The following is a 72,089-nucleotide window of genomic DNA, read 5'->3' on the forward strand; positions in this document are numbered from 1 at the left end:
GCGAAAGATGTAGCGCTAGCACATTTACGAATATACCATAGATCACCAAATATCAGGTCAAAATCATTAGGTGGATTATAGGCGAATAACTCGCTTGTATTTGCAAATAAAAATAAAGATGATGGAACTCCCGATTCGAAGGTTATTGAAATCCCTACAGGCTGTTATAAAATCGAACAAGTATTGAATTCCAGCGCAGAATAAAATCAATAATTGGCAGAGAATCCAAAATAGCTATAAAAGTTCAGGAACCATCCTTATCAGGGCAATTGAAATATATTCTCCAGATTTCGTTGTAGATATTTATTAATCATCAATTAGATCTGTTTTAGGTTGGTACCAGAGTATAAAGGACCGCCATAACCTCAACGAGATGATTTTTGCACTAACGAACATTTTTGTATAACATCTCCAGAATATCGAAATACGTGGCAATAGCGTCATTAAACCGATAATCGTATTCAATTTTGTCATGGTAGAATATTTCCTGAAACACCGTTTTCATTAACTGATCATGATAGAAAAACTTCCACTGAAATTGTTTATCAAAAAATTTCTGATCACTGGCTAACAGAATTAAAACCGAACATATAAATATGTCCAAGACATTAGTGCTATTACTTAAAATTTGTGCAATTATTTAAAAATTTTATTCTGAAGTATCCTAATAACGATGTAAACAAGAAAATCATTGAAACAATACAATATTTAAATCAAATTGTGTCAGGCTTTAAATATGCTAATCAAGCTATTATCGAAAAAATAAAAGCTAGTACTTATGAGATTGAAATGGGAAAAGAAATAACAAAGATCAGGCAACTATATATTGACTATATATTAATCATTATAAAATAGCTGAATCAGATTTAATTTTTTATATTAGCAGGATTTAGCGCCGACGAACTAATAATATTACCCTATAATATTATCAACGAACATATCGTTGAGTCATGGAGAAAATTAACACCAGGCATATTAAACCAGAAATTGTAAATATAACTTCAAAGATTGCAGTCAATCTTGTATGTGATGCAACTGATGGCAGTTATCAAATAGATCTTGAAAAATAGATTTCAAACTCAACAAGAATATATTTTATATACTTTTACACCGCAAGTACCTCCTGGATATTTGATAGTACAAGAACTAATCAAACCGGTTTATCTACGATGTCATAATCCATTATTATCAAGAATACATTTCAAACTTACTGACGAAACCGGGCACTTAATTGATTTAAGAAATAAAAATCTGAATATATATTTATATGAAAGATCTTTACAATTTTTCATCATGCAGACAGTTTTACAATTAATTATTTAATCAAGAGGTATTATGTAATGTACCAACATGTGAGAGGTTTTATACACGAAAAAGACGTGCGTGAAAACGCCAACAGAACAATAATGACAAAGCCCCCAGTCAATATAAAACAATTTAGTGTTAATATAATTATTGATGAATACAGCAATAAACATTTTTTGTTGATGCAGGAACAATTAATTAAACTGCAGTTAGAACATATTATTATGATTACTTGCGATAGAGATCAGATTATGAATTATACACTTTCTTGTACGGAATTGGATAAGCTTAAAAAATATTGTCTAATTCTGAATAAAAAATAGGATTTCATTAGATCGATGGGTATATTACACATAATTTTTCAGATTATCAAACAATTTCATTAAATTGATGGGTAAAGTACCCATAATGTTTCAGTTTAGCAAATAATTTCATCAAATTCATGGGTATATTACCAATATTAAATCAGATTATCAAACAATTTCATTAAATTGATGGGTATATGTCCCATATTTTAGCAGATTATCAAACAATTTCATCAAATTGATGGAGTAAGTAGTACTAAAATAGTAAAAATCTCATGAAATACAGAACAAAAAAATTACATAATAATCCTTGACAAAGTCAAAGCAAATATCAAATAAATATATTATAACAAAATTTACTTTTCAATATGTACATGTTGTCCAAAATGTACTCGGGTTTCGTTGCCGCGTACAGCGTCACCCGAGGGTGGTATATTTCTTCGGCTCTAGTTATTTGGAAATACTGAGCGAAACTCAGACCATGCTGCACGTGCAAATTGCTTGCAGCGAAAAACCTAAGTACCTAGCTGCGCATATCTGTCACAGCTAGTATACATATAGAGCAAATTCTCTATAACCAAATTACACTACGACGAGTCTTGTCAGGAAGCTTACCCCTTTACGGAAGCATATCTCCAGCTGCAGGGGTAATGACATTTATGTATTCTTTATTACTATTCGTTTTATATGACAGAATTGTTTCATACTTTAGATGTTTTAGAATGTATTCTAAATTCTACAGAGTCAATACATAGGTTATATACGTCATATTTGAAATACTATAGTTTGGTTCGAGTTAGATATGTGTTGTAACTGAACAGACAAATTGAATTTAATTATACGCTGCATGCATTAAACGATTAATGTAATGGGTAAAGAATTCATGTGCGCGCATGCGCAACATATATCAATGCAGAAGTACTTAACTGTGTCATATGTACTACACGGTTTAGTTATGATTGTAGCTGCCTTATACATAGTTAGATGTGGAGTCACAGAACTCTGTGTGGTTTCTTGTGACGTATACGCTGTGTCTGGTGACGTTGGTTCGGAAGGATGTACTGGTTTTCCGGATGAGAGGGACTAGGGCTTCGCGACCATCGGGTCTGTGCTAAATGTGAGGGCTGTCGAGTTATCCTTCAACAGACAGAGGGGCGGACCGTGCGTGGGCACTTCTCTGGCCATTGACTAGAGCGAGTGGAACGGGAGTTACATCTTGGACGTCAAATGGGCGCCACGATAGTTATATATATTGTGTTCCATGTTGTTATTTTCACTATTGTTATCTGAGCAAATTTATATGCATTTCAATATCGTTATATGAACGATACATTCAAATTTACATGCCTTTCAATATTGTTTTATAAGCGATACTTTCAAATTTATATGCATTTCAATATCGTTATATGAACTATACATTCAAGACTTTGTTTATATTGATAGTGATAGGACTTGTTTGAAAATTCATTTGCTAAATTCATGTTTGAGTTTTTTCTCGTTGAGTTAATTGTTGTTGATAGTTCCATGTTAGGAACTTTATAATTTTCCTTATCTTTTTGCTTATAATGGTGTCAGATTTGTTAATATTTATTTTGCATTTATAAAAACAAAATCTTATAAACGCAGTTGCTTTTGGTGTCTTCCTTAATCCAGTCCCAGCCCGGCTTCATCTTGTGACAATTAGTTAGATTTTATAATTTGATGATATATATTACCCATATTTTTCCGATTATGACATAATTTCATTAAATTGATGGGCATATTACCTATATTAAATCAGATTATCAAACAATTCATTAAAGTGATGGGTTATATTACCCATATTAAATCAGATTATCAAACAAATTCAATAAATGGATGGATATAATACCATACAAAAATCAGATTATCAAACAATTTTATTAAATTGTTGGGGGAAATAGTATTAAGATAGTGAAAATCTCATCAAAAACAGAAGAAAAAATAAAAAATTACCTAATAATCCTTGACAAAGTCAAAGCAAATAATAAAAAAAAGAAGATTTTTTATATGCTGATTTTTTGATAATTTTGACGGGTTAAATGTATTAAAATAATGAAAATTAGTTAGATCTTATAATTTTGATTGGGTAAATAGTACTAAAAGAATGAAAATCAGTTAGATTTATTACTTGATTTGGGGTAAATAGTACTAAAATAATGGAAATCTCATCAAAAACAGAAAGAATTAAAAAAATTACATAATAATCCTTGACAAAGTCAAAGTAAATAACAAACAAATATATTATAACAGAATTTATATTTTTATTTCTTTGGTTGAATAAAAGTTAGAGGATAATCAACCAAGACATTGCCATAACTTTCATTTTCATCAGTGACGTTGTCAATACTTTCAAATTCATCCTTACTATTTTCACTTTCGTCACTATTTGTCTTTGTTTTCATTTTGACTATCTGACATAAACTGTTTAAATGACTCACGCGCGTGTTAATAATTTTCTTCGTTTCGTATTCTTTAGCTAATTCTGACCTAATTTTTTTGATCACGCTTGAGACTGATACGAATTTTTTAACTTCCGTATCTTTTACAGTAGCCAAAGATTGGAACATAGCTTGTTGTATAATCTTTATGAATCTATATTCCGCTGGTAGTGTATATCTCTCTTCAAATTTACGTGCTTGCAGTGGTTCAAGATCACTAATCGTTGCTTCTGGATCAAGTTGAAGTTTTATGCAGTCTTTTTTTTAATTATTGTATTGCAGAAATAATATCATTGATATTTTCGTAATTCATTATATATATATATATATATATATATATATATATATATATATATATATATATATATATATATATATATATATATATATATATATATATATATATATATATATATATATATAAACCGTAGCATTATGAGCGGTTATCATTGATGGGGTCCCTTTATTGTCCTTTGTGCCTTCCGTATGGTCCTTTTGTGAGGTCTTTCTTATGATGTTCTTGGCACCGCACGATACTTTTCTTTTAGGCCGACATTCATGCATGTTTGTCTGCAGGACATTTTTGTGTTATGGCTTGTAAGGACCAGGGCCAGCCACCGCCTACAACTGGTAAATCCATCTGTGGTTGGCTAAATGAAACACCGATTACTAACAAGACGGTCACAGATTATTACAGGGCCAAAAATGACCAACTGAAACAGCTAAAAGTTCGAATACGTTTCCACCCTAAATTAGTACAGTGTGAGGAAATGTGCAAGGCAATCAAGGAAACGTCTAAGCGGGAACCCGTTGAACCTCATTGTGGTTTCACGAAAAAAAGGTTTGCCAACATTTTCAGCGGGAGTTATTTAAAATTTACGCAGTGAAATGTCTAAGCGAATATGTCCTCTGCTGTACCGGCCATTGGATAACGTGTACGTGGCGAAACAAGGCAGTATCAGCACAACTGTCCCCGACAAAAACAAAATGGTTCTCAACGATGGGATCACTATTCCGCTAGACGCCATTGATAAGGTACTCAACGTAGATAGGTCTCTTTGGGTTCCTGGATAGGCAATGGCCGTTCGTTCCTCACAAGTACTAACTGTACCAAATCCACAGAGAGCATGAATTATTGTTGATCGTATCTTATGGTCAAATATGGCGCATACATCAGTGTTGACAGTCGAATATCTGTCACAATTGTCCAGGTTAGTCATTGACGACCAAAATGTGCAAGTTTAGATTGTCCCCCGGGAACCATATGTTGCCACAAAAAATATGTTTAAGGTGCCTCACCGATTCACACCGAGATAGCAAAAGTATAGTATCTGCTCCTCGTTATGACCGAAAGAGTTTCCCTGACCTTGGCGAGCAAAGCTCGCTCACCGTGGATTACATTATCAAGCTGGCTAAGCAGAAAATTAATTATTGCATACGACGCAACGTATAAATGTTATGGTGCTACCTGGCGTGCGATTCAAGGCAATTTACAGTGGATCTATACGATAGTCAACGTGTTCGTATACGCGGTAATGTCATCCTGCAGTGTCATGAGCGAAATCGACGTCGTGGGGCAGCCCTACTAGCGACCGCGCCAAATGATTCGCGCTGTGTATTTGCTGATATCACCTGTAACTACTTGCGAACAAAACCGCCTGTGAGTGCATTCTCTTCAAGGTAATTGCTGAAACGGGTCACATGTGAAATTTTATGCGTGGCCAAACTTCAGCAGAAATAAGTAGCCCTCGCCGACTTACCTTCTAGTCTTGCAGCAGATTGCAAATGGTCCAGTACTACCTAACCTCGTTATAAGAATGTTCAAGTGTGACAAATTCTATCTAGTGCGCCACCCGCAGATGACTATGCGTGTTATAAAGAGTTGCATGATTCTAAAGGAGTAACTGACACCGAGTTTATCGCTGACATCGATGATTCACCTTTCATAGAAGACTTCGATGGCAGTATACAAAATTTAGTTGTAGTCGAATATGTAATGCTTGAGAAGCGAGGAACTGCAGCTCGTCCATGGAATCCTTAGTAGTCAACGGGGGGGGGGGGGGCATGTAGCTTCTGTTGCCAAGCGTGGCAACAGTGCCCCGATATGATGCTCGCTGACGTACATCGACTTGAAAACCTTGCTGGGAGGTTACGTGAGGGTAACAATTTCCACGATGTCATCAACCAAGCCGCATAAATCTGCCACAGGCGAGATCATGGATCCACATGTGTACCAGTCGTTTAATCAATGAGATAATTGATGATACGTACAGCGTTTAATTCAACGGTTGACAATGGATAACACCGCAACCGTATGGCCGCTCAATAAAATCATCCAAAACACCAGTCCCAGTACCACTACGACGGTATCTGCGTCGACAATACGACCGAAGTTTGAAGTATTCTTATACAATTATGGTGCGACCCGGTCAAGCACTAGAAATTGCGTTAGCATACATTCGAGTGTATTACATTTGGCCGAGTCCGCTTTGAAGGCAACCAGTGAGCGACACACTTGTTTTTAATGAAAGACTCAGCTGGATTCAACGAATCCAGAATAGAAAGATGTGGCTATCCACAACGGAGCCTACGAGATCGAGGCTATCAATTCTGAAGTTCACAAGCGAATATATATATCACCAGGCGTGCTTCTAAAATCGCAATTACCATTTACGAGCCATTCCCGAGCCCATGATAGGGTCTGCCATTGAAATATCCACTGCGGGGTAGCGTGTCAACGTAGAAGCGTTTTCGATCAATGTCAGGAGATGCGACTGGGATAATTCTCGCGATCGAGATAGATATTTTGTAGTACCTGGCATTATTAAAATTACATCGACGATAGCGGTAAATGTAACCGTCGATGGAAGTTACTCGGAGCATGGTAAACAGTTGCCAGTGCTATTAAACCTCGAATTGGTTATGTCCTGTATAGGTTTCCCCGAATGTGTCTCCAAGAAACCTAGTCACCGTCGTTCCAAAGCAGCCCGTGTTCCTTCTATGCCATAAAAATATTATTTCCCGGTCAAAATATGCACTACCGATCAAGCTAGACTTGTGTTTGATCTGCGTAGAGCGACATTTACGTTGAACTTGCACATAAGGTAGTGGCCCCAAAAAGAGTTCGCATAGCAACTAGATTCCGATAGCAATGACAATAACAAATCGATACGCAGGTCGCCTGGTCCGGGTCCTAAATTGCTGATGCTGCCAGACATACGGTCAGCACGTTGAAACTCAGCTTCCCTCGAAAAAATGATCTTTAATCTTGTTTTCAGCGAAACACAACGAACGTCGCACTAGTGGCCATGGGGTTGGCATTATCTACCCAGATGATCTTGTTTTGACTTGACACAGTGATGACGACGATGCAATCTTGCACGCCACTGGAGGGCATGACGCCTAATCTAGAGCGTTAGACGGAAAAGGTACATTGATAATATTGTCTCTCTTGATTCCCAAACTAAAACCGTTGCTTGGTAAGGAATAGCGTATGCTTCATTGTATGCAGGGTGGTGGTCGACAGTGACGACAAATGCAGTTGAAGTGCAGTGCCTGGACAATTTTTGCGGCAGTCGCATAACAATAGGGCATTTGTCACCTCGATATCTATCCGTAACATTTCAGGATATTGGGTTACTTAACGCACATGAAAGAAACTCCATGGTGAATGAACGACTGGTTTTCATGTGATTAAATGGTCGCCAAGATCGGTCCGAAGAAATACGGCTGGAGTTTGATCAGAATTATGTCGCACGGGCTTATCATCGCCTGATGTCCAATATGGGTCGCGACGAGAACCTTGACACGGGACTCCAATTATTTCAGAAGGATTTCATATCGCTGTACCCATTTTAGTACCTTCGCTGAAACATCTGGATTTATTCAGACAAAGCGTCCTCGCTAGGCATTTCCGAGCCCGTGAGGAAAATACAGGAACTGGTATTGATGACTACAGACTATCGCCTTGATATTGTTGGACAAAACACTGATACTGGATAGGGCTGGCGGATGAATGAGATTAGTTGACGTCCCTATTTGCCCGTTGCTCAACAATTATTCTTGAACAACTGATATATCATGTCGTACAACCATAGGTCCGTGTTACTGACGGAGGGTCAGATTGAAAAACAACAATTAGTCGCAAACACTATTTTGGAGTAACACTGCGATTAACAAACAAGTAGATGGGCGGAGAGCAGACTAGCGTTGACCAGGCGACAACTCGACTTCGTTAAATTATGCGATAGCGAGAGCCGGTGACACATTGATATGACTGTTTGCGGCTAAGGTCGTCGACATGGCCAAAAGAGGTAGGATATTGTCGCTTCTCGCAGAGTTACCAGCACTGTTTGCCGATGTAAAGGCGATTGGTGTCGTACCATTCCTTGCAAAAAGTGCAGAGCTTCGTGCCACCTGATATGCCCGACATGAAATAGCACAAAAAGTAATAGATGATGAACTGCCGTCTCGCATTAATAAAGGATCTGGGATGCCACAAACACCAAGAACGGTTCAGTGTGCCGGTTTAAGACTGTCCCGGTGAGCAAACGCAGTTTGCAACGGTCGAGCAATGAGCAGCCACCGTCGCCAAGGTCAACAGTGTTGTCAATATGAAATCTTGATGCGAATTAAAAAAAATGCTGGAATGGGTTTTCAGATACCAGCTTCCAGATACAGCGCGTGGAAAAGAAACCGCAATAATCAACTTCAATTCTGCAGACGGTCCCGGAACTCAATGTGTCTCGTAGTATATTAGTCCACGCGCAATCATATATTTTGATTCACACGGGATGATGATGTAACAAGGATATATCAGGTATGTGCCGTGATTAAAAGCTTCATCAACGTTAACAACACAATCAATGATTCAGTATGCAGGAACGAATCATTGGAGGCGCTCGTTGTTATGACTAAGGGTCCAGTTCATGTATCGGCTTTGTTAGAATATACAGCGCCCAGACCGAAGGTCTGACAGGGCATAACAACATATTTAAGCTGCTTGACATTTTGTAATGGCGGATATTTATGGACGATCAAGGGATATAAGAGACGGTGGAAAAGAAACTATATTCGTGGGGCGGTCACTGGTAATTTTGTTGAGTTAACCGGGGCAGGTAACATTAGATAATTTAGGCCATCCCCAGCGCTTATCTCACATGAAATACTAAGACACAATGCGGGGAGAACACAACATGAACAATAATAAGATGAGACCTTGATGAGTTTCTGGATCTCCAAATGTTTCGATAAAACTCGACTATATTAAGACGAAATTAACCGAGTCGGAGAAAAAACCGCCAACGAACGAAAACTTATGTTGAGATCTTGATTCGGCAATATACGAAATGGTATAGCACCTACCGTGGAGACGATTAATAAACTGCCGACTGAATTTAGCACCCTATTACCACACATGATTGTTGCTGAAAATGTTGTGTGGAGTAGGCCGCCGGGGGATAATGATAGTTTTCTCCTGCTAGTAGGTTTAAAGCCTGTATGTATCGCCTTTAACAAATACAGCGACACAGAAGTTACGTTCGTTGAGGCAATTGAGTCATTTTATATTGGTTCTGATCAGAAAGTGTGAACAAGACGTATTACCCTCGTTGCCAGGTTAATAAAATTAGCATTGATGAAGACCATAAGATAACTGTTGAGTGCCACAAACTACTTCTACGCTATAGCGCTCATACACCTGTTATAATGAAATTTCCACAACAATATCGGCTCCATAAAATCATCGAGGCACAGGCGACGTTGTGTGCGGCAATTGAGAAGCGCCGTTGAAAAGTTGTTAAATACAAACGTGCAAATGGAATTACTGACAAGGAATCAGTCATAGCATCAACAGCCATGGGGATTCTTGGTGGGACTCGAATAACAACCATGCTGACACTAGGCGGCGCCCCAATAAAAGTAGGTATCTCTTCGCGAATAAGACAGTTGTGGAAGAGAACCTGAACATGATCAAACAAATTGCATTGGGGGCAATTGATGAAGCCTCTCCGACCGCAGAAGAATGTAAAGCCTGTCTGACGGAACGAATTTTATTATGCATAAAATAACACTTAAACAGTCAGTCAGTGTGCAAGCTACACTTGCCAACACAAATATACTGATTAGTTATTATTTTTGGCAAGTTTTGCTCGTCTACACAATCGAGCCTATTTTAGTCTCAATGGCATAGTTCTTCAGGGACTTAAGCTGTCGGCAATTTATAACTCGTCGATCCCATTCCAGTCCACTTTATCTCGATTACCGTCAACGACACAAGCAAGCGACATTAACTCCTCCACGGATATGTCTCTCTATGACATAACCATTTCAATCTCCTTGACGTGTCTAATTTTTTGACATCGTACAACATCCGTTACTAGCTAGATATCTTGTCAAACGTCTAAAAATTCGGATACAGTTAGCTGTAAATGAATCAACGTGTACTTGTACTCCAGTTTAGTTATTTCATCAAACAGCCTACATATATCATCGGCGTGTATTAATTAATATCGTATTGCTTTAATTAAGAAATATTAAAAAGTTTTACTAAAGGAGGTAATAGACTTCAGATGCCTAATTAATTGCATTTCTTGAGATTACAGCCACATGTCATGATTAGGATGTTGTATACATTGTTTTTGCGGCCAACACGGTGTTTAACAAGTTAACGTTAATTATGCTCATTGAAGCTTCCACAATCCCAATGATCTACATAGGGTGTCAAACGACAGCCAAGAAGGATCAGAGGGCTCTTCCCACATGCTACTTTTCATGTTATGTAGTAGCATAATAGCACCAATCCTTACATCATCACAGTTGAATTGTATTGTTCATGTTTACAACTCGCAAAGCTCTCTTGTATTCCTAATAATATAGAATTGTTTTTCCCGCTGACGTGACTCAAAGCTGCAATGTCTTTTTCCAATGTCAGCCATTAAACTAAATGCGCCACTGACATGGTTACAAATAAATAACGAAAACTAATATATCAAGTTACCAGGGCTGTAGATGAATGAGTCAAACAATCTCTCTGCACATCGATTTAAAGAAAAATTCATGTTATGCCTTGGCCAGTCCACCCGTTTCAAATGATTTCCTTCTTTTTTATCAGATAGCGAACAGCTCGCCCGAGTCTGGTCGAAGTCAATCCTTATTTTGCTTAGCCTAATTTCCTCTTTCAGATTACGACATACAAAATTGATTCTAAACAATGTGACAATACTCTTTAGAGTAAGTAATATATGTAAGGATGAGATGTCAATAGCAGTAAGCAGTGCGCACTCAATACGCAAGTTTTTTGTTAGCCATTATTGATTCAAAACATAACTACACGTCAACGTTCACTTGACGAGTCGTCGGATGAAAACGATTAGGACCTTGTCGCGCAGCAAAATGGGAAACATGACACATGATCAAAATCAAAGAAAGGGGGGGGGGATAAGCTAGCCTTCCTGTTGGTCGATTAAAAGTATACTGAAAATATTTGTTTTTAAATACTGCTATTTCAACAGGTCATTTACATATATCATTATCAATCTCATTATTGTTTATCATTCCACTGTTTCCTGATGCTGGTTAGTTTAAATCAATTGCTAATGACCATTAGTGTGTGTGTGGGGTGGGTGGGTGTGTGGGTGAGAGAGAGAGAGAGAGAGAGAGAGAGAGAGGCAATTTGATGGGGCGGAACCATTTGGGGTCTATATGTTTCATTTTTGCCTGTGTACAATTGCTGGAGTTTGAATATTATATATATGTTTTCTTTTACCTTACAACTTAAAATGCATGCACGTTCTGTATCGGGTCTTGTGCATCGTCAAATCCAGTAGAGACGGTCTACCAAGGCTGTACCATTTTTTGAATCAAATAATAAACGAATAGTTCGATTGCAAGTCTCACCACTGGTAGGAAAGTTTCCTAATCCTTGAGTAAACAACCCCTTTAAAAAAAATAATCTCGACGTCCCTGGACTCTGTGTGTGTGTGCCCGCGCGCTTAAACGGGTACACAGATGCGTGAATGTATGTAAATTCTACTTTTCCATGAATACCACATTGATGCATATATAAAAGATTTATGTTCACATGCTTACCAGAAGAAAACATATTACCATATCATCTTGAAACTCAGTGACATATGACCTAGTTAGTATGAACTACAAGGTTTCGGGAATACCAACCTCATAAAAATAAAATTATGCGGTGTATATCTGTATATATATAAAACACCATCCTTAATTTCGAAGTCATTTAATTTAATATTGCAATACTCCTTTGACATAATTGAAATAATATGGCCCGAATTCTACGAAGAAAATATATAGTCGTTTCCTGATTATACAACGACTGAATATACGGAAGCTTAGTAGATAAATATCACGTATTTAAAAAACAATACATAATGCTGAATTCCAATTGGTTATGAAATAGTAATCATGTCGGTGATAACATAATGGGCAGGAAAAGCATTGCGTACGGTAAAAAATACATTTGTATTAATCTGTTTTACTGTAATATTTGTTTTTCATTACATCCATGCCAGAAACCGATTCGAAATCTAAACGAAATAAGTGCCAGTTCACTGATCGTATTGAAAATAAGTGTATCGAACTGATATCTTTGGTCAGTAAAGAAATAATTTCCTGCTATATATGTTAAACACACGATGCATAGTTAAAGCTCTCTCTCTCTCTCTCTCTCTCTCTCATATTAGAGTTTATGATTAATCATCATCATAAGGAATTTTTTGTTTGAGTTATTACTAATATAAACTAACCTTTACCCCCAAATGATGCATGAACAATATATATTTCGTCGCTGAGATTTTGAACATTTTTAGTTTTATAAACAGTATCAAATTTCAGCCAGTTTTAATGTACAGAGTATATTCACTCCATTTTTGTGCACAAAGATCAAACAATACATAAAATGCCTTTTCTGGAGCTATTCTGGGAACATTCTATCAAAAGTCAGCACTAAACATGTACATCGCGTTTCAGATTTTAGATGAAAACTAAAGTTGGTGTCAGAAGTAATCAACCAAACCTAATAGAAATATATTCATAATTTATACATTGTTTCAAAATCAAAATAAAGTTTCATAAGCCGTATTATTGCCTTATATATATATTGCAGTAAAATGCATAATTTAGAATAAATATGTTTGGAAATATGCGTGATAGGAGCTTTTTAAGCTACACGTTTTAAATCCACTAATATAGGTTCAACAACGGAGAAGAAAACCACAGGCAATTAAAAATCGTCACTTTCTTTTATTATAAGCTGTATTGGATAGATGTGTGATGTGATGTGATTTGGATTTTTAACGTAACTTTAACAATGTTTCAGTCATATCGCTACGATGTCTGCAATGTGGTAGTTTATAGTATGTCTAGTACTGGGGCAACATGCCGCAGACATGTAGCATGATGTCCCACCCAGTCACATTATCGTGACACCAGGCCGACCAATCCTAACACTAACCTCTTAATGCTGAGCGCCAGGCGAGGCAGCTGTTAGTACCATTTTTGTAAGTCTCTGGCATGATTCGGCCGGGGATCGAACCCACGACCTCCCGCATCCGAGTCGGACGCTCTAACCACTAGGCCACCGGAGCAATTATGGTCTTGGATAGAAAATAAATACCTATTTACGGAAACGAGAAACAGGGACATATTTCTCTATATAAATTTCATCTGGATCTCTGTGTGGGCCAAAGATGACGCTTATATTATTATATGTCTCTTTCTATTCTGGAGGTTTCTCAGTCAGAATCAAGGTTGTATCTTTAAGTCCAATTGAAAAAATATGGTTACAATTAATAATGATCTAAATATTTAATCAATAAACATAGAGAAATATTATATGCGTATTATGTTGTTTGCAAAATAAATGTCTCTGGTAGGACAAACGTCTAGTGCAATATACGGATGTAAATAACGTATAGTCATTAAGAAAATCCTTCAAACAATTCAAATTAAATGTACAAAACACGATCTTCTGCAATTCATGCAGTTTTGTTTTTACAAGTGTAATGGTTATTCCACAAATAAAACGTTGATGTCTAGTCATCAAAGACTTCGAAAACATATCGTGTGCTGTTGATATTTTCGAAACAAGCTGTTTCCAATTCACCAGTGGTTTACACATCACCGATAATGGGAAGAGTCTTGCGTCAAAATAGCCAAGTATGCGGAAATACAAATAACTAGAATTACATATTTTGTATCATAACTCAAGTGCCACTGCTTTCTTGAACTCATAGCATGCAAATTCTTCTCAGCAAATTAGGTGAATGTATATGTAACAAGATAACCGGGTTGGATTTCTGATTTATAACAGAGCACGTTTGATGGTGATACAAATACAATGTTTAATGATGGATGACTTGAATGAGAAAATAATTATTTTTAATACGTGCGTGTATACGATCCACATATTGGACAAATTAACATAATTTGCACGAACCTAATAATGCAGCAAAAGAAAATGCAAATAAATGACCTTATACAATACAAGGACAAAGATGAATGATCCACAGCAATTTTACACGACGAAAAGAATGATGTGTTTTACTCAAATAGTTAAAAATATGGTACTTTACTCAAAGTAAAATGTATTCACTCAAATTGTGAAAAATGAGGTATTTTACTCAAATAGGCAGATGTGCAAAATATCTTTACAATCCCAAAACAATGGGTATTACAAACCCCAAAATTCGCCGACAGCTAAAAGAATACATTGCATGAAGTTACACACTCCGTCACCAGCACGCATGGCTAACAGTCACACTGGTCAATCAAGCAGTCAGTGTTCCAGGTAGCCACCGACCACCATTCGATTAATCAGCACCCACAAATCGGTCAGAAACGCCCGATCATCTACTACTCGACCAGCAACACTGTTCACTCAGGTCTACGGTTGATATGGTTCAGCTTTACAGCTGCGATGGTCAACGACTATCTTTACAGCTTATATCACGTCGACTGCGATCAGCTGAAAATACATCTAACGCTGTGTACTATGCAAGACACGGGCATACACGATAAAACGTAATGACGTTATATACGGTAAGCTATACAGATTAGATTATCGACACAATAATTACAAAACAATACACAGGTTCAGAAGTGAACTTATTCGTGCACCATAAGAGTCATATGGTACTAAACGTTTCTCAAAAAGGCAAGTTTATATTGCTAACATACATCTCTTGTTAAGTCACAAACAAGAATAGAACATATTTGCATTATACTACGTAAGCCGAAGCTACATAGTAAATATACAAAAATAACCGTGGTAGTACACGAGTTATAACTTAAACACAAGAAATTAATGAATAACTCACATACCTCTACAGCTGAAAATGTGCAAGACATTAAAGTATTTATTGACACCTCTTAGCCCGACCTCAGCATATATAGCTGGTTAGGATTTAGAAGTGACACCCTGGTGTTCCAAAAGTGTTATGTGTTGAGTGTCTCCCTGTACACCCTTTTGATATTATAAGTGTAAATGTAATAAGAAGAAAATTAATAATAAAACAAGTGTAATTTAGTCAGGGTTGTTCCCTGTTTTGTTCGTCAAATAATATTGTTTTACGTTGTCCCAATGCTTAGGTAGTTATACATTCTTCCCTGTGTCTGGGCTGACAATGGGCCTGATTTCTAACCACCCTCGCTTGAACATAGGAGAGTACTAACTTCCCTTAGGACTATTAAGTCGAAGGGAGGGGTTCCTTTCCTTTTTTTGTTTATGGTGGTTACTTGTTTTAATGTGACACCGTGAAAGCAGTTTTGTCTTGTATTGTGCAGTGATGTGCGTTGTGCTGTAGTTCCTCCCCCTTTAGATGTAAAATCATTATGTCGGTCAAATTCATTATAATTGTATAGAAATAGAAGCAAATCCACTGTCCGAAAAGGAAAAAGGAAAAATGATGCCAAGTAAACAGTGTCCAGATGACACAGAGAGTTTTTTTTCTACATTTACTGAGTTATGTATAATACATATCAGTTATTTCCAAGGTCATGGTCTTTGTCCAGCCAGGTACAACTCTGATATTGTAGAAAACATATTTTGCCAAGTGAAGGGCCTGCACAGTAGCAATTTAACTAATCCAAATTTACAGCACGTACTCGTCCACCATTTACACTGTTATTTTAAGACAGTCTAGTAAATCTCGTGGTCTAAAATCTAATGCTGGCATTTTAGCAGTAGACCCATAACAAATTAAGCTAGATCCACACGTACCGAGGAAGAGGAAGACACTGACTGACACCGCTAACAATTCAGTTTCATAACAGTGGTCCCGTTAAATTACTTACAAGTCAATGCTACCTCCATTCTGTGTGATTTGGATGTGATTTAGATTTGTAACGCAGCTTTAACACTTTTATAGTCATACCGCTACGATGTCTGAGCATCGCAGCATCATGCCGCACACATACAGCATGATGTCCCCCCCAGTCAAATTATCCTGACACCAGGCCGACCAGTCCTACACTAACTTCTTAATGATGAGTGACAAGCGAGGCAGCTGTCAGTAACATTTGTATCTATACAACATAAAACTAACATCGCATGTTATCTCACTTGCATGCAATGATTATGCTTCCTAAAATACAAACATTCCATTTCACATAGAGATCTAGCATTCCAAAGATCGACCTCAAAATTCCTTGCAAACACCGTCACTGGATTTTCTCCAGGTGGTAATGTCCGTCTCATGCAACAAATCAGCTGTTTATTTGCCAAGGTTACATTACCTCTGAAAAACAAAAGTCCGGTTCTACACATCAGTGAAAGTACTTATTGTTACAGTAACTTAACTTGAATACAGTACATATGTTATTCTCAACTTAATTATTGTACTTTTCAATTCTTTTCCTTCATACCTGATAATGTTTGAGAAGAATATGTAGATTTTGATTCAATTTTAAAGTTAAACTTGTCTTGATATACAACCTCGTTTACCTATTTATCATTCCTTGTCAATTTCAATTGACTTTCTTTACACTTTATAATGTTATATAATCAACAAATCTGTATATTGAGAATCTTGTCTCTCAAGACAGTTGATCTTTAATAGTAGTGGTCTTTCAAACTCAGGTTTAATTCTACTTGCCGTTCACTTGGAACATATTACAAATTGTGCAACTACTGTCATAACTTTATTCACATTTTTGTTACAAATTTTATGAGTAATAATGATCTGATTATCCTACGGAATTATTACACAACAGCCAATTTAAAAGACCACATCATGTTTACTGTTTAATTGGTCAATAGCAATATAAAATTATACAGTTTATGTCAAATATACATCTATCTGTTTTACAAATATTGTTTTTATTTCTTGGACCAGTGAATAGAAGAACACATTTCAATTCTAAATTTAAAATTATGCTAATTGTTTACGTCTACGGCTAAATAAGACAAGTGACATGGGGTAAAGGAGTGCATAGTTAGATATATCTATGTATCTTGTTTTTCACTGAAGGTCACCTCTTCTACAGTAAACTATCGTCCATATAAACCATGCGTGTTCTGTTGGAGGGCAAATATAGTAAATACTAGTACTAGTATACTACCATTGGGTATTTGTGAAGTTGGAAGGGATGGCCTATAGAGAAATTGATACGACAAAACAAAAGCTAGTATACACTTTATTATATCAATCCATCTGTATTTCTTAATGTAGTATCCATATATATATATATATATATATATATATATATATATATATATATATATATATATATATATATATATATATATATATATATATATAAGATCTCTCAGTAGATAATCCAAAAGAAAAAGAGAAAATCTAAATATCCAAAAGAAAGAGAGAAAATCTAAATATTTAGGTCTACTAAAATCTACATGATGTGATTAATATCATAAACCAGTAAACAACGTTTACAGTCTTTTATACGTGTTGGGGTTCATTTTTTAATTATATCCAATATTTCTAACATATAAGCGGAAACTTAAGGATTTGTAACAGTTGCCAATTACATCTGTAAAATAAATGACAACCAGCTATAGCATGATTACCCTCACACTAAATTTCGTCACGTTAATGACATTCATACGTTTCTTGCAAATGTTTCTAATCCAAGCTTAAATCATATTTTACCCCATGACCAAATTTATGAAGAACTCAGGGCTAATATTGTACATAGGAATCTGAAACATTTTCAATAAAAGGATCTCCCATAACATTATCACAACCAATTACTTGGGAAAAAGTGGTACTCATGGTTGGAATCATATGATTACTTCAAGGCAGAAATTTGTAAATGATAGTTATAGAGTGGCTAGGTTTTATTTACCAAACCTGTCAATTATGGGTTTACAGTACATGTAGTTATAACCCCATATCATCAAGACATACTGTCAGTATAAGCAAAACGTACATGTTGCTTTACACATGTTCCTTTTCATTTCAATTCGGAATTGGTATCTTTGTAGCTTTAAAAAGTATAATGTTCTGTTAATAAAATGGACTAAATGCACACAACAAACCAAAGTAATGTGTTAACAAATGTTTATTACCTGGAGATCACATGAATTGCTGCAATGATGTCTGGCTCATCTTGTCTATGTGTAGACTGTAGGCTGACGTGATGGAAATATTCTATTAGACTGAATGATAATACAAAAAGTCCATCATCTTCATATTCTGGGGTAGGAACAGGACGCAACTTATAAAAGTCCCCAGACACTATCACATGTACACCTCCAAAGGGCTTATCACTGCTCCTAACACGTCTGAACAAATAAATCGTTTTGACTGTAAACTTTCAGACTTAGCATAGACACTTCGCCTGTGACTACAACGTCCCCATTTAAAACGCTGCATTTTTATTTTTTAGATCATCAATATATAGCAATAAGTTCAATATTTCAACATTGCGAAATCGTCCGTCTTTGATGCCTGAGTAACGATGAATTGTGGTCACGTTTAGTTCAGTACAAACATACTCTCTTAATACACTAGCAGCTTTTCCCGTTGATGCTCTTAAAGCTATTCTTCTCCCACTGATGGTCAATTTATCAATAGTTCTGCCAAGTATGAACCTTTTTCTAGTTCCAGGACAGAATGTTAAAGTAAATTATGAACTTTCTCTGCGATATTCGTAACTAACAACAGCTTATTTGTAGTTTGTTTCTCCCCCGTGCTAAGTATTACTAAGTTGTCGATAGTGACCTACTTTTCAATGATTTTGCCGCCTTGTATCAGTCGTGTGGCCGCCCAGTAGGTTATTGTGGGCGTTGATGTCGCTGAAAATAATAGTGTGTGCCCTGAATTACTGTGAAATATGATTCCCAATACTTTCAAATGGCATCATCTGTTTGGGTAAATAATTCTTATATAAATCTGGTTCCCTTTCTATGTTTGTGATGTTTCTTGCCTAGTATCTACTTTTCCCTTTATTTGACCTTTGTTGTGTATATTTCTTGATCTTGATTGTCTAATACGTTGTTTAATATAGGATTCTTCTATCCTAGGTGTTTTCCTGTTTGGTCCCGTGTCACATATTTCCGGTATACTTTTATTGACCTTCCGGTCGGTTGCTTCCATTTAGCTCCTATTGCTGTTTCCACTGTTGTGGATATTAATTATCCTGCTGTGGAACCTGTTACTATTTTGGGTGATATTTATTGCCTTGCTACCATTGCTTTTAAACTTGCCTGTTGTAGGTTCAGTATGATTCAGTCTGCTGTTACTATTGACTTTGGCTTTGGCTTGTGTCGTTTCTTCATGGCTATTCTTGCTGGTTTTGGTCGGCCTGTCTGGTGGTATTGGAGTCCTTGGGCAAGTGGTGTTAGTTTTGTTTAGCGTCACAATCCTCTGATTGGGGAACTCCGAAGTATCTTTCGCTTCCACGCAAACAATGTGTATGTGGATGATAATAATGTACGAGTACAGGGGCCCATTCTAGGCACTGTCTCTAAATCTCCTGATCTCAATCTTCAGTTGAGGAATGATAAACTGAGACTGCTGTTGTTTTGGTCGTTAATGTATTCTGAACATTTAAACCTCAATCGGGTAGCATCATGAGGTGAGGAAGGGTCTTTTTTCCCTATTCTTCTCCTCCTCTTGAGCAAGTTCTTCTTCCTCCTTCACGGTAATGAGGACTAGTTCCACAACCGATTGTCTAAAATAACTTGGACACCCCTGATTATCTCTTATTTTCATTCTCCTTTCGCTGTTCAATTCATGTTGCTTTTGACACGTCAACTATGGGTAGACAGACTGACAAACGAGCCGCTTTATATTCCTGAAACACGGGCGTGAAGGAAAACACCCCGTCACACAAACCACAATACTCCCTGCATACGAGACCGTAACATTGAACACATATATTTCATGGTCCAAAAAGAAACATTCTCCTCACTGTTTACACACAAACACACTATATTACAACAATGGTATGAAACATTTATAGACTCACATCTAAACCCTTATATACAAACACACACTAGAGTAGAGAGATTTGAATTTTTGCTTGGGACAAAAGACACACACACTCATACACACAACAACACACTAACATATGAACAAAAATATATTTCACAATTGATTTGTGTCTTTTGTACAGACCGATATTGCCCTGAAAAGGACCGTACTATTTGATTTTGGCAATCTTTTAACGTCTGTAAAGACTGCTCCATCTCGCGGCAGGTTTTCCACCGGATATAACCTGTTCCTGCTGAATGAGAAGGCGAACTCCTTGGTGACCACTCTACAATCCACAAAACCTCTCTCTTACTCCTGCTGTTGTTTTGCTGCTGTTGTTTCTGATGTCAATATCAGTCGTTCCACTTTTCCTCTTCTTGCTTAACTTCTTCGTGGAAGATATCTTCTATGAGGTCTTCCGCAATTTTTAACATCCTGACATTGTCTAGATCTGGTTTCTGATCAGGTTCTGCCTGACAATAAACACATTCTCGTGAGCCTCATTCAGGATGTGTAATTTTGAACCATATTTATTTGTTGAAGAGTCAAAGATGAAGAACCAGACTGGCGACCGCGTCAATTTACATGCCTCAAGTACGGATGCGATGGAAAACATACCTTCAGTTTTGTAGGAATGCAATTGCTAACATGACATAGTAGGGAGAGGGGAAATAGCATATATTCATACAGTGCTACTAACAAGTAACACGTACCAATGCTCAAAAATATAACATTGTTATTCACAACACGGAAACTTGTCCAATCAAATCAACAAGACAACGATCTTCTCAAACATGACCATATTTATTTACAAGGTTGACAATATTCTAGAATCACACTCGACGTCCACTGATTAGGTCATTCGACCATCGATGCACACCACGTTTCCGGGATAAAGACAAATGATAACTATAATGCTCACAAAACCCTCTTTCTACTTTACCATCGTTTCTAGAATACTCATTATCAAAATAAGTTACTAAATGTTCTAATGGATATCCATGAATGCGTTGATGACGAAAATACAATATTGTCTAGACACCATGGATTCTGTGCCTTGCAATTTCACATTGCTGAATCAAGTGGTCCTTATATTTCTTCTCTTAAAGTTGATGATGTCTTCCAAATGCGGTAATCCATAAGAATCGTAAACGTAACTTCCCGCATAATTGTCGAACAAAATACCGTGGCTTTTGCTGAAGCCTCACTATCGCATAGTTTTGTACAAGAACAAGTAAGATCCCAAGTAATTTTCGTCTCAAAGTTAGGTTTAAAAGGTCTGGTACACAAGGTCTGGCCATCTCGACTGCCTTCATTCTTGGACACTTTCTAGTGCTTAAACTCAAAAGGATTTTAAGAGGTGTCACTGTTGATGGCCTGATTGCTAACGATGCCATAGACTAAACCTTTGGGTAACTATCCTTGTAAAAGATTATTTTCGATCTTGGAGCGGAATTCAGCGGCAATGGTGAAGGTTTTCACTCCCACTCGTCGCACCGGATACTTGGCGGTCGTTCTGCTCAAAAGGTAAGTGTTGTCGTTTCATACTTTGGATAACAATTATACGCAACGTTCGTAGATTCCTGCTTCGTGTAAGATGGCTTGTACTCTTTCGATTTCGCCATTAAATGAAGAAAGGTACTGCTTCGATTCAGTATCAGGGGAGCATCCACTGCGTTCAACAAATACTTGTCTTGCAATCACATCTCCAAATGCAAAACAACCCATCAGCTCTAAACATTGCCTTTGTAAGATTTTCTTTCGACAGTCGTTAAATTCCACATTATTAGGATTACGATCTTCTGTAATGTTTGTGTCGTTGAACTTCTCCGACATGTCTGGTTTTCATACAGCACAATCATCCAGATGAGTGTTCTTATCTTCTTTCCCATAGGTCAAGAAATTTTCTATATACATTTGGTTAGGGTAAGTATCCACGCTGCTGCTTATCAGTTTGATATTCAATTAAAAATCTACTTCGCTGAAACACGAATTTAAGAAAGTTTGAATGGAGCTACTCTGGCATGTGCTCCTGGTGCGGTGTCGTTTGGCTTGAGAACTTTGACTTTCAGGTACAAGAAACTACTATTCAGATGGGTGTAATATTCGGTCTGTTAATTGATTATAAATGCGATGTGAGCTGAGGGCGTCAAAGACGAGACGGGATGGAATTTTACCCATTGGGATTCTTGCATTGTCACCATGGGAGGTGACAAGGCAAACAGTTCCAGTTCTGACCTAAAACATTCTCAAGGATCTCGGTGCATAATTTTGTTTCGATTTAATAGTCAAAGGCGGTTTAACGGTATCGATATGATAAAGCAACGCTTTTAACAGAACGAGTTTCTCGTGCACATTTAAAGGAGCAACCATAATATCTTTATAGGTACTGTTCGTAAATAGTCCATACTCAATTTGCTGGCAAGTTAAGTGTCAAAACAAAGGCAATAACATACACACAACATGGCGTCAAATCTTCAGATGTAATAGTTCATGTTAAAGGATTTGGTAACCCTACAAAGTCTGAATATGATCATTGACTCCTTTCCACAGATTCGTGTGCAACGCTACTGTTAAAAGTCTTGGCCTCTCAGCAAGTTTTGATATCCTCATTTGTATTGGTGATAGAAATAGTCTTTTCCAAGAACCAGTCTTCGCAGTCTTAGCCAATATCCTCGCTTGTATTTATGACTGAAGTAGTATCCGCCAAGAATCAGTCTTCGTATACTTTCTAAAAAGGTTTTAAAAAGAAATGGAATAATGAAATTGCATTTTCGTTTCACTCAAATTTTGACAAACTCTTTTTATATGCCATTACTTAGCAGAGGTAAATTTTGAATATGTTCATCTACACTATTCATTTACAGCAATGTCATTCTTTTCAAGGTAATATAAATACATTTTGTACTCTTTCATTCCAGTTTGGAACATAAATTTTGTAGTCACCAGCTAACACACCACACGCAACATAAAGTTACCGCTTTGGAATTCTGTGTAGTATTGTCAACTTATAAGTAGAATTAGTAGCATCGAAAGCCTTCTGAATCTCGGGTAGTTCATCGGTGTCTAGCCATTTGAAAACTGTCAAAAGAATCAAATCTATTATAGGATTCCTGTACCAGTGCTTAATACATTGGCATTGCAAAAGAATCAATTGCTCTTAACGTTTCACTTGTGTCTTGACGAAATCATTTAAATGCATTTTCTCAGCTCCAGAGGCAAACCACAAAAGCTCTCTTCTAGATTATCAATGAAGATATTAATTTGCTCTCTCAAGCATGTTTCAGGTAAGCCGTGTCTGTCTGCGCACACTTGTGAAGTGGCACACCGTAATTAAAGCATTTTATTTTATCATCATTTCTGTCTAAGTCTTAGGGGAGAATGAAAAGGGCTATGGATGTAGATACAACTGTCATTGTCACAGTACATGACACGATCTCCTAACTGGTGTAAAGATCATACGTTTTTAAGCGAATGTGCGATGATGACATTTCCGAATTCGTCGGCCTGTACACACTCTGGATTTTTTTTCTAATTTATCTAGGATTAGATCTTTCCGAACGACATCCATATGTTTCATATATTTCCTTTGTTATAAATTATGTCGTATTTTGGTCATCTTGGAGCTGACACCAGGAAGAATTGACACTGGCTTCTTGTTTGGGTTTCCAAAAGGCATCAACGTGGCCCGACCAAATGTGTTTCTGAGTCTTGTCGTTCTTTTGGTACTTTTCTATCTTGGAAAAGTGGAAAATGTCCTACTTTTAAAGGATCATATCAAAGTTCCATAACTCGAAACAATTCCACGCTGACCAACGTCCCTGTCAAAGCGTGTTCTTCCTCGGTATGAAGACAAGGTTAGTCTTGGTTATAACTTTCAGCTCAGGTAAGATATGACGAGATGGTAAATATTTTTGAAGGCAAATCTTTACATTTAATCAAGCCTTTGTAGTAACAAATGTTCTTCACGTCGATGTGTTCCGTAAGCATTTCAGTATGTCCTGCTGGAAAGTAACAATACTTGCACACCCAAGGATACAGAGAACACACCACCAGGTGTTTGCTATTTTCTCCTTTCTCCTCGTCCGTGTGGCATAGCAAGCATTCGTACGTCCTACACACAAATTGTCTCGTGGGTTAACAGGGTCAACTAGGTTGTAACATTCCACGATGCGCTTAAAATCGGTATAGTCTTTGAAACGGAGGTCGTACTCATGTTCCCATATTGTACTGACTTAGTATCCTTGACTTTAGGCGTCAATGGTAAGTGTTCTCAAACACTTCGTCCATTTTGGAACCATAGACATTTTTTATATATGTCAAATTGATGGTAATGGGTAAGGCATCAGTGAAATAAACACCCAGAAACCCGTACGTGACCGTTGGGTCTTCTAAGCCTCAACCATCCACTGAATATGTTAGAATTTTCCTTCCTTCACATCCTTTCGAACATGTTGGTTCCATTTGTCTTCCTTTCCACACAAGTAATGTAGCCAAGTGAGTATCGATGCTTGAGGAACTCAAAAGTTTGAGTGACAGACATTGTCTTCTCGAGCACGAATCTCTACCGGTACGCTAAGAACACTCTTTGGCGACTGAAGGGTTCCTTGAAATAATCGCTCCCTCTGTACTCCACAAAAGTTCTCAAAATTTTCCACAACAACGCCGTAAATGTCCACGTCGGAGCGACACTACTTTGACATTTCTTCTTGAAGTGGAAGGGGTAAGAAGCTTGAGTGCTGTACCAAGTCTAAAAAGCTTCTCGTCGTTCGGTGCACATCTTATTGGGATCGTATTAGTGGGCATCAGGCAAATGTGTTAGGACTCTGTGTTGATTGTCTTCGGTATTGAAAAGGTGTGTAAATATCCTCAGCCATTTTTGTCATTCCAAACGTTTTTAAGCATCCGAATCAAATGCATGGCCAAATAACTAATGAAATCCTTAAACAGAACCTGTCACACTTTCGTGTAGATGATCTTGGCGCCGTTTATGGTGGCTTGAAGTCATTTGTTACCGGGTTCTGTATTTCAGGAGAAATTGTCAATCGTATCAAGATAAATTATGAGCCATCTTTCAATGTCCTCTTGACTCCATGTGTCGTCGATAGGGTCTATGATAAATTAAGCGAAATCTGGAAGCGTGTTAGGTCCTTGAATTTTTTTTTCACGTACTCATAATACTTTGCTACAGTAGGCGCAATGAAAAAGGTTCTTGAATGCACTTTTCGCACACTCGATGACACAGGCAGAAATTACAAATCTGAATGCCGGTCACTTTGATATATTCGACGAAATCAGAAAAGATGAAGTTTCCTTTTTTCTTTTCATCCAACTCCTGTATAGATTTGTGTTTTTGAATGTAGCAATCATGTTTCAAGTCCACGACTTGGTGACAATTATTATATCGTTTCTGTCCTGGAGAAATGTTATTATTATTACGAATGAGATGCCAACAAGTACAGCACAATTTTAGAAAATGGAAAGCAATTTTTTGTTGTGGCCCACGTGCCACGAGATGTTGTTGGCAACACGTAACGCTGACAATTATCCGATGACAGGTCAAACAAAAAATTCGTCCTTGGCCTTCTGTATTGCAGGGTTTAAAGAATAAACAACCCCAACATTTCTGTCCACAATGTGTTGCCCTCGATGGACATACCAATAGTCGCATTTCTCACAATAATAATTATATCCGAAAAATCTGGTGATACTGGTAATGACATTGAAATGTTCTTCGTGGTGATAGACGTTAATATATTTTCCGCCTGGAAAATCAAGCTCTCGAAACAGCAAAGGCCTGCGTACCTGATGTCGGTGCACATTCAACGTGTAGCGTGGAGCCAAGACGTCTTGCAGCTTGGGCATTTCATGAATGCCACATTTCGTGTCTTTGGTCATGACTGCCTGCTGTAAACGGAGTTCTGCTACTATTAGTTGTTTGGCTCTGCCCGATTTTCGAATGCTCTCCCAGATTGTTTTCCATTCTGCTGTATCGTTCTTGTGGGTATAGAGCGTCCCACGGCTATAGCTCGGGCAAAACACATCTAGTCTTGGTCGGTGTTAATTTGGACGAATCTGTATATATTACTGCAAGGGTAATCGAAGAATAACACTTTTCTGCGCCCGATCCCCTTTGGAGGGAAAAGGAAGGTATGTAAAGCGTAGCTTTGCCGCCATCAGTGATGCGAAACTTGTCGTTGAATTGCTGAACTTCATGAATCTTTTCGATGACTTTGGAAGGTTTTGATTCTGTTGGGCTGCTAAACTCGATCCAGACGTGGTCTTCAAACTTTCGTGATAAATGGAAAGTCTCAAACGAGCTTCTTCTTTGGCTTGCTATTGTCGTTTCAATTTGGTTAATAAATAATCCCACAAATCGGCGATGAAACAGTCTGATTTATCCAGTGGTATTTTGGAGATTAGGTCAATAAACATCAGCGTGTAATGGTATGCTGTGGTTCTAAATTTTTCTGGAGCAGCATTTTTCCGTCTCTCGAATATGGTAATACCTTCGCGTGCTACTGGTTGACATTCATTGGAGGTAGACTCTCACGGTCTTGGCGCAGACGTGAAAGTGTTGATTCATGTTCGCTCAAGTCGTCTTAAAAATTGCTGGCGTGGATTTGAGCCACGACTTCAGCTCGTGTGTGCGGCGATATTTCACGTCATTTCATTTTACTCTCTTCTCCTTGTCATTGAAATCGTGCGATTGTTTTAGCTTGATTGTAATTTAATTATTCTCTTATAATTTTATTTAAAAAAATAGAACAGCAATGGTATACCGTCTTAGCCGATTGGGACGTTCCTCAAGCATCACACGTATACATTTTAAGTTATAAAATAAAGGAACACATGTATATAACATGCAAAGTATAGCAACGGAAAACCGGCAAAGATATCAAAGATATACTCCATCCTCTTTAGTTTACTTTTTCGATATGACCAGAAACAGTGCAAGAGGAAGCAACTTCAAAAACTGAAGGAGAAACAAATTAAAGAAAGAAAAAGACATCAGAGGATCGAACTGCTGAAATGCGATTTAATGACACATGGACAAAATCACGCACGTTTCCTTTACACCACGAGAAGTGGCTCAAATCGTGACAGGCAAATTGCTATATAGCAATAGCTTATTGGCGTGTGTAGGTGTTTTGGGTGAGGTAATACATGTCCTAAAATTATATTCGCCCTTTTGAAAAATATGTTATGCATTCCTTTGCATTATAAGCAAGGTAATATTGATAACAATGTAATATAATCCCTTTCTTCAATATATAACTTTTCGATAAATACTGCATTTAGTTTTATTGTTTCCGTTTTATTCTCAGCTGGAGACCGAAATCACAGGATCCTCTAAAGTTATGTTCTGAAGAAATTAATCAAATGGGAAAGACACACTGTATTATTATTTTATTCATCATTCCATTATGTTTATACCCGTTAGTACAATAATGCTGTAAGCTGCGTTTTGGTTGTTGTTTTGGGTAGACATTCTTCATTCATCTATTTCATACTTAACTTTTCCTCATCCCAATATTCAGACTGTCCCTAAATACGATCAGAAAAAAGGAAAATGTAATGCAAATAACGGGTAATATCAGCATGTCAATTACAGTGTATACTAGTCAGACAAAAACCATGTTCTCAGTTATGCTGCTAGTTTTGAGGTCATTTAAAATATGACGAAATTTGCAGTTTTTGACGAACATACGAACAAAAGCAAATTTTCATTTCAGTGTTTTGATTTACCATATGTATGCATGTTATAGTGGACATATAGTTACTGTGGTATATGTCAAAAGTATTTTATGATTTATTTGTTGTAGATAATGTATTTGATGCTTGACCGCTGTAGAGATGCAAAGAGCCACTGAATGCTGAAGCTATTAAATTGTATATTTTCTCACATGGTCCACGTGCGAGAACCAAGACTATATTGTACTAAGCGGCTAATAGGGCATATATTTATGGTCTGCCAAAATCTGGTTGCCGTATGTAGACCATCTTAAATGTTTAAAAACAGTTACAATTATAGCAAAGAATGAATAGTTCATACCCAAAAGTGACGTCATGATGAAAACATCAAATATTTTTTTAAAAATCCATTGCACATGTAATTTTCCAAATGTTAATACATTTTCGCCATTGTAGTATTAGATCATCAACGTTTTAGAAAATATGAGAATTTTTGTGCGAAGAACAGGCTTTATTGTACCTACCCACTTATTTTCTTCTCAGGGACACTTAGGATCTTATTCGCTTCTCAAATGTTTCGCTCTCTTCTCACAGAAATGTATATAGCATACAAAAATAATAACTCCCAATACAACTGCAATAAATCCATTCTGACAAGTAATTATGTTTACGAGGATTGGGATCCATGATTACAATGTTATTGCGGAAAAGAATTAACTTGAAACAAATTAAATAACGCTCTAGACATTAAACTTTTCACGAGAGGATGGAACAAATAACCATAAAACAGTTTTCCTCTTGTAAAGTGGGTCTTTGACAGTTCCTACCTAAACACTGTTATTACGGGCCTATTTAGTGACATTTTTAATACAATATGCCTCTCTTTCCATGTATAGCTTACCACTCCCGACCCCGCTCTCATCATTTGTCTTTTCGTTTTGGAAGTATGTCATTGAGTGGATAGCCTTTTAAGTGGGATAGCTCGATATGATCATGTGAAAGAACATGTGGCGTTGTGGCCTGCACGTAAGAATGATGTGAAGGTATGACTTTAATAGAATTATCTGATAAGTTATCACTCTCTTACGTTCATATTATTGTAAACGTCTTCATCATAGCTCCAAAACTATTGCGTACAATCTAAGGAAACGCTGGCCAAAGGTATGCTTTTCAGTTTAATCTTAGAGTTTATGATTTGTCAAATAATTCACTATCATGCGAAAGAAACAATTTAATATGTATATATGATAAATAAAAAAGTAAACAATGAATACAAATCTGAATCAACACATCAAAGAATGAACAGGATATAATTAACTCAAGCTACGTATCTATCATTTCGGCTTTCACCATTGTAAATTTTATTTGAAGCCTATGTTTATCAGTCAATATCCTTTTTGATAGATTTCTTGTATGCTATCTCGAGCGGTGAAAGAGATGAAAACCTTTCGTTTCTGGACCGTGTTTAGTTTCATGGTAAGTCCAAAATATCGAAAGTTCTATTGTAATATAATACTTATATACACGAAGCGGAATGAATAGGTCGAAACGATGACCTTAAAATATATACAAATCCCAAAACTTTATTAATCAAGTTTTGAATTTACTAAGCCATATTTACAAACGGCAGAACTATATATATATATATATATATATATATATATATATATATATATATATATATATATATATATATATATATATATATATATATATATAATCATTACTTTGAAATTTCGCAACAAGCGTGTAGTTATTTTTACATATAGTGTGATGAACTAGATTTACAAACAAAAATATCGAAAAATAGGTCAAAGTTAAAAATTAACTACTGTTTATTGTGCAGTGGGATGTCTTATAACTAGTTTTGGAAAAGACTGTATTCTCTTCAAAAAACGTTTACTGCAGACTTTTATTTGCAGAGTTTCCTACTTGGACAGAATGCACTTAAATTCAGTAAGTATCCTTTCAAATGCTTTAATGCGATGATTTGAATATATTATGCTTTAAAAGCGTTTGCATTTTTTTTAAAAAACTGTTTCGTAGGACCTTTCAATGCATTTAGACATGTGCTCATTACGCATTTTGGAGAGAATACGTAATGTGTTTGTCCAAAATGATATAATAGACTATAAATTTATAGTGAACAACACAAAATGTTTTCATTCTGATAAATGTAGAGTAAAGTTGGCAAAGTACAAGTTAAGTCTAATTATAGATTTTAAACGCCTTCTGTCAAATGTAATTCGAAAAATGTTATAATACAGCATGATAAAACATTTGTAAGACAATATGTATTTCTATGATCCATAGTTCAATATTTTAAAATAAGGAACAATGATATAAAGCAAGACCAGCACAGTGGTGTCCTGCAAAGTAACAAAAAATCGAGACATATCAGATCATATTTTCTTGACATTCACAGACCACGAAAGGGCCATATCATGTTTTATAGCAAAGTGGTAAAATTAACGTTTCCAATGAGTATTTATGCGATCCGACTTAGAGGCGAAAACATATTTTGCTTTTGGTAAGAAATCAGATTGCAAGTATCACAAATCATTTGATGATTTCTTTTCTTTAATCCATTGTAGGTTGCAGGAATATGTCCGATCCAGTAACATTTACATTTGACAATAAGGAAGAGATAGGCATCATCATAGTACCCATGTGTTTCAACCATCACACTGTTGGTGGTAACCAACTCATTTTCTCAACGTGTTCGCAGGTATCCTTTTCAAAACAATTTATGTGATTTCAAAACAAAATTAACCTTTTTATTCGAGGCACATTTCTTTGCTCGAAAATGAAACAGTCAAAATCATTCGGATATATCATGTTTAATAACCTAAATCATTAGCACCATATGCATTTCTTCCACTCCCTATTATATTATAAGACATCATTAAAATACGTTGATTTAAGATAATTTATTTGCTAAAGTCATCCTATTAAAAATATACAGTCGAATCGCATTATATAATATTTCTTTCTTAACTTTTCATTAATCTCATTTTAATTTGGAAAATCTTTGTTGTAGCTTTCCCATTATATTATTTCGCTATTGAAAATCGTAAGGACCCATTGTTATGTCTAAAGCAACTCACTTTAGTACACGTGTATACGTTTCTTTCATGCAGAAGCTATGCATATAATTTGGATTCTAAAGATAATCTATTGACAAATATAAACAAAGTAAGATAAAGAAAATCACGTCAGAACGTTTTGTATTATGAATAGATAGTGTTGTTATTAAGGATGCTGCTATTTCTTGAACTAATTGAAACATGCGGGGGAGCAGTATTTTTAAACTGTATTAAGAAAAGTATTGCACAAAAGTTCCGGTTTTTTTTATTGAATTTCATTTGAATGTCACATTCACTAGCTTCACCGTAGTATTACTTCTGGTGAAATTGTCAAATTCAACAACTGAAAATTTCGCTTTAAACAAAAGCTGCTGCTTAGGACACTCATACGAGGATCGCTTTTCCAATAACTTAATATGTTCCTTGATTGAAAGGCGTCTTTCAAATCCTTCACTTGAAGCCTATATTTTTTTTTGCCGTCCTCAACGTGTATTCTCTTTTCAGAATTTCCTGAATGGAAGTGAACACGGATACATAATGTATCGGAATGAGACGTATATCAGAAACACGGAGTTTTCTATTAATTGCAGCAGCTCTGTAAATGTAATAACCAAAGGAAATGAATCGTAAGTGTTTAGTTTGAGTATCTAAGTCTTAAAAAATTCAAGGACCAAATATAAACTTTAGCATTTTTATCTTCGCTTCTAATAGTATATGAGTATCGTTTACTTATGTCCGTACAAATTCCGACAATCAAGTTCGTAAAGATGCTTTTTTGATACAAATATTCGCAATATATTTGTATTACAATTTTAAATTTAAGTATGCTACGAGTTTATGTAAGATAGCTAGCTTTATCCTCCTTAAAGAGGTTGTTAAACAGTTCCTTAATAAGAAGTATATCCCAGTATATATATATATAAATAGATCTGCTTCATCTAAGAAGTCGAATTAAAACAATTATTCATGAACTTATGTAGCGCTGTTTAAATCTATAAAATAACAACTTTGGGCATTTTAATTTTATCACAAGTTGGAAATGTGTCGTGAGTAATGATGAAAGGAGATGGTCATAGTATTCATTGAATTTTGTCCTCCATTTTCACATTATTAGATTAAGTGAGATCAATGTTGTGACTCCACAATATACAGACATTCAGTTGACTGTTGGCGATGACAAATCCTATGCTACTGGACAGCCAATTAACGTAACCATACGGGGTTTGTATCAAACTAAAATATGAAAATTAATAATGTCAGCATTTAATTGTAAAGTACCACGTCGTATTAGCATCATGTTGAATAGACTGCCATTCTAAACGTGAGTTTATCTATTTTCTAATAAGGAGTATACCTTGTTGCACGAACGCGTATCTTGCAGTTTGTTGCAGCGAGAACGTTCTTCGTTTCCATACTTTTCGAGAAAACAAAATCTGACATAAAGTTTAGAGAGATAAACATACAGATAGATGGTGGTGGATCAACTGTTTAGTTTTATAACGGGACGTCTGGGTTTCGCAACCAAAACATAGGTAAGTTTTTGTAAGTTGTACTCTTGGGATGATTGGAAATTGAAGATAAAAAATGACAGCTGATGAGATTTGGTATTTATAATTTTTCCGTCCGGTTAACTTGAACTTATGACGTATGTGAAGTGTAGAAGGAGTTAGGGCATGATTATCTCTATTTTGAAATAAAACACTGGGGCGACATGGAAGTTTGATATTTGTCGTAGGATTTGCATCCAGATTACACTCTGGGAATGAAAAGCAAACTATAAAGAGGAGGGATATTCTATTTTAAAAAGTTCATACATTTAAAATTATGCCATGGGGTGAAAAGAGAGAATAAGATACGTGTTACTATGAGAAAAATATGTAGTTATACATTACTATACATGGAGGGAAAAGGGATCGTATGATTCACATATACACATGCACAACCGTAGCCTTCCATATAAACCGCAAAGGACGTAAAGGAAAGGAAACACGTATTTAATGACAAACATTGATTAATTAGTACAGTCCAAAAATGTCTTAAACAGTTCAAATGTCAGTGGTGCTTAGACCCGAGTGGGGTTTACAATAATAGTTTTCATTTTCTTCCTCCTATATTTAATTCTCTCACAAAACACAGCTTCCCATTGCCTCGTGATAATCAATCTTAGATATTTCCCGTTTTGACTTTATTCCTTTGACTTTATACAACTATTGTCCCAATTACCCAATATCAGTTTACGACATAAAAAATGCTGTTTCGCTCTAGAGTTGATACACTGTGTGAAATCTCACCTATGGCAATGCTCTGATGGTCAGCGAGATGTTGTGGATGTTTAGCGTCCTATACCATATCAATAACGATAAGTCACACATTTGTTCAGGAGCGAGGCGAAATCTGTGTATGTGGTAAGGTGATGAGAAGAGATGGATCATCCATATGATATTCAATGGACCCAATGACAAGAAAATGTAAAAGATACAGTTCCATCGTGTCGAATTTATCTTTTTGGCTTAGAATATTTTTAGCAGACTGTAGTTGCAGCAACTGTTTTCAGGAATGATTATTGCATCACTGTGGGAACTGTAGTTTGATTCCAGGGGACACAATGCTTTCTGATTTAGTTGAGTGGGGTTTAGATTTCAGATGACACACGACACCAAGAGGATGTGTTTTATTATGCGAAGTGCCGCCAATACTCAATGGTCATTGTTTACAGATTTTTGGACACGGCATACAATTTTGTTTCGAAATATCATTCAGAGCAAGAAACAAGAAACGGAATTTGCACAAACGATTATGGATGGTGCAAAAATCATTAATTTCACAGTGGAAAGCACAGCTTAAATATTCCAGGAATTATTTGGTTATGTTTTCAGTAGAACGTCTAAAATGTTTGCAATGACAGATGTCTGATTACTATACTCAGCATATTTTTGTATTACTAAAAACAATCGACATTTTGTGATCTCGCCTGTTCTAGAAGCCCATTACTACGAATCCGAATATGTAATAGAACAACGGGAAACTTTCTACGTTTGAAAACTAACGCACACATTAGACCTTTTCGATTTTCAAGAAGAGATTCTTATATATTGTGTTTGCGCTACAGAACATTTACGTCTTTATTGTGGAAAAGATGGACCATAATTTATGGATCATTTAGGAAATAATCCTTTGAAGGAGGATTTTACTTTTTGTCAAAGCTAGTGGATTAATAAGCTCGAAGTAGTTCAAGCTCTAGAACAAACTTACCCTAATTCCACGTCAGTGAAATTATTGGCATCAGTCGATATTCAGCGAAAGCTGTGCTTTCATTACATAACATATTCAAACTGCATGAGAAGAGGAAATAACAAACTTAAAATGGTGAACAAAAGAAAATCGAATTAAATTCCGAGAAGGGTTGGGATCTAGAACGATATTTATCCCATGGATGTCCAACATGTTATCCTCACCTAGACCTGATCAGTCCTTTGACAGAGTTTAAGTTGGAAGATTCCTACAACAAAATCAATCAATGACAGCAGATTTTGGAAAGTCAAGGATACCAAGCGACAGGAATGTAAGTGACAGAAATGCGGGAAGACGATTATGATATTTTTTCAAAACATATCCAGCACATATTGTCGAAAAGTACGATGTGGTGGACGTCGCACATTTGAATCAAGGAAACATAATAAAAAATCAATACTTAGAAGTGATTTTGGTGTATCCTTAGGTATACAAGTAAGCCAAATTCCCCGTCAGTCACCCGGAATGCCGCCAGAATACATCGACATGGAACTAAACAAAGTTGCCATTACGTCGGCCTTATCAAATGGAAAAATGTTCCACACACGAACACGCGTCATCCCTTGTTGTCTCATCATTGCCACGAGCGAACTGATGTTTATGTTACTCGTATGTTGAATCATGTAACAACGACAACCTTGTTCTAACGATGTTAACCAAGATATAAAAGTATACAACATTTGATCCTTTCTGATATGAAAACTACCAACAGGACAACAATTCTGGATTAAGAACTGTTCTCAGGCAATGTAAGCGAGTTTATAAAATTGGAACAAGCCATCATGTTGGAACAGAATGAAATTAGACGATTGCTTCCTAAAGCCACGATGTATAGATTTTTTGGGGCAAACTGCTAGGTTCAGGTCAATACTTCCAGTTCAGGAACGATAAAACAAACCCTCTAAACTTTTGGAAAGCATACATAGAGATTTGATTTTCGTGAATTGCTAAGACATACTGGAGTCTGCTCCCAAATCCTAGTCCGATAAATGTCATCTCTATTGATTACGTGACGAGTACTGGCCTGTTTAAAATTGCCTTTCGTCTTTGGACTCTTTTATGACCCAGTCCTTTATTTGACACCGATGCATGCACGTAAATCGATCACCCTGTAGACTATCAGTCACACGCGAAGAATGTTTAGGAGCCTGGACCGACATACATCATGAAGTTATCTTTTCTGAATTTTGGCATTGGTGGAGCTAAACATTATTGATACGAGTATCAAGACAGGCAAAGACAACTTCATACCAGATGTAAAATACAGTACTCATCCTTGACTAACTTAAATTTGGGGCAAGAGTAAGACTTTCATGTCAGGATGGTCGATGAACACAAGATTGTACCGTTCGTCAAAAACAAAATCGTAAGTCGACCTTTGCTAAAAGTTCATCGGTACGTCCACCTGGAGAGCAATGTTCTCTTGCATAAAACTGTTCAAAAGATGACGAATCAATGTAGTCAGATATTTCCATTAAGAATGAATTCTACACTTGGACGCCATGTATATTGCGATCATATGTCCTCCGACTCGAGTAAATATGCGCCCTGAAACCAGAGTGATGTAGGAAGAGCTTGTTTTATGATAGGGATGCCTTCACTTTGCCAAATTTTCCATGTTATGATCATGCGTTCAATATATGTTTCAGTGATCCATTTTCGTCTCTGGAGACTTTGCCTTCATGTTTGGCTTTGTACAAGACGATTGGACGCCTGAAACAATTCAATCCCAATTTTGTTTAGCGAGAACAGGATCTATTTTCTTGAGAGAAGGAGGTACAATGCATTGTTTCAGCTGTGGACGCAAATTTTGCGAATATGACATAAGGAATCAGCTTACCTTGTACAGCTGGTCATTATTTACATTACTCAAAACGTATTTCAGCAAAGTAAAGCACATTGCGGCAATACTTTCAGTGCTCTTTATATGGTGTTTTTTTTAAACTCCAAGAGGCAAATTTCAAGTTCAAATCTTGGCTAACCAATTAGGAGCACCTTGGCTGAATTGTGCTATGACATTCTACTCAACTTCTATATGCTTATCTAGTGCTCTACTGTACTCCTACTACTCCCGATTATTTGAAATCTCTAAAAGATTTGTTTCGCAATAAGTGTCAAGAGGTGACGATCAGTTATTCACACGTCGGCTTCATCGTTTCTGTATGTCTAAAACACTATATAAGCATCATTTGCTATGTTTCCATCTTTTCATTATTCAGCCTGACTTCATTTCAGTTGTATTGTCATTCCTTATTAAGTCTCAGACTGTATGCCATGAGTATTGACACAAACTACCAATGCGCGATTAAGTTTGTTTGAAGCCAGTTTCAATGAAGTTTTAAAACAGTCTACTTTGACAACACGTTAATCACTACAATACATTATTCGCATACCTTATCAAGAAATATTAACCAGACAACAGCCACTAGCTGATACAAAATTAATAACAAAATCAAGAAAAGCCCCAATATTTCGAAATCAGTTGGAACTGGATCTCAACGAAATTTCTTTTTTTGTTTACATGAAGATGGCTCTTAATCCAGCAGCTAATACGCAAATCCTAATATAAGACATACATAATGAAACGAAGGGCAGTGTGCCAACAAATAACATCAAATTGGCCCCTTCAACGGAGAGATTTCTGCATCTCTTCAAGAAATCCTTGAGTTGTGACCGTCTAACCTTCATCCATCACTGTTATAAATGATTACAGGCATACCTGATTAAAAACAAGTGGTTATAATTTTAAGGAACAATTATAACCCATCTTAAATGGACATCTTTTTCTTGAAGTCTTCTACTTCTGGTCTACATTAATTCCAGCAAAAAGGTAAAGTTTTGACGGCTAGTAGTTTTGCTCTCAAAGCTCACACAATCGTTAACATCAAAGGAATTTCCAAATAACGAACGGAATACGAGTGATATTTTCTTGTTATTTAAACTTTAGGGCATCATCTCAGTACTTACCAAAGTCAATGCTCCGATGCAAAATTATATTTTTGATTCAAACGCACCTAAAAGAATCACCACTACGGTCGATTATTGCTCTGTTGCGTTCTTAAACTGCATGGATTCTATGACAAATCAAGAAAAAAGACGATTAACAATACATCTTTACGTTCTTTTCCAAAACAATAAAAAAGAAAAAGAGCTCGTTCAAAGGCGTGTTTTGCGCATGCTGATACTAGTAAGTCCTTTTGTAAATGTCATAGCTCCCTTGTAATGTTCGATTGCTAGATTTTGTTTGGAAGGAGAGGTAAGATGAAGATATAAATTATAGATATTTCTGGTATTACGACGCTAGGTCTTAAATTATGTAACAGAAAGAACCAAATACATCTAGTTAAATAATATAAACAAATAATTTATTTATTTAAGATTCCAAGGCATAATGAAAGAGACAATTATATTATTGTGAAATAAATACCAACGTATCCCTAAAAGTCTTGTCACAAGTCCAAAAGTATAAAATATTCAGAATGAAATGTCTTGATATACACAATATTGCAATCATCGATGCCTTTGAGGGAAGTTTGGAAGATCCCAATATAAGAAGATAAACGGGTGGGATTTCGGATTTATAACAGAATACTTTTGATGGTGATACAAACACAATGTTTAATGATGAATGATTTGATAGAGATAAAAAATATATGATTATTACGTGCGTGTATGAGATCCAAATATTGGACAAATTAACATAATCCGCACAAACCTAATAATGCAAAAAAGTGAAAATAAAAAAATGACCTTACACAGTGCAAGGACAAGGTGAATGATTCACAAGAATTTCACACGACGAAAAGAATGCTGTGTTTTACTCAAACAGTCAAATATATGAAAACATAGGAACAGATGTACAAAATATCTTTAAAATCCCGAAACACTGGGTATTACAAACCCCAAAATTAGCCCACGGCTAAAATATTACATGTATGGAGTTACACACTCTGTCACCAGCACACTTAGCTAACAGTCACATTGGTCAATCAAGCAGTCTGTATTCCAGGTAGTCACCGACCACCATTCAAATCCGTGGTCAATCAACCAATCAGCGCTCACCAATCGGTCAGTAACTCCCGATCACCTGATACTCGATCAGCATCACTCCTCACTCAGCTCTACGGCTGCTATGGTGGACTTCTATGGTTAGCTCTACAGCTGGTATCACGTCGACTTCGATCAGCTGAAACTACATATAACACCGTGTACTACGCATGACATGGGCATATACGATAAAACGTAATGACGCTATATACAGTAAGGCATACAGATTATAGAAGTGAACCTACCCGTGCCCGATACGAATCCTACTGTACTAAACGTTACGTGAAAATTGCAGCATTTTATTTCTAATATAATTCTCCTGTTAAGTCGCATACAAGAATAGAAAATATTTGCATTATACCGCCTAAGCTATATAGAAAATATACAAAAATAAACGTGGTAGTACAATATCTATAACTTATACACAAGAAATTAATAAATAACTCACGTACCTCTACAGCTGAAGATGTGTTATTCCTTTAGTAGACCGCTCATTGACAAGACCTTCTGTGATGTGAAGACATTTAAACACACCTGATACAGGCATACATCTTCTGTTGCTGGAAGTATTCAGTTTTTCCAACCTAAAACACTTCGCACTTGCGGCCTAGGATGAACCAAACTCACTGTTCCGAAATAACCTCTAAACTCTGATTCCCAAATTTAGACCTGAAACAGATTAGTATATTTGTTTACCATATCCCGTATATGTACCCACATCATGTACGATGCAAAATATTTACAACAGAAGAAAACAACTAACTCGTAAACAAGGTCAGGTCGGAAACTAAAATACAAAGAAACATCTTGTTTTCGCCTTAGGATCATGACAACTGTCAGGTAGGCAAAACTCCAGCGCTGAGTTATGAACAAATATTAGGCACACAAAATAGATGAACATAGCACGTAGAAGACATCACACTTGTACCACAAGATCTTATGGAAGGACGATAATAAACGTTATTTTTCTCTATATCATTATCCCACTTAGATCTAACATTTACTTCAAAAGTAACAATCTTTATTTAATCGAACATAACATGTATAATGAAACTGACAATTATTACAAGGTATGCAAATATTTTCGCCAGTTATCAAGACAATAACGAAACTGAACAAAAACAATATACCATGTTGTGGGACGAAGTAAGATAAAAGCAAAAGAAATATTTTAAAATCGGTATATTCAAGTACATTTGCTCCCCATGCATCAGATCTTTTGACATATCCAGTGATGAGAAGAAACGAAAGCCAGGATAAAACAAATCAAAACACCATTAATAATGGAAGAAAAAAAGAATTAATGGTTATACATGTCAGGGACTAGAACTTCATGAACATAAGAGGAATATCAAATAGAGCATATTTTACTTAGCAGCAACAATCACATGGAAATATGTTTAACCATCATTTAGAATACTACCCAGGCCACTAGTTGCAAGAACATTCAATGTACACGTTACACCAATTCGACTAAACATTATGGGAAAATAAACTAGTAAGGTGACCATATTAGTCTTGTGACATTGATGTTTTCAAAATCGGCTTGTGTAGTTCCTTTCATTCTAAAAACAAGTTACGCGTTATGCGAGCTTTCAAAATTGTCTTCAAACAAGGTGGTTGACACCCTCGAAGCAAAAAAAAAAAAAAAAAAAAAACCACACATATAATTTTTTAACCAAACCTATTAGACATTTTATTTTTCGTCAGTGAACATCCTGAAGTTAAACGCATTTTTCGGAAGGATTTGAAAGGCCATTTAATGTGGATTTATGATCAACATCAACCTACTCTTTAATGCATCGACATGCTACCACAGCTGATCAAAGCAATGGCTCAATCGTATATGACCCAGAAATAAGAGACATCTCAAAACGAAGTTCCCGTGTTTGAGTGATTGTTTGGAACATTGACAACCACAAAAAGGAAATGCTAATCAGCGGAAATTGGAGCTAAAATTGAAATCAAAAACGTACATTTGACAAAGGATATTAACCAAAATCGGGACCAATTGTTTAGTGTCAAATGACAAGCGTGCGTACGTAACTCGAATATCTACAAATTAAAATATATAGAACACACATAAGTGTTTACAGGATCTTTCTAATTGCTTGAAATACAACGAGTACAAAGAAAACGGAATGCATGTACAACATTGAAAGCAGGCTTGATCGAAGAACACGTATAGTGGGGAAAGAGTGTGTAAACGAAGTAAACATTAGAACATCATAACTTCATTGATTTATCAATCACCTTTGCTTACACAGTTTCTTGGAATCCAGAGGCGTCTACTAAAGATAACCATCCTCATTGAAAACCAAAAATGTTGCATAGCTTATGTCATAAAACACGGGTCACTAATCGAATGACCATAGCGTAAATTATTTTGTTTTAGATTAACTAACAATTTTCAAAGACGATGACATAGAATGTATGAGCGAAAATTAAGTTTCTACTATGTTAACATGTGTGGTTAAAAGGATCAGATTTGATGGCGTGTGGATTATTTTATTTGCATCAACAACGTCTTGAGTTCAAATTATAAAATATACTGAGAACCAATGTTTTTTTCGGAAAGATGAATAACATATAGCGAAATAATGATCATGTTGTGTCTGTTTACCTTAATGCAAAACTTTGTGCTTATCGAATGCAAATCGGTAATTTATCAGATCATTTGAACGCGCTTCATACTAATAACAGTGTCAAAATTGTTAAACGTTTGTTTGTCAATTGAAGAGGAAGGAACTACCTTAATCCTCTCTGCTTGTTCTTTCTTGACTTTCTTGTTAGTAGGACTTGTTTAAAATATTGATCTAGAAAGGCAGCAGTATGGTATTTATTTTGTTTACAAAATGCTTGTTTCAATGAAGTGTTACACTTTCTCTGTCTCTCTTTCTGTCTCTCTTTCTCTGTCTCTCTGTCTCTGTATCTATGTTATTCTTTCTATCTCTCTCTCTCTCTCTCTCTCTCTCTCTCTCTCTCTCTCTCTCTCTCTCTCTCTCTGGCCTTTAAGAGCATGTTCGGATATGTATAAAATCACTCCTTCCTTTCTTTCCTTTCTGACGTCTGCTTAATTTTCAAAATGGAGATAGTCATACCCTTTATTCTCATTAAATTTCACATATGTCATACCGTCCTGAGAGTACCACGTAACTAATTAAGTACCATCCTTCATACCCTTTAACACTACTAAGCTCATCTCGCCACTAAAGGATGGGACCTATTGGTGGCTATAGATATTTTTAGACGCATTTACATGGTGACACAGTAAGTCTTCCCTTTATAATCAGTACTTATAGATAGTTCTGAAAGAACTCATTTTATGTAGTCATTAATATATATGTGTACAATTATGTCTTCGAAACATTGGGTTTTATCATTAGAATATCTAGAAAGAAATATAGAGGGGGAGGTTAATGATTTAATGGAGGGTTAAGCCTTTATTTTGGAAAAAATGAGATTAGATAGTACCACTTTGTCATACAACATATTTCGTCCAAGATAATAAACTTCATGGGTTCAAAAATGACTGCAGATGTTTTTCGATGCTATCAACAAACTTCAGCAACGCGTTAGCTCTGCCACACTGATGCATATTTAGCAGAAACATGTGGCAGAGATCAATAAATATCGAGCAATCAGTTGTTAATTATGTCCTCTTTTAGTCATGTTCTGATATATCCGCCACAGCTACAATAATGGTCGTAGTTGTGATATTAACCGTAATATAGATGTCACAAGTAGGTCTGCTCATGATAATGGTGATGATATTAATAATAGTTTTGCCTTTACTATGATAATTTCATTGCTGCTATGATCGTATATTTTATTATCTAACAGATGGAAAACTGAGCCAGATAATATTTAACTTGGGAGGTTTGTTTATATGTCTTTTGAGCAATATCGATTGTGACGTTGGATGTGGTGGCGGTACCAGTTATTGTTTCATCTTAGGGTAGGTGATCAAGCAAAGTAGATGTTTTCGGGGAAAAAAATAAAATGAAGCAATCTATTCTACACACAACGAAAACTACGATAATTATTTCAGAACGTTAAAAATTATGATATATTGTTCAGAGCCATCATTTATGTTTGTGCAAATATCTTTAACAAGCGTCCTACGCTGTGCACGTTGAGAACTGCTCTGCTTCTTCCAATGTATCGACGGAATATATTAATCTTCTTGTCAATGGGTGAGTATGTTACTTTTGCTAAATAAGCTACTGTTAAAATGATCTAAACAACTACACAAATTTTCGAGAAATTAGTCGATTAATAATTGCCAATGAGCACATAGTCACATTCTTTCAGAATGTGAGTATATGCCCTCCTTAGGTTTTGTATCCTAGAGGTCGCCATTTTTCTTTCCTTCCTTTCTGTTCTGCAGAACCCAATTTGTCAGTAACATGAAGGTGCAGATTTTGTCAACATTAGGACGACTTTCCACTAATGTCTGACTATACAAATACTCTCAAGCACAATCTTAGATATCATGAAAAACATACATTCGTTCAGAGAATAAAAACCAAGTCCACCTGTGAACAGATTAGACTAGACGTTATAGACTAGAAGACTAAATATGTGAATGAATTGTAAACATTACTGCGGGCACGTGATAAGTATGAAATAATTTCAAATGGTTCTTTGTACTACAGTATGCCAATAGACATTACAATTAATACCAGAGCACAGACTTTTCTAACTTTTGACAAAATAAATTTAGAAAATAAAATGCATACATTTAGGCATAATAGTGCTCTTATTCAAGAGTGCAGGCAAAACGAAACAGATATACTCCAAAATGTATATAAAAACGCCTAACAATTATACAGATATTACACTGTCCACATTTAACCCTCCTCAAGGAAAAATGGACAAAAATTCTACACCAATTAGAGGAACATCCTGCCAACACATCCTTTTTGTCTTAATTAGATTATTATTTTATTGTGCAGAAGAGTTGTAACATTTATTCAGCATTTAAATCAGATGTCTTAATTTCTTGTATTTCAAATTGCTATGTATATTAATTTGCATTGTTTCTTACTTAGTTTTCATTTTTATTTCATCATATGATATTAATAATGTGACATTGTAAATTGGATTTGGCAGTGTCAAAATCCGAGTTCATTCTCTACCTGACCTGAATTATTGATTTTGGTTTTGTAGTAAAAATGTTTAACTTAATCTGAGTCTTGAACATTGGAAATTCCCAACGAGTTTTGAAGGGTCTACCTATTATTTGCTGCAAATTGTATGAGAAAACTTTAGTAATAGACTTATAATTATCACTAAGATTCTATCTGTAAACATTTTGAAACATCTAGAAGGATAGTTCCCATTATGTAACGTTTTGTTGTAGAAAAAGTTAACTGTGACCTGAGGTCACGTAGAATACTATATTATGTGTTACACGAAAATATAATTCATTAATGCTTTAAGTTCTTGGCTAAGCCAATTGCATTATGTTGTGTTCAGTAATTAATTTGAGCTTGAATTTGTTACTGCGAATTATTTACTTCAAGTGATTTTTTTCTGGACATAATAAGTGCCCTTGAAAAATAACATTCTTGGAAATAATGACTTGAATTTATATTGAAATTTCAAATAGTTATATACCATTGGTTTGTATTACTGTGATCGAAGAAAAGACTGTTGGCACATCAGCATTATACGTGACACTTAACCATAACCATTACTCTTGTTGAACCACATGAATATTATTCCAGTCTGGAATTCAATATAAATTCCAGTGAAGGTATTTATCCATGGATTTACGCTAGGTTGCCACCTTTGTTGTATGAAGTTAACTTTCACTAGTTTGAATGCATTCTGGAAGAATGCAGCTGGAATAATATGGATAATTAGCTCTGTGATATATCCAGGAATTATACATGTATGTCTTTATTAAAAGATTGAGCTTTTTAAATCTACTTTTGCTGAAAACTTTATTTCAAACAGACTTTCAAGTTTATAAAAACAAGTCAATTCTTCATCCGGCGATACCTCCACAACAAATAGACAACTTTAAGTTTAAGTAGTCATTTACGAAGTGTAGCATCCTAGTTTAGAGACTCTAATTCATAATCATCACATGATGGTTGCTTTCAAAAGTTGTATGTCTTAAAAAACAATCAAACTCCATTTCATTGTCATGACTAATTAAGGGCATTTTTAAAAATTCTTACATCCTTCTCAAACAGAATGATTGCTTGGATAGTTATTATTGTATGTTTCTGATAAACAAATGTAAGCTAGGACAGCAATCAAAATCCCATTTGAAACTAACTCACATTTCCTTTTCACCATATAGCCAGTATCATGCTAAAAGTACCTTTAAAAGAACAACTAGCAAAGCCATAAACTAATTTAAACTATTTTAAATGACAACAATGCGCTACATAATTTACAACAATCACTTATGTTCAGTCTGAACTTGTTTGCCATAGAGGAATGTTTTAGTAACGGTCACATTTTTGCACCAAATAATCTTGTTCCAAGTTTATAAATTTTTTTCAAATTTTAGATTTCTTTATTAGACTTTGGTAATGTTTTGTGGTGTGTAACATTTGCTTTTGCTTAGTCTTAGACTGCAGCACATTAAAATCAGTCGTTACTTATCAACATGAACATTTTAGTGTTACAATATTAAGCAAGCACAAACACCTTGTTGGATTATTTTTGATCAATGCGAGTGATACCTTCGTTATTTCCTTTTGACAGAAATGTAATGGAACCTCATCTCCTGAGCGGCTTCCAGCCAAATTGTTCAACATCTCTTCGAGCCACAATGTATGGATTTAGATTTATCAACTCACCGTCCATAGTACTCACTTGTTATGTCAAACCTTGTGGCATGATTGTAAGAATCCTTTATCTTTTAAAAATTTTAAAGGGATTATTGTCCCCTCCATTAAAATATTTGGACAGATTGGCCCTAATAAACACAATACATGAACTTGGTAATTTGTTAATGTGTTGTTTTATTGTGTTTCCATGCACATAAATACATGTTAACTTTTCAACGATATAACGCTTTGGAATGACGCATACGTAGTCCTTAAAATAAGAAACAATCCTTTCATATTGGTGCCTTGGAGTTAAGATCAAACTGTTCAGTTAATTTTGCAATTGCTGTCTAAAATGAAATAGAGAAGTAACATACAAATTCATGGACGCTTTGACTTTGAAATGGTTTAAAAATGAGATCTAAAAGTATTGACCTGATTTACTATCTTCACAACTTTTATTCTTACTTCTCCTGTCGTTGTTGTTCCCTTGGTGCTGTTTTGATGACTATAGTGGTGCTGATGGTGGATTTGATTAGTTTTATTTCATGTTTTCCTTAGGACTAAATAAGGACTTTGTTTTATGAAATAGCAGAATATAAAGTTCAAATACAAATAAGACCTTGTGTTTGGTACATCTGCAGAGGACATTTATACCAAGAGTAACAAAATACTACTGCTGCATTTGCTAGTATTATTCCAACAACGGTAAGATCTTTTCCAGATAATTTACTTAATCTGAAATTAACTTTCTGCACGTATCATCGCAAGAGGATCGCATCACCTACTACTATCACTGACAAATATTTTACAATTTACAAAGAAACAGAACGAACAGCCGGAAACTTTTATACAGCAAGAAAATGAAGAAAAATAGGGTTTTGGTCAAAATACCAGAAGTGAAAACGAAGAACAGTGAGCATAATGAAGAAAATGAAAACAAAATGTCACTATGTTATATTATTTCTGGCAGAGTTAGCATAATTGAGAGAAATGTATGAATTCTTTATGCCATAAACCAAGAAAAGAAGACTCTCACAATCAAACAATTCGAACGCTTATATGTCATCGACGATCTCGACACGAGAGCAGTGACATCAACTATTACCACCGCAGCAGTGGCATCAGGATGTGGACGTTGAACAGGTTAAAAGCAGATTATTGTCTTCTATTAAAGTTCAAAGACCCTTTTAAGAGCAATCCGGTTCTCTCAATTAAAATGTCTTCAGAAATAAATGTGTGTATGTTTCATAACATGCGCCGTGACTGTGCGTGTCTATGTGCTGCAAGTGCAAATACACAGGAGTCGGATACACTTTCGAATTTAGTATGTGCTTGAAAATAGGAATCACAATGAAAACTGAAGAAAAACACAAAGCACATTTTTTCTTCTTCTTATGAACATTTTGATTTGGATTCTGTTCGGTGGAATAGGTTATCGTCCTTCTCCTCCTTTGGAACCTTTTCTCTTTCGTTTTCCTTTCTTCAGGGTAGTTTTGAATGTGTCAGCTCAATCGAAGGACAAATCCTCGTTTCTAGTGGTTTTCATGGCTATTGTGATTTTGAGAGTCAATTGAACGAGATTTTAGGCGTGATGGTGCAACTATATGGTAGGACACCCTCACAACGCCTTAGTGAGGGTATGATTTATCCAGCAGACCAAGTTTCAATTGTGGAGTCATCCTCCACGATTGTGGGCATAAAGATGCAGATTACCTTACCAAATGGTCTCTCATTATTTTCAGTTGGTTGGTCCAGATTATTATCCATGGTTTTTGGTTTACTTTATAAGCTGAAGAAATGCATTTACAGCAGCTATATAAAACATGCAAGTGAAAGTTAGAGAACAATTGCATCCTGAACAGTAAATATGTTTTAGCGATTGGTATTTGAACCATATAACGTTAACATTAAATGACTAGTCATTGATTAACTACAAACAAAGTTATAAAGTCAGCGATGGAACAACTTCCGCACTGAGAGTTTCACTCAGTGCAATTAAAGAATCCAAATAAACGATTCAAATCATAAAGCATTACCAACTCATGCAATAAGACAATACAACAATACAATTGCTTTGAATTTTGGCCGACTTATCGTGTGTGTGTCGATAGGGACTGAACTATTTGGAATTTATTTTCCGTCAGATGCAGCTGGGTTCTGGCTCACCATTCTATGCAACAATATGGCCACCTAAACTTTGTGCACGTGAACGTGATTTTGTACAAACGTCTGCGATTAGTGATGATTACATATTTGCAGTTGTATGAATTGTATGAAGAAAAGATTTGTCGCCTTTTATTTGTTACTCATACGCACAAAGAGATGTGTGTGGCTAGTGATTTACACCACAGATTTAATACAGGAAGGATGTACGTACTGGACAATTGTTGAATTCATCGCATGCAAACCAGAGGGTGTTTGCTGCAAAAGTGTTATGTGAATGTTTACACCATGACTTATCACCAAACGAGATACGCACAAATCAACAAATGCTGTAATCAACAATAAAGAGAAGAAAAAACTCTTTGAAATGTTGATATTGATTTTCGTCCTAGCTCTTTGATGTGGAAAAGCTTGTCTTGAAACTTCTGATCTCTAGAGGATTGCAAGATTTATTGTTTGAATCACACACACACACAGACACACACAACACACACACGCGCGCGCGGGCACGCACACACGCACGCACACTCAATCGTAACATTTTTGTGTGCTATGTCATTTGCTAATGCAAACCTTTCCGTCATTTTTGTTAATTTTCTGAATAAATTCCGGCTAGTATTTTATGTCAAAGGCCTACTTAGCATTTCAGAAACATTCACAAAATGCACCGCCTATATTAACATAGTAATTAATGATTTTAACGATGATAAGTAGACACGCAACAGAGGAAAGATGTCTCCTAGAATCAATCTGATTATCTTGGGGTACTATATCAAACGGAATATTGACAAATGTTGCCATCCATTGTGGTCTCGAAACATATGCCAATACTAGGCACCCAGAATATGTCGAAACACTGTAAGAGGGAAATAATTTCCTTCGGGTCGGAAAAATATGTGATCAAGGACAACTCAAAACGGTACTTTTAAAAGCCTACCAATTATCCTCAATCATTACCAAATCAAACCATGGGTTATATGTATCTGTTTTAGTTTTGTCTTGTCTATTATTTTATTTGCAACACTTTGTTTATCATCCGACCTTTTCGTGTCTGTTACAAAATACATTTGATGATATAGTTTTTGCTTGCTGGCGTAATCATTCATTCCCGTTCTCTCACATCCTATTTTACCTCAGTTTGGGTAATTATATGGGTATGCATGTCGGTAAGTGTAAGTGTGAAGTATATTTTGTTACTTGTATGTGTTAATATTTCTTATTTTGTTTTATACTGTTCAACCACTTTAAATGTGGGTGTTTGGATGGGTGTTGGTGTGTAAAGATGAATCTTGGTCAGTATAAAAAAGGTTGGCCAGTAGTTGTGAGACCTGATTAGTAGGTGTGGGTAATAGTTTGTAAGTGTGGAGATGTGGTTAGTAGGTTACATACCTGTTAGAGATTTGCGATAGTAGAGTCATGCTAATAATAAAGCGTTCGGTCAATGTTAAACTCCGAGTGAGGCAAACAAGTGATACTTGTGTTATTGTGGCTGTAATATTAAGTCCTAGTGAGGTATTTCCATTTCAACTTAGGCTAGAGTGTCACCCTTTACTAGTAGTGATTGAATTTGCACAGACAATTGCGATCGTTTGCACTTTATAAAAATGTACGTGTACAACATTTAAGCACAATAAACTAAAAGTCAATTTGAAATAAATATTTGCAGAATAGTGCCCAAAATAATCATCGAGGACCACAATATACACATACATTATGCATTATGTTTGTGTTTTTATAGTATACTTTGTGATATAGAATTAGCGTTTACATCCTTGTGAAATATGTGTGTATTGGAAGGGAATTGAATTGACTCGCGTAAGTAACTTTCATAAGTCATATTATTCTAATCATTGCGATAACTGTCTAATTATATAATAATGTTCTTCAATTATGAATGTTATCTAAAGCTGTTTATTTTTGCAGATAAATATTTGATTTCTTGCAATAAAATTGCCATTTCAATACAATTAATTTTGTTCTAGCAGTACATGTATGAGGCTGAGGACGCAGTAACATACCAGGATGAAACGGTTGTTACTCTATCTGCGCAGGTTACATTTCAAGGCTAATATTGAAAGGTGCTCTCTCTCTCTCTCTCTCTCTCTCTCTCTCTCTCTCTCTCATGTATACTCGCTTCGTGTTATTCACCTACGTCATACATAATTAAAGCATGGTTATAAGGTGACGAAGCGACACAAAATTTGATAAATATGGCAATTCGCTTCAATGATTGAAATAATCATGAGGTTTAATGCAATACCTTTTAATTGCTATAGTTTAACATTTAACTATTTTTTTTTCCAGTGTCATTGAGAGTTAAGTAAACGAAATAACGAGATCGTTCCTTGAGGAAAAAAAAATAACTAGCACAGTGACATATACCATCGAGAGCCGAGCTGAAAATAAGATTTATTGTCCAATGCACGTAACACATTAAGCTTGGAAATAAATAATGAATAATGGACGAGATGACGTGATCATATTTTTGCACTATATAAAATATGCAAAGCAGTCAACGTGACATATTAAATAATATATCCTTTAGATTTTTATTCCGTTTAACAATTTTTAAGCCTTAAAAACAAAATTGTGCGACACAATGCAGAAATGATGTTTCAAGTAAATAATTGGGGTAAATAACGGGCACGTCAACAGTGTTACACGTAATACAATGTAACAGAGAAAGAAACAAGTTTAGTAAAATCAACCATTTGAAAAGTGCAAAAAGGTCTACAAAATTGAGAAACTTTAGTTTTAATTTTGGTCCAATAACAAGATTAAAGATCTTCTGAAAAGTCCTATTGATTCCTAAATGACCAGCCAGAGAGGAGTTTCATTTGATAACTAAGATCTTCCTTTCGACAGGACCTCGGAACTGCAACTTTATATCACACTTACCTCTCGTCAGTAGCAATTACATCAGATGGTCTCTATCGGCTCATATGGACCACATTTTTCGAAATATGAAATGGGACTTGCTCGACTTCGGCAACATTATTAACCCTCGGAAAATCCCAGGAGAACTCAAATCGAGTCCATGACCGACTAAGAGTAGTTGTATTATGCTATCCTGATTAGAATCAACAGAACGAATAGCATAAAGAGGATCACTGTTATCAGTACCTATTGATTAATCAATACCAGGTGCTATGGTGTTCTCATCAAAAGTCTAACCAACAAGTGTGTCAGATACATAAATATTTTCCTGACCAAACTGATTCCCAAGATCGTTTTGGCCTTAGATCTGGTAACTGCGTAGGCATAATACAAATCAGATGTTTTACTCTGAAAAGGTTGATCCAAACAAGGCTTGTCAGTTAAAAATTGTTTAACCAGTACCGTATCTCAAGCTAAGCCATCAAAACCTTCTGTGCCTAAATTATTCACTGTTCAAATTTATTCCACGTCCTGCTACCAGGGCTCATGAGAAATTTGAAAAATATGAAGAGGAACATAAACGAATGCGCATACTTCTCAATGAATAAGAAAAAGTTCATAAGAAGAAGACTTCTTAGACAAAGCAAAGTACCTGATAACAAACGACTAAGACGGGATTGTATCTTTTAATATTTCAATAGGGGTTGGCTTGACAGAATCACCAATACATGATACAGAACCTTTCGTCACGTATGCTTCATAATTCTGAATAATGTAATCAGACTTGGGTTTGCTTGGTCAAACATTTATTGCTTTCGATACATGACCGAACCCTTGACCTCTTTGAAATAAAAACATGTAGAATAACCCCTTAATTCCACTGTTGCATATGTCGGTAACCTGAAGCAATCGGAATTGACATGACTTTTCTTTCTGCAGTAAGCACAAATAGAAAGGGACGAGAGTTTTTATCAGTTGTTTCGGTTATTTGATTTCTAAACGTTGTTCAAGATTGATATTTGGATGTACCCATACGGGTGGATGTTGTACCAGAACACTAGTGAGAGGAAAAGTTACTGAGAAAACAAACTTTGCGAGGATAGGAATAATTGAAAACTGAACGAACTGTATTTTCTAAACATTCAACCTTCTCCTCATCACGATAGATCTTGACATCACAATGGATGCAATTCTTGAACTCTTCAAATTCTATTAGCTGCCTGAGGTTATCGTAACCTTTATCAACCTTCTTGTCTGACCATCTCCTATCAGATATTGATTTTATTGTTCCCTTGCAAATTCGACACAGGTATGTCCAGTGTCTTTTTTACAATTCCTAAAGCTTTATTGATATGCTTCTTGTACCAACTTATAAACCTTCAAGACATTATTTAACCACATCATAAATAACATTTTGTTCTGCAAATAGTGAAGTGTCGACTTCATGAGCTTTCTCAAGAAATACAATTCGCAATAAGAAAGGTAAATGCTCTCTTGAACACGTTACATTTTCAGCACAAGTCTCAAAGTGACTATAGTATTTATATGCTTTTCCTCTAAAAGTGTATAATAATCTGATATGTATTATTATGTTACGACCTGAACTTGTTTGGGAGGGGAGTGTTCCGGTTTTCAGTTCTAATTTTCTTAATCTTTACTGACTTCCCCTTTCCTCTTTTTGTCTCTCTCTCTCTACTTCGGTCTCCTTATCCTGTACAATTGTATTCACCTCCCTTCTTGCACTCTTTACATTTCACTTTAGTTCTCTTCTTATACTCCCTGAATTTGCATTTCTTTCACTTCTTTTTGAATTTCCCTTTGTTTCACTTCCCTATCGCTATCTCTCGCCCTGTCTCTGAATGTTCATTTGCATCATATCGTAAGCCTTTATTAATCACATTTTCAAATGGCATTTTATTTATAATTCCTTTTGTTTTCCCATCCAATTCAGATAGAGACTTCCCAATTAAACTCGAATTCTACGTTACATATCACTGTCAATGCTTGTTGGTTTCACTAAATCCTTTCTAACACGTTTGAAATTAAAATCTTTATGAGGGATGCGAATTCAAATTAGATTTTAAAAAACATTGCTAATATCTTCGAAATGCTTTAATGAAATATTGATCCCAGAACAAATCCCAATTTTTTTATAACTTAGGTCTTAAAACGTGTAGCAAAAATATCGAAATCAACAAGTTAATTCTTTATCTATAATGCAAAATGATAAGTGAAGACACAAAGTATTGTATTGTAAAATAAATGCCAAATAATACTATATATTTTTAACAGGTCCAAATGTATAGAATGCTCCTAATGAATTCAAAAAGTCTTAAAAGTCCTGATGTACCACAATAATGCAATGTATAATGTCTTTGACTCACTTCACAAAGAAGTACAAATAATGCGTTAATCCAGATGAAAGGACACTTGGTAACTACAAAGAAGAATGAAACTTAATGATTATTCTCGTATCACAACACGTACGTAAAGCATTCTCTGAGAAGAATCCTAAAACAATAATGAATTATTTATTTACTAATTCAACATTTACACACTTCCTCTCTTGACTTAAATATGCGTCATGGTAAAGGAATATTCTATCATGTTGTAATCAACTCTCTTTCTATAATATTTTTGAACATCGTATTTACAATTTACTATCATTGATGAAAGTACATTAATTAAAAATGTTTTCAAATGAGCATTATCTTAAAATGCTATATCCATTCATGGACAAAAGCTAAGTGCGTGATATAGATATCGTTTACTACACGGAATTACGGCTAAGATAAATGTTCAAATGACTAAATTCTTTGCCGACTGCATATACAATGTTTCAAATATATAACATCCGTTTCAAGAACCTATGCTTGTTAAAGCTATTTCAACTTGCACGTTCAGCACATAAACTGTTCAATTTCTTTCACATATATTTAAGACATTGATATGAAGTGTTGCGCACATGCATTTTAAAAATGATCTAGCTGAAATTTAACTATCTCAGCTACCATAAACTCTTAATTACATTGGAATTCCCTCTAAATTTATACCTCAGAGATATATGCTGTGTTGAATAAAAGACTTTAAAGATTAAATGATCAGTCATGACAATGAATAAAGGTACTTTTCACGGAATCTTGAGTCTCTTTGAAGACCTAAAAGTTGAAAAAAAACAAGGGTTTCAGATGAATATATATGGCTCACAATTGCAATGCTTATGTTGTAAACATTAGTGGAAAACTAATTGATAAATCAAAGTTTTTCCTTTCCTTCTTTTTTTCTATATAGTTCAAAGTTTACATGCTATTACATGCTTTACAGTTGAAGTACGATTATATTATTTCTCTCCTTTTATTTAGGGGATGAAGACTTCTTTCGTGGTAAATAATCATATGGCATCAACAGACCACACAAATGTAAAAATAAACAGTCAAGCAAGCAATAAAGCAAACAATGAAAACTAATCAAAATTATATATTTATTTGTTCTGTTACTACTCTATAACCACACAATAAGAAACAGAAGCATCCAAAGCTAACATGTTTTGTAAAAAAGTAAAGAATCGAATTATCAAAGATAAGACTGAAAATGTGAGAGAATCTTAAGCTTTCAACATTATGAAATTAATCCAACATAATTCTGAAAAGTTCTCTGAAAGTCCAAAAGAATGTAAAGTTCCGTATTAATGTCAAAATAGGAAATGTACTAGTCCGCAAAGAATCGCGTGTTATCAAGATGGCGGTGTCCAGAAATCATATGAATCATTCACAACAGTTTCATAATAATATTGCAGTCAATATAGTGAGCACTATGCATTTCCACTGAACAATCCAAACGAATGTTTTCCTTTCAAATATTATCGAAGTACAACATAAAACACGTCAGCAGATATAAAATAAGAACAGAAGGAATGAGGATGACTCCAAATCTGAATGCAATCTGCTTGATTAGATCCCTACTATATAATCATTGTGTTGCTTTTATTTTTCACAATAGATCGTATTAATCATTTGGTCTAGAAATTGCCTATTCATGCGACCTAGCCCAGCCTCTGGCAAGTAAGGTACTGAATCAGAAAATGAGAAATTAATCCAAAGGCCCCACTGTCTTATTATTAAGATTATTATTAGTAACTGTCAATACATATGTAAAGCATATATGTGTAGATCCTATGTAAATGTTACGCTCTTAAGAGACTCGGTTTATGTACCCAACATTTTACTCAAGATATTCTCTACAATTTACAACCATGATTATACATTACAAAAATCATGTACCAAGAGGTAAAAAAATAACGATATACATAACACGCCCCTCATAAGGAAAAGAAAGATTTATGTTATAATGCTTTTTTCCATATTAATAAAACACAAGTAAAAACAATAATGAAATTACACAGGATGCATATTAAATATTCAAAAATTTCACACAAAATAAAGGAATATAAATCTACTTCATACGCGAAAGTGCATTGGCACTAACATTTTCTTTTCTTTTGATGTGCCGAGCGTCGGCGTTGCATTCTTGCAACAACAAATTTCATCTAAAATATATTTGATATTAATTTTTAATTTTGTTAATGAAAGTTAAGATGGTTTTTATCATTGAAAACAAGAATCGGAGAAGGAGCGGAATTAAAATTCACTCAAAGTTTGGTTAAGCCAATCGAGACCCTGTCTCCATAGTAAAATAATGTATGTGATGTTTACTCATTTTGTATATAAAAAGCACAGAAGATGATCAACGCAATTTTTATCTTCCTGAATTAATACGCCACCAAACTCTACATCACTTGCATCAACTGAACCTTTAAAGGGTTTTTTGAAATCGGGAGCTAAACGAACTGATGCACTTTTAAGTATAACCTCGAATTTATCGAACACTTTGTGGCATATGTCAGACCAAAGAAATCTTGCTATTCTTACTTAATAAATTGGTCAAGGGGTCGGCAGTAGTAAAAGAAATCGGACCAACATGTCGGTTATAATCCAGCCATACTATATCTTCGCATCAGTTTTTATTGTATCGATATGCACAAGAAATTAGAGACAGATTCAATGATAGCTTCTACAGGCTTAACTTGACTATGTATCTCGACATGTCCTACAAAAGTGACACAAGTTCGGCAATATTCCATTGTACTTAAATTAATTGTTTAAAGTGCCTCTCCGAATAGAACAAATAATGTCCGGAGAGTTTTCAGGTGACCTTTCCATGAATCACTACAATAAATGACACAGTGTACGCATCACGGCCATCTATGCCAGATGTTATCATGTTCATTCAGCGCTGGGTTGTAGAGGGAGAATTTATCATACCAAATTGCATCACTTCGTTGTGTTAGAGTCCATCTAAAGTTGTAAAGCCAACATTTCATTTTTTCTGTCTGTAAATGGAATCCGCATAAATGCTTTCAACATGTCAAACTTTGCAAATTATTTTGCATTTCCAATTCTGTCAATACGGTCATCAATCCTTACTATTGGGTCGGTTTTGTTGACGCTTTTTACTTTTATGTAGCCAGTTCATATATGGAAAGAATTATCTGGTTTCGGCACACGTATAAACGGCGAATTCCAGTTACTTATGCTTGGTTCAATAAAATCATTTTCCAATAAATATTCAATTTCCTATTGCAAACATTTCTTCTTGAGTGCATTCATCTTGTACAGGCTTGGAATCTACAATTTCAACATAATAGTAAATTCTGTTTGGTCGAGGTGAAACATCTGGGAGCATGTGTTCTAATCCACATATTAGTTGCTTTAACTCGGTATTTTTCTGCGGCAGTATATGTGAATGATTGTTGTCCATATTCTTTAATAGTTCAGAAGTTTGTAGACTGGTTCAATCAAAGTCCCTACATTCTGGTAGTACGTCATTATTTAATTATTCACAGTTTCAGACAGCAAAAACTGCGTATCCTGAATGGTTTACACTGTTATCTCGAAACTCAATGTGGTTCTTTTAACCAAAATAACCTAATAAAGGATCCTTCTGGTTCTTCTTTTTCTTCGTCTTCTTTTTCCTCTTCTTCTTTTTCTTGTCATGATTTTTCTTCTTCTTCTTGATACTAATAATACTAATAATAATGATAATAAATTGTATTATATATATATATATATATATATAAATATATATATATATATATATATATATATATATATATATATATATATATATATATATATATATATATATATATATATATATATATATATATATATATATATATATATATAATACTAATTATTATTATTATTATTTAATTTGCTTAAAACCTACACCGATACTAATGAAATGTTTTCTCAGAGATAAACTGAAACATATACAACATACCAGAGTCTCTAAACTAAAATACAAATTGAAGCACGTTTTCGTAAAAGATGACCGTAGCTGTGACTACATTTAGCTTTCTTAGTTTGGGATTGTACATGCCAGTATTAGCCTAACTCACAATTGGTGTTCGAAGGCGAGATGATACATAAACAGTCTCTACCAGCCCGTCCCTATTTAAGTCCTTGGTCTTGTGAACGCTCTAAGGCTTTCATTTGTTATTAGATTTGGACCACACTAGCTGTTAGATGGTTAGAATGCTTTTCCTAAATTTCTTAGAGCTAAGGAACTAGATCAGTTTAACGTTAACTTTTGTTATTAGATTTCAGCCGAATTGGCCATGCAATTTCAACTTGAAAAGCGCACACAGTTCTTTAACTGGAATATGAATTAAAGTTGTTTGGCTTATATAAGATAGTTCCCTTCAGATTTTTTAAAAGAACACACAAAATATGTCTCGGCTCAATCTATTTCCATTTTATATAAATAGTCTATTTCGCTATAACTTTATTCTGTCTCTGTCTCTGTCTGTCTGTCTCTGTCTGTCCGTCTGTCTGTATTTCTGTCTGTCGGTCTCTGTCTCTCTGTCTCTCTCGCGTAAAACCTGGACAGGTTACACTTCAAGAAGACTTTATTACATAATTTGATCGTTTGTCCAATCATTTGTATTCCAGTATATTTTGATATGTGCATGGTCTTGCAATTTCCAGCAAATATACCAGTATAGACACATACATTCCGTTTTAGACACCCTAACATAATAGTGGTGTGGTATAATTTTGCATTGCTGAAGATGATATGGGTATTGTCGTCTTAATCTCAGATTATAATTTTGCCTAGATGCGGCCTCTTTCGACATTGTAAACGGAGTTCTGTCCTTTTTCGTTGGAAACAAGTGTTAATCTTTACTTAATAAGTTAACTCTTTGCGTTTCTAGTCCAGACTGTTCAGTTGTTCAGTATTGCAAAGATCGGTTAATATAAAGTCTTTAAGTACAATTGCATACTATCCTTGAAATCTCTGTCTTAAACAGGTAATACTATACTGATTGAATGAATAACAGGGCTATCTCAATCAACATACCCCTTAAACATATTTATCTGGCAAAATTGTTTATGTTTGCTCCTTCCAGGATTGTAAATGATATCACTTAACTCACTTTGTATTCAATTGTCCAAGGACAATACTACGTATCGTGGCGAGGATTTTGAAGTATCCGCAACAGAGCCAAAACTCTATCACTGGGCTGAAAACTCGTTTCTTTTGCATTCCTGGCATATCTTAATTTCGTTTTAAAGAGTAGAGTGAATATTAGTTCTGGCAACTTTACAAGCCTTTATAACTTGTATTTGAAATCAGATAAAAAATCAAGAAGATTATTCTCTGAGGTTCCAGTTCATAGAAGTTTCTCATTCAATAATGTAAAAGGTCAAGGTACCAAAACTAATTCAAAAAGACTATAAGATAATGATTCCCTAAGAAAACGACAGCAAATGAACACCTTCATCCCAATCTTTATTTACAAAAAATATGATCGTATAACATTCTTCAAAGTTTGATTAAACTTTTCCAAAACAATATGAAGTTCATGATGATAGGCAGAAGATTTTAACTTTTGGATGTATAATTCATGCACAACGTAATGGAAAATTCCAATCATAACATTTTATACTTAATCAGACCGAATATATTTGGGAAGGCCAGAAATTGTATATAAAAAAACAACTTGTACTATGAATTTAGTTTTAATATTACTTAAACAAATTGCCTTTGGAAGTCTTGTGAATGCACGCATTTTTTTCAATAATTATTGGTTGCCTGACTTAGATAACGGACCGATACAGTCTTCCACTGCTCTACTATATGGTTGGTCAAATGCATGAATCAGTTGAATTTGAGCTTTAGATATCTTATGATTCGATTATGCTACCATTCGACACATTAAATTAAATATACAGTATTGCGAATCATCAAATCATTTGTTTTGGACACTAAAATTGATTCACCATATTAAAATCAGAATGGGGTTCGTTCCATAATACAATTGTTTGATACAGCAAATTTATTGCTTTCATTACTTAACCGTTACCTTGACCTCTTATAAATAAGATGGATTATTACAAAACTATATTTATAATGTTGCTTAGTTATTAATTTGTAGCAATCTGAAATAACGCGCCCTTTCTTCTTATGATGAGTGCACGTAAGACGCGAGAAGGATTTCAGTCATGTTTCTCAAAGGTTTGAGTCCTAAAAGCTGTGTAAGATTGAGCCTTGGAAGTAGTCGTATTAGATACACCCCCAACAAAAACAACTAATGCCAAGAGGACGACTTATTAACAAACAATACTTTTTGAGTCAAGGAATAATCGTCCGATGTACTATCAGTATCTTTTAAAGTTTCTTCTTTTTTTCACCAGGATAGATTTCGAACTCTTCAGCTCTCATGGGCAGAGTTTATTGCAATGTTTCACAAGCCTTATTAGCTGACAACCACCAATCAGTCCGTCGTTCTTTTTCCCATGCGAACTACAATTCCTCTCTACAATTCCAAAAACATAGTCTATATACGTCAGGTGCCAGCTGATAACTCTCCAAGATACATCCCTTCACAATATGATAATAAACACTTCACTGGACCCGATAGTGAAGTGTAGACCTCACAAGATTTGCCAGCAAGTAAACTTTGTTCGCTGAGGAATATACCAAAATAAACCGTGTCTCTTTGACTTGACATTTATAATAGATGACTTAATTACCCAATCATACAAGCATGTCATTCAAACATCATGGGAATAAAGGATTTAAGTTTTACCTGATTTTGTAATCTTTAAGTAGTATCTCTTTTCTAGAGATCTGGATGGCCCTGTAAAGAACAATACTGTGTTTGTTAATTCATGGACTTGAATGACGATCATTAACTTTCACAAGACCTTTCCACGACAGAAAAAAAGTATATGTTACTCAATAACGGCAAGAAAACGAAGAAGAAGCGAGTAGAAGAAGAGAGGATAAAATATTTGAAGCATGAAGAACAGAAGAATGAAGGATAACTCAAAACTATGTGTGCTACAAGATATATTGGCATACTAAAGATATATAAGACAAATGTACAGATTTCTGTAAATCGACTTAAGACTTCACGTGCAAAAACCATCCATAACTATACGCCAATGAGATGCCAACAGCAGCATCAGTTATTACAACCACGACCAAAGCATTAACATCTACCGTTGTGAAAAAACTATCTTATTGTTCCTTCTGTTTCTTTATAAACTTCTCTCCCAAAGGTAACGACGGAGAAATTGGTGAACGATGTATTTTTAGTAATTATTAGTGTCCGCATAACGTTTTTCGAAGACGTAAGAAAATCCGCGAAATCCAAATTAAATTCATCCCCATCTAGAAGCATTACAGTTGCACTAATAGCTGTTTATCAGCACTCCTTGTATCCACAGCAGGCGCACCCCAATGCATGGTGTTCATACGCAGACTATGTTGCAATGATCAGCAATGGAACAACGGTGTCCTGCCAATATACTAAATTTGACGCAACTCAAAACGCTCTTTTCTGACTGGAGGACAAATTCTCCTCTCTAACTGGATTTTGTAATGTACTTTTGTAGTGGTGAAACATTTCAATCTGTTTCCATCTGGCCTTAGGATATAAACAAAAGAGACTTCTCTCATTGTTTCACATATTCTCAAAAAATATCAAGATCATCACCATGTTGACCAACACAGAGTCCAAGATATATACTATACTTGCAAGCGTACAGGCATCCACACTTGTGCCGGGAATGATATTTCACACGGACTGTCTGATGTATGAGAAATCATCATGGTCATTACCAGAATCACCGACAAAGTCATATGGAAACAAGAATTTATCTAGACAGACAGGTGTTTAAGACAAAACTGCCTATGAGATGCCACTTATGTTAACTCATTTTAGTTAACAAACCCAAAGGTCTTTTTCAGCACATCTATGATTTCTAGGAAATGCAGACTTGTTGCCTTTATTTGTGGTTGTCTGTGTTATCTTTTAGCTGATCAACACTTTGATTCCATAAACAGTTTTGACTATAAACGCTTTTGTCCTCTTAAATTGTTTGGCTCCACAAACTGTTTTGTCTCCATAAATACGTCTGTCCTTATAAACCCATTCCCATGTTAAAACTTTGGACCCATTTAGCACAGGATCAACAGTTTGTCTCGCAAGAGGCGCCCGCATGTTAGTCTATGGGTTAATGCTCATTTCCGTTTGTCCTACAAAATACAACCATAACTACTAACTCTCAAAAGTCTAAGAAAAGCCTTATTGCACTAATCTTCAAACTTTACGAACAACCATCATACTAAAGTATGTTACATCTAACATGTGATAAACCAGTTATAGCATTCTTCATCTGAAATCCTAGTTCGTATTTTTTGCGCATGTCATCTATATCCTCATGCAATTCTTAACAGATTAAGTCTGTAATTATGAATTTTAACAATCAGACTTAGATGATAGGAGTTAGGTTATTACAATTTAAAATTAAATTGATGATATCTATCTATCTATCTATCTAACTATATATATATATATATATATATATATATATATATATATATATATATATATATATATATATATATATATATATATATATATATATATATATATAATCCTAGATGAGGTGCACATTCACATTCTTGGGAATATTTCTCTATCTTTAAGTATTTAAAATCGGTAATCTCAAACGCGGCCACTCATTTAGGTCATAATGGTAACGAGATTAACTGGCAAACCTTTAGCACTATGATTCAGTGAATTTCATAAAATATAACAATTGTAAATATTTAAATATTCGATGATAAGGTTTTGATGTCACAAATATGTAAACATACACTTACAAACTATAAAGTTAATACGGCAATGTCAAATACACAAGGAAACTTCAACTCAGATCTCGAGTTTAGATCCATAGCTGAAAGTTACAACTAGGGGTTCATTGAATCTGTGGACCAACGTGACAGTTTATTAGGTGGACGAATGAATGCCAGCCCGCTTGCTGCACTACGTGTATGAATCTCTGGGAGAACAAATTAATAATATCGATGCGTGGTTTTTTCTTGAGTCTGCAATTATTGTTGATTTCCTAAAGATACCCTGAAATGCTGAAGAGGAATATATTCGTGAATACGAAGGTTTTATCAAATGAAAAATCTTGCCTCCCATTGACTTGTACCATCTCTTCTTATAACACCATTTCCAATGTAAATTGATGTTTTCTATATGTTGTATGTGTGCCAAAACCTGTAACAGAAACCTACATTGTCATCACACGGATGAAGAGCGCGCTTTGAGAGGAATGTGTGTAAGAGTGGATTTGAATGATCCTTTTTGTCTAAGATATCACTTAACTGTCTAGGAAATGTAGTACTTTATAAAAACAGAACTCTTGCTAAAGGACGTTGACTTACTGGAAGGAATTTTCTCGAACTACGTCGATGATTATCTCAAGCTAAAAACAATTCAGCGGAATTCCCTCCTGGTGTCAGAATCCAGAAGACCAAGCGACATTTAAAGAACAATACCATTCCATCGAAGGCTTCACTTTAATCCACGTGAAAAAGAACGAAGGAAGATGTTCCTTTGCCAAAAGCATGCTCAATTGCTTGTGCGTAAAATTGGCACAACATCCGAGCTTACCCATGGGGGAGTATTTTAAAGATCTGAGCGGCTACATTGAACTGGTTCAAGGCAAAGTCAAACGCAAATGACACGTGGAATTATTCGTGAAGATTTGAACGTTGCCAATTACGAAGAAAAGCCAACGTTTGGTCACTTTCAGAAGACTTTTGATATATCGTTATTGCAGTGTACGTGTCATCCAGTACTCATTTAAAATTCTATGAAGCCTTATCACTTTTAGGAGATGAGTCCTGTACTTTGACAGCGACAGTAGCATCTATATATATCCCCTTGATAGCCATCATCAAGGGTACCGTTTAGATGCATGAACGGACAAGCACCCAGTAATCAAGTTTATCAGTTTTGCTGGTGGTGGTCCCAATAATTATGGATACCAATACCTATACCGATAGGGATAAATGCATACGAAGCACAAAGTCAAAAGATTATCATTGAACTATGAACTGAGTCAAGATATAAACCTTGATGTGCTGACATAAGCTTTACCGTCCGGAGAAGATAAAGACTTTTGCGTGACCACATTGGATCCTCACAAAACAGCACGGTTAGAAACCCATCAAACTGGCGGTCTCCTCTTAGAGAAGGTCGATCAAACTGTGTACCAAAAACAAACGAATCATGTTTCCAGACCAAACCACTTTATCGTATATACACGCTGAGCTCCATTATAAGAAAGAAAAACGTTCGGGACCGACACTTCCTTTCTCTATAAACGCAGAGCTACTAGGATGCTTCATTCAGCTGAGCAGCTAGCTTGCGATTGACTCATGTCCAATGAGGCTTGACGGCGAATCAGTGGCTTGCGGTCACAACAATGTCGTAACATGCGACATGATCGATGCAGCACGGTATAGCAGCATCTAAAATGTTACCATGGAAAGTGATTATGTTACTATCGAACTGTATTCCGTGCGTGACCAATCCTACCAATGCGAAAATGATGTTCATTACAGTATACCTTTCCTTTTCGGTAGCGGAAGCGATGCAACATAACTATTGGGTTTGATTGGTCAGGATGATTCCGTATGTCTACCACCTTACTGATATCATCCACGCCTGTGCAATGTACTTCAGATACCACCGCCATCACATCAAAATGAGCCAGTAAAGAAGAATAAATGTTTAATGTGGCTTAGCCTTTTTATTTAGACATTGAAAGTATGTAAAAGTTCAAATGAAAAGGGCCTAAATATCAGGATGGACCCACTTCCAAACAATTAGCTAGAGCTAGATTTTTCAGCTTTGGAGAAAGAAATAGAGTCACGTGTTTCAGTTGTGGAGTGTCAAATCATGAATAAGAGGTGAAAACCTGGAGCATACCAGATGGTCTTTTCCCGCTCATCACCCTATTTTGGTCAGATCAAATATGATATGAAGTCTTCATGGATATCATAAAAGAGAACATGAGAACACGTATTAACAGAGAGAGCTCTTAAAGGTACAAGTGAAACACTAAAAGAATTACTACATAGCTGCTGTAACCGCCGGTACCTTAGTGTTATAAGATCATTATTTCATTTGTCCGAGTAACCACGAATCTGAAGACTTTGGATGCCAAGCCATCTATTTACGAAGTTAAAGTGGTACACAGGCTTCCCAAATGCAAATCAAACTTGGAGGATTGCAAGAACACGTTTGAAATAAATATCAAAGAGACTTCTTTACGGCGTGTGGTGTGGAAGTTAGAGGCTGATCTGACTTGGTACGATTTGCCACCCAGTACTGAGTGACAAATGCACAACCATTACCTCCTTTAGAAAACAAAACGTGTAAATAACTAAGCACATTCAGAATCTGACATAGATATAAAAGTTTACTATGCCACGAACATTATCAAGAATTGCCCGACAGTACAAATTTGATTCAGGAAATGAAAAAAACTTAAAACATGAACTGGACAGTGGCAGAAGAACCCGGCACAGAGAAAAACTACGAACAAGACAGTACCGTTGTACACATGGAAACGAAAGATAGGCCACATTTTGGAGGACACGTTAGGAACTACTTAATGGTTAGAGACTACATGATCATTTGACTTGTCTCTATAAATCGAGTGGCACATTTTCACTGAGTATGTTTTACGTTGACTTGTATAGATCCAGCTTTGGCCATTTATATATGTGTCTTATTAGTGTACATACCCATATATCTCTTAGCTGTTTTCGTATTCAATGTAATGTTGTGACTTTGAAAACCCATTAAGCTTCTATTGAAAAGTACAAAACCTCTTGCATTGTCAATGCTTTCTCATACTTCTGAGCAGTTCAGCGTAGACTACATTATCATCCACCTCCTCTTCCTCAACAGTCAAAATGATTCACGGAAAGTCAGAAAGTCAAACTAAGGAGGTACTGTATGTTCGTCATAAATTTAACACGTTGATTACTGGACCGATTGGTTCAGGAAAAACCGAATTTGTCTAACGTTTGATCGAGCACAGAGAGCATTTCATTGATTGCAAACTTCAATGCATCGTGAGGTGTTAAAAGAGTACAAATCGGCTGACGCAATACTTCAATAAAGTCAGAACGAATCCATTGTGTTTATCAAATGCATTATTCACGAAGACGATGAGATTTGATCTGACTTGAGTCGTACACATCTGGTCATCTTAGATGATATATTACGAGAAAACTAAGAAGAAATTAAACTTTGGTTTACATACAAAGGGCATCGTCACAGGGCCAGTAGCATTTACTTGAAATATATCTCAACACAATAAGACACATATTACCATCAGTCTCAGTGCCCCTTACGATGTCTTTCTTAAAAGTCCAAGAGATCAGTCAAGAGATCACTCGCACTTGCATGTGTTAGCCTAACAGTTAGGAACTCCTTGGCTCAATTACGCAAATAGCGATGACTCTGAGCAATTTCATGCATATTTACTCGTCGATTTAAAACGAACAACTAACGATTATTTCACATTTCGTACCCATCTGTTTCACCACTGGTGCCAAAAAGAAAGTCTTATCATCTGCACGTCTCCATGACTTCATTTAAATCTCATCTTCCAGCTAAACTGATTTGTATGCAGTACGGCCTCGAAGGCGAAAAAAGACACAAGTTCGTACAAATTAGTTAGTTGCCAGTCTCTTACGACGGTTTACATTGACAGCACTTCAGTTATTACAAGGCATTGTCCACATCTCTCGTCAAACTAAACTCTTTTTTGAAAACATAATGGGTCCTTATCACAACTGAAACATCCAGAATCGATACTCAAACAAAGCAACAAATTATTTAGAAACCTTGGGATAGCGGCCCTTAGTGGTGTCATCATTCATTCCCTCTTAACACTGGGTCCTAATGCCCATGTGACCACACTTAAATAATCCTTTCCTAAACGACATTACAAGAAGAGCTGTGATGCCGAGGCCAGTGAGCACATTAGAAAAAGAAAAGGTCAAGAAGAAGAAATGTTTTAAGAAAATAACTACGAGAAAGATAGGCACTGCTGCGCGGACATTAACGTACTGCCGTTTACAGGCAGTGTCCTGCCTTCGTCTTTGACCATGATACCTGAGAAACCTGATTTAAAACGCGACTTTCCTAATTTGAATAATAATGGAGACACGTTTCTAAACGAACTTCTCTGGCGATAAACTCTTCTTGTTTAGCTACTGATGCCGCCGTAAACGTGCCTTCAGCCAAGACATAAGTCCAAGACAGAGCGGCAGTGCTAACTATTTGCTAGAGTTTTTACCAAGAGATATCCGTTTAGTCAGTTACAATCACATCAACGCCGAGTGATGATCATGATGATTGTGCTTGAAATATTCTACGGGAAGTAACAACTGTAGCCGTGCAGGAAACACCAGTCACATCCACAACAACAGCAAGAACATCTTTCTTGCATAACACTTGGAAAATCTTTCTCTTTTGACATCGAATGACTTTTCGGAAAGTATAATCATCGAAATAAGATTAACAAGTTTTATTTAACCATACCCACTGACAGTTAAATGGATGTGTCTCCCTAAAATACCTTATGTTGTTTCACGAACAAATTTACTACGGCCATATAAATGGACCACAATGCTCAATGGGAAATAGCAATACCGATATAATTTTGTCTTAAGTTGTTTTCTTTTCTGGATGAAGACGCTGTTGGGATCAAAACGAAATATATCAACAGTAAGATCAATTGTACAAGTATTTTCTTCACCCTGTGCAACTGCCGGAATAAATGAATTGAATGTTTGTGTTAGAGTACATCGTGGTGGAAGAAAACAGGCGCTTTGTTTCTCAGACTTACTCCTTTTAAAAAACATTCTGCCGTCGCTGCTTAGCAGGTAGATGGAAACGCATGTCACTTCACCGTGAGTTTGTACATCCTCATTATCTTCCTGTCCGTAAATTGTGTTTTGACTGTGTCAACATTAATATGTGAGGAGATCAGGAACAAAGTGGTCAATTCTCGAAAGGAAAAGTCACGGTGAAGCTACGTTTTCTAAAAATATTTTCTAGGAAATTGTAACTCACTTGTCCTGTGTAGCAAGGAGTCGCTCGTCAACCATACATGACTAGGAAATATGTTAAAGTCAGTTTTTCGTACGGCGACCTATTTTTTAAACTGATGGTGACTCGAGAATTCCATGCAATAGAATATGCCACTTTCACGTAAGGAAAATAATTTATTTAATACGTCATCATCAACAAAGACTCAAAGAAGCCTTCGAGAGCAGGCAAAATGAAGTAATTGAAACAAGAAAGGAACTTTTGGATCGTCAAAAGACACTTATATATTCGCTTCACGCGTCAGGCCAAGGCATTATTTCATCTTCTACACAAACGCAATGACAAGGTAGAATGAGACGTCTCATCCACACATTCAGAGAATGAATGCAAAAGAAGAAAAGAACAGCCGGTGATTTGGACGTGTTTGATTATTAAACGAAGCAGAAATAATGCACCGAGAGTTTCGGTATGTTTCAAGGCCGAATTCGATCTATTTGCCATACCTCCTACTATAATAAGGATGAAAAACTCTCAAAGGGTAGAATTTCATCCTGTGTCGTCTTTGTCTACCTCAGCCCTTATATGAGTTTGAAATCAAGACACATGCAAAAGATTACATCGATCTGAAAAATAGTTGAACTTGAAAGTCAAAGTTCTTAAAACGGACTACACCAATCCAGCCAGCAATTCGAGATTACCTCCCGTCAACAATGTCATAGATTGGTTCTTAGGGCGAAGTGCATGTGTACTTGAATAAAAAGCCTGTAAGAAGCAACACGGTTACTTACCATTATCTAGCGTTCCTGGAAAATCTTTTCAAGTATTAAAAGAAGCCAAGAACACACATCTAGATCCTTCCGTGGTATGGAAGTCTGACACAATCGAAAAATTCAACAACACAGACGTCACAAAAGTAGACGTGTCCCACAATGTTGGATTAATCGGCCGTCAAAATAAAAGTAAACAAGGGCGATGTTTAGACCGGATGGATAGTTTGTATTTGGATATGTGGCTGCAAGAAAAGTATTTGTTTAATGGAGTCGATGTATGCCTGAGAATTGAAACAATGCCATCTTGTACTTGACGGCTAATGCTAACGAGTGCAAAACCATCATCGAAGTGGCCAAGCTTTAGATGTGACATGTATGTGTTTTAATTAAAGTGGGATACATCAGTCAAACATTAAGCAGAATAAAACCATGCATCCAACAAGGCGAGTGGAAGTGAACACTTTTACTATTGACTCTGGAATCCCATCCAAGATGGAAGATACTCTTTTCCAATGACATTTACACAAACGTTTACTAGTTATTGGAATCGTCAACAATGCAGCCCTCAACAGTGCCATGGATCAAAATCATTTAGAGTTTCAACAATTAAACTTACCCAATATAGAAGTCATTCGAGATAGCCAGATCCTTTGAAATTAACTTTGCCAAGAAACATTAATCGAGATCTTACTTAACACTGTTTTAAGCCACGGGACAGTTAGGTACCAACAACAGTCTCAGCATCTCGCACGACGAATATGCAAGAGGATATAATCGGTAGCGCTTTGCCAGACCATAGCAGTGATGAGGGACATTTTCATTCTAAACAATCCGGACGAGTTCGTATGGACGTTTAGTGCGCAACAGCTCTGACCAACACGGTGAATGTCATCTAGTACGCAGAATTTGATAATACCATGGAAATCAAAAGTTTGAGAGAAGTTATTCTAGTATGTTATAAAGCAGCAATGAAATAGCAATACTCTATGGAGATGACTGACGAGGATGTGTTTGAGCCAGAACCAGAAGAAAACAAAAGTACAGAATATAAAGGCAAAGAGATATTTTTTGGCTACGGACGGGCTGCATGAATTATAGGTTTGAACCATGAAAACTGCTTTGGATGACACAATGATCGGCAAGACAGATTCCACGCCACAATTATATGATAATGAGTCAAGAAGAATGTTAGAAGAGTAAGTGGATGATGCTTGGAGGATCATCTCCAAAGAGAAAGCTTTGAGAAAGTGGTATAAAGACTTGTGTGCCTAATCCATATCTCAATTGACTTTCCTGGCTATCAAACGCATCGGATAATATATCCATGTCACGGAATGGTGTAAAGGTTGTTAATTAAATACATGTACTCGGGTTTCGTTTCTTTTTCTCTGTACAACGATACCCGAGGGTGATTATAATATGGTCTATGTATTTCGAAATCGTGAGTACGATTCGTCCTGTGCCACACGTGCAAGGTGCCTTTAATAAAGAATAACGAAAATTCTAAAGGTATAAATACGTTACTACATGTAAAGGACCTTTACAATACTAATGGTTTTGTCAGCAAGCGGCCTGCTAAAAGGATTCGCACAACTCCAGCTGTAGGGCTGAGTGTGAGTGAGGTTTTGATGGTAGGAATATCCGGGGTGTCCGGTGTTGTCCGAGGGTAGAAACGTCCGTGTGTCCGGAGCGTTTAAGGTGTCGGAGCGTCTAATGTCTAGCGTCCCGAGTGTCTAGAGGGACTAAGGTGACCCAGCTGTAGAGCCGTCAAAGGACCAGGGGGTCCGGAGGGTCTAATATTCCAAGTGTCCGGAGGGTCTAATGTTTCAAGTGATCATAGTATTCCGAGGGTCCGGAGTCTATATTGGTTGTGAAATTGATTCGGAGGAGCTGTGGAGCGGATATGGTGCACGGGTGACGGAGTGCATCTCCACACATGTATTTTTAGCTGTATGCTAATTTTGGGTTAGTAAGACCCAGTGTATTATTCAGGACTGGAAGGATAGATTGTATATCCGTTCTTGTTTAGTGACATAATTTCGCTACCTGAGCGAATACATTTTTTTTACTATGTGTAAACGCTTACATTGTTTACTATTTGAGTGAACTATATTCATCTTTCCATTATGGAATCATTTGTGAAATCATTTATCCTGTGTTTTAGGGTTACTGAACTAAATTTATTTGTATATTTTTTCCATCTTTGAAACTGTGCGTTTTTATGTTAAATAGATCCAATATTTGGATTATAAATACGCACACATCTTCATAATCCACTACTCATATAAATCGCCACATTAAATCATATATATGTGTCGTCAAAACGTGTTCTGTTGTTAATCCGAAATATCCCACCCGGTTATCTTGTTACAAATGGTATCAGAAGTGGGATCATTTCGGATATAACAGAGCACTGAAATTGTTTTATTATATTTGTATGCTTTCTGTGTGTTTCAGATGCGTTTGACAAAGCACCAAGGTTAGGTAGATACCTAATATTACTTTATTTTTTGTATTTAATATTTTTGTTGCATTTCGTGAAAGAAAATACGGTTTGTGGTAATTGCGTGTTTTGTATACAACTGCACTTTAAGGTTGGTCACCACCAAACTTTTGAAATGACTTCTATGAAAGAACTGGTAGAACTGGGGAAACAGTTTGGTTATGAGGGGGAGTCCCTTAGAAATTTCGTTCGTGAAGAACAAGCCCGGGAGAGGGACCAAAGATTAAAGGAGAGGGAATTAGAAAGGGAAAAAATGGAAACCCAGAAGGAAATGATAGAAGTAGAGAAACAGGCTGTGAGGGAATTAGAAAGGGAAAAAAGGGAAACCCAGAAGGAGATGATAGAATTAGAGAAGGGTAAGATAGAACTAGAGAAACAGGCTGAGAGGGAAAGGATAGAATGGGAAAGGGAAGCAGACAGGGAGAAGTTAGAAAGGGAAAAACAGGTAAGGTTAGAAACTTTAAAGATGGAAGATAGAAATCGGGAGAGGGAACATCTAAGAAATTCTGAGCTATTGCAAGCTAAGAAAGATGGGGAACATGATATTAAACTGAGAGGTCCAAAATTGCCCCCATTTGAAGACGATACAGATAATATGGATAGTTATCTAAATAGGTTCGAGAGGTATGCTACGGTACAAAAATGGAAGAAAGACGATTGGCCGCTCCATCTTAGCGCGTTATTGAAAGGTAAAGCGTTAGACGTGTATTCGCGTTTATCCACGGCCGATTCGCTCAATTACCCCGTGTTGAAAGAGGCACTTCTCAAGAAATATGAACTAACCGAGCAAGGGTTTCGCAAGAAGTTTAAATATAGTAAACCAGAGAGAGGCGAAACATTCACTCAGTTCGTCAGTAGGACTTGCAATTATTTGCAGCGATGGGTGGAATGTGGTAAAGTCGTCAAGACATTTGAGGGCCTTGTCGATTTCTTGCTTCGTGACCAATTGTTAACAACTTGTGGCAAGGAGTTATATCTATTCTTGAAGGAAAGATCCTTCACAAATGTACATGAAATGGCCACACAGGCGGATTTGTTCGCCGAAGCTCGGGGAGGTTCGCAGAATGTCATCACGCGAGATGTCAAAGGTGGGAATCAGGTCAACGACAGAAAACCCAGGGAACCTGAAAAATCTGGTAGGAGTAACCAGGGGAAGCGGAGTGACATGCAATGTTTCATTTGCAAGGAAGTGGGTCATATCTCCCACTATTGTCCTAAGCGGAAGGGACCAGTCCAGAAAGTAGCGGTAGACAGTAGAGGCAGAAGATCGGTAAATGGAAAACTTAATGTTTCCCAGCAAGTTAAGCGGAAAGCAGTGCGTGAACCGGTGGTGCGTTCAGAGATCAGTCGCGATGTGATCCAATCAATCGGCACGTGTATTTTTCCAGAGGCACGGGTGCCGACCGCAAACGGCACTGTTAACGGACAAGAAGTCACCGTTCTACGAGACACGGGATGCACTACTGTAGTCGTGAAACGGAGTTTAGTCCGCGATGATCAATTGCTTGGGTTTAAATCACCTTGCATGTTGCTTGACCAGACAATCGACCACGTTCCAGTTGCAAGGATAATGATAGATACACCTTTTTTGACCGGGACTGTGGAAGCTTTATGCGTAGCCAACCCGATCTATGAACTGACGATTGGCAACGTACCGGGTTCTAGACTTCCAACCATGGCAGATTTCCGATTCCCTATCATCCAGGCAGTGCAAACTAGGGCTCAGGTAAAGGAGGAAAATAAACCTTTGCGTAAATTAAAAGTACCGGAAGCCATTACTGATATATCCCGCGAAGAATTCCAAAATGAGCAAAAACGTGACGCGTCTTT

General features: G+C 36.0%; 1 protein-coding gene across 1 annotated transcript; it reads left to right on the forward strand.

The window, feature by feature from the left end:
- Positions 1 to 29,325: 29,325 nt before the first annotated feature.
- On the forward strand, positions 29,326 to 50,029 carry LOC149796062 (uncharacterized). Its single transcript, XM_089964170.1, has 10 exons — positions 29,326 to 29,388; positions 29,632 to 29,703; positions 30,150 to 30,183; positions 30,822 to 30,955; positions 31,818 to 31,939; positions 32,428 to 32,534; positions 42,769 to 42,847; positions 45,378 to 45,516; positions 49,591 to 49,686; positions 49,913 to 50,029. Exons 2-9 carry the CDS (start codon positions 29,641 to 29,643, stop codon positions 49,675 to 49,677), a joined length of 765 nt encoding a protein of 254 aa, XP_089820296.1. The 5' UTR covers positions 29,326 to 29,388; positions 29,632 to 29,640; the 3' UTR covers positions 49,678 to 49,686; positions 49,913 to 50,029.
- The last annotated feature ends 22,060 nt before the right edge of the window (positions 50,030 to 72,089 follow it).

Source organism: Sinohyriopsis cumingii, chromosome 7, assembly GCF_028554795.1.
Source record: "Sinohyriopsis cumingii isolate HCF-2022 chromosome 7, ASM2855479v2, whole genome shotgun sequence".
NCBI lineage: Eukaryota > Metazoa > Mollusca > Bivalvia > Unionida > Unionidae > Sinohyriopsis > Sinohyriopsis cumingii.

Bases quoted from the DNA above. Each gene is read 5' to 3' on its own strand.
- LOC149796062 (XM_089964170.1), top strand. From the start codon at position 29,641: ATGCTATCTCGAGCGGTGAAAGAGATGAAAACCTTTCGTTTCTGGACC. The intron at 42,848-45,377 runs GTGAGTATGTTA...TCCTTTTGACAG, and splicing joins ATTAATCTTCTTGTCAATGG to AAATGTAATGGAACCTCATC. The intron at 45,517-49,590 runs GTAAGAATCCTT...ATTTTGTTCTAG, and splicing joins TCAAACCTTGTGGCATGATT to CAGTACATGTATGAGGCTGA.